Source organism: Budorcas taxicolor, chromosome 2 (assembly GCF_023091745.1).
Source record: "Budorcas taxicolor isolate Tak-1 chromosome 2, Takin1.1, whole genome shotgun sequence".
Classification (NCBI taxonomy): Eukaryota; Metazoa; Chordata; class Mammalia; order Artiodactyla; family Bovidae; genus Budorcas; species Budorcas taxicolor.
In genome coordinates this window covers 34641006-34713094 of record NC_068911.1, presented here as the reverse complement: position 1 = coordinate 34713094, position 72089 = coordinate 34641006, and positions in this window count along the sequence as shown.

Below are 72089 nucleotides of genomic sequence, written 5' to 3'. Positions count from 1 at the left end.
ATTTAATTTAATTTATTTATTTTTGCCACACTGGGTCTGCATTGCTGCACAAGGGCTTTCTCTAGTTGCGGCGATCGAGCGGGGACTGCTTTCTAGCTGTGATGCGGAAGCTTCTTGTTGCGGTGGCTTCTCTTGCTGCAGAGCGCAGGCCGTAGCGTCCACAGGCTGTAGCACGCGCAGGCTTCTATAGTTGAGGTGTGTGGAGTCAGTACTTGTGGCACACAGGTTTAGTTGACTCAAGGCATGTGGAATCTTCCCAGATCAGGAACTGAACCCGTGTTCCCTGCATTGATAGGCAAGTTCGTAACCACTGGACCACCAGGGAAGTCCTTCGCTAAGTTCTTTAACTCCGACAGGTGATTTAGGTCAGTCTCCCATTTTACGAGATATGGGTTCCATTCTGCTGGTGAGAAAACTGACATCTGGTGGGCTGCCGTCTCTGGGGTCGCAGAGTCGGACACGACTGAAGCGACTTAGCAGCAGCAGCAGTAGCAGGAGGGTCATGGGATTTTTTTCCCCCCAATTTTGTATGGAACATATTATTGACCCGAGACATGTTAATTCGCCTTTTGTTACCTGAACATTATTGACACGAGACGTATCAATATCTCTTGCATAACAAATCGCTGGGTGTTAGTTTTTGCAAAAATCTCCTGGTCAGTAATGAGCTAATAAATAGACTCATGAGGTATTTGTCTTACTGTGACTGGCTTATTTCACTTAGCATTATGGCTTCGAGATTTGTCCACGCTGTAACGTGTGTCAGAATTTCCTTCTTTTCTGAGGCTTAATAATATTCCATTTTATATACATGTCATGTTTTATTTATCCACTGTTCTGTCACTGGACACTAGGGTTGCTTGAATCTTTTGGCTCTTGTAAATAATGCTGCTATGGGTGTACAAGTATCTCTCATACAGTGTTTTCAATTCTTTGGGATATGTACTCAGACGTGGAATTGCTATGTCATATGGTAGTTCTATTTTCATTTTATTTAAAAGAACCTTACTGTTTTCCGTAGAGGTTGAACATTTTATAATCCCATTAATAGTGTCATGGGATTTTTTAAGGTTATGCTATGCTGTGTTTGCTCAGTCATGTCTGACTCTTTTGTGACCCCCTGGACTGTAGCTTACCAGGCTCCTCTGTCCATGAAATTCTCCAGGCAAGAATACTGGAGTGTTTTGCCATTCCCTTCTCCAGGGGATCTTCCCGACCCAGGGATTGAGCCTGGATCTCCCACATTGTAGGCAGATTCTTTACCATGTGAGCCACCAGGGAAGCCCAGGGAATCAGACTGGTGTCCTTATAAGAGGAGAAAATTTGGATACACAGCAGGGCTGTGTGCACACAAAGAAAAGATCTTGTGAGGTCACAATAAGAAGGTGACCATTTGCAAGCCAAGGGGAGAAACCTCAGGAGAAACCAACATGTCAACACCTTGATCTTGGACTTCTAGCCTCCAGAACCATGAGAAAATAAATCTCTGTCATGTGAGTCCCCTATGGTATGACACTTTGTTATGCTAGCCCTAGGGGGCTAACATGCTGTCTCAAAGGGTTACTATGGGAATTCAATGGGTTGTAGTACAGAAAACATCCAGTGTAGGATGAACCCTTAGTGGGCACTCAGTGTACACTTGCTTCCCTTCTGCCCAAATCCACATGGATCATGGGAACTGCTTGCTAGCTCCTTGTTTCCATCTTTGTACCCCAGTACACAGGAAGTGAAAGTGTTAGTCACTAAGTCATGTCCGACTCTATGCAACCCCGTGGACTGTAGCCCCCCAGTATCCTCTGTCCATGGGATTGTCCAGGCAAAAACACCGGAGCGGGTAGCCATTCCCTTCTCCAGGGGATGTTCCCGACCCAGGGATTGAACCTGAATCTCCTGCATCACAGGTGGATTCTTTACCATCTGAGCCACCGAGGAAGCCCCAGTGCAGTCAGTGCTCAATAAGTGAGCTGCAAGTTCAGTACACAGATGAGGTCCCTTTCCAAGCACAGATGCTCCAGCCCTGTACCTGGTGTCATCCGTCCTGAGCCCCATCCCAGTGGCATTCAGAGTTTTCTCCCCTCATTATGGAACGTCACTTATGAGATCTGAATTACCTGGGAATAGCCCCCCACCCTCAACAACAGCCATCCTCTTTTAAGCTATGTCCTATACCCTGTGTTTCTATAGATGGACCCATGAAAGTCTCATAGCAACCCTACAAGATAGCAATAGGAGTATCATTCCCACCTCTGTAGTTGAGCAAACTGAGGTCCCAAGAAACTAATTCCCATAAGTTATTCACCCAGCTGGGAAATAGTCATGCCTACAGTCAAACTTGGGTTGATCTGATAGCAAAATTCATGTCCTTAACTACTAACCAAAAGGACTTAGAGTCAATAGTTAATGAAAACAATAGCAATACATGCTGTCTGTGGATTGCTTGCGATGTGCTGGGCATTGTGATAAGTTGTTTATCCCCATTTTCTCATTTAATCTTCTCAACAACCTGTGGGTAAATGCAATCACACCTTCCTTCTACAGATAAGGAAACTGAGGCACAGAAGGTTTGGTGATCTGATCAGAGTTCCATAGGTGATAAGCAGGGGGCAGTGCTACATTGATAATTACTGAACATCCTCCACAGGCACCCTCTGTGCTCAGATTCTTTTTTGTGTTTCGGCAACATAACTCTTTCCTAAGCAGGTCCAGAGAGGCAGAGAAGATTATCTGTTTATCTGCAGGTCCACACAGCTGGTGAGTGGCTGAGTTGTGACGGTAGCCCTCTCAGACCTCAAGCCTTTCTCCTGGTCCTTTCTGTGCTCCATTCACTCCACTTATACTTTCCCCAACGTCACAGCTAGCCCCACGTGGCCTCAAGAACTTCTCCAGCCTAAAAGATGGAGCCGTCTAGTGACTGACTGACAGTGGGGCATTCACAGAGAAACCATCTTAGAATGGCTCCAGTGCTTATTTTCTCATTATTTTGATTCTGAGCTTCTGCAAATTGAGGACTCAGCAGCATAAGGATTAGGCAATTTTCTTGCCTCCCACAATGTACTTTCTCTGAATTGATTCTTTCGAGACAATTATTTGAGGCCATCAGATTGCTCCCGCAGGCAAGCTAAGGAAGTCACATCTTCATATTCCCACACGTCTTAGGGTTCCTTTCATCTCAAACTTGGATTCACAACCGCAGGAAGGGAAAGGCAGCATCCTCCTCCCCTCCAAGAAACCTACTCAGATCCAATAAAGGATCCTCGATGCAAATCTTCGATGTCCAAACACAAACCAAGCCCCCCTCTGCTTTCTCCTCTGTTACCCTCTTAAATCCTCATGCTGACCTCCTGAGACGGATCCTATTATTTCCAATTCTCAACTGAAGAAACTGAGGATCCTTTAGAGAAGAAATAAAAATATTCCAGGTAACAGCCAGTCCCTAGCCTTTGCCATCTTTCACTCGTGTCTCTTCTCTTTGAATTTTCAGAATATAAATTGCCTCTCTCTTCATTTGGTACTTACTAAGATGTAGCCTTATCTTTTATTTAACTGCTTTGGAGAGGCAGCAGAGTATAGAGGTTAAAAGGATAAGCTTTTGAATCAGAGAGATGTGGGTTTGATTGCTGGCTCTGCCTCTTATTCGCTAAAGAACCCACGAGCTATTTAACCTCTCCGAGCCTGTTTTCTTTTCTGTAAAATGGGGATAAATAGAGTACTTAACTCATTGAGTTCTTTGTGGGTGAATAATATATTTAAAGTGGCTAGAACAGTTCCTGCACATTGCAGGTGCTTAAGAGAGCTTAGTTGACCTTGTCGTTGAGGTCATTATTGTTAATTTGTGTGGACACCGTTGTGAAAAGTGCTGGGAAGAGAGCCAAACATCCAGGTGTCAGTTATAAAGTGCGCAAATTTCTGCAAATGTGCACACCACTTGCGTCCTTTAGAGATTGAGTCTTGGTTCTTATTTAAATTCTGTCCAATGGGGATACTGAATTTGGCTGCGTTTGCTTGAGAGAAGCCTTGTTGGGGCTCAGATGGCACTACGTGCCTCAGCCAGTGCATGACAGCCCAAAGATGTTGAGTGATTGACAAACAAGGTAACTTTACATGAATGGTTTTTAAAAGCCCCCCAGTGCATTATATGTGTAAAGGACTCATGGATCAATTCAACCCAGGGAAAGAAGGTAGGTTAGAGGAAATCATAAGGAAGAAAGAAAATAAAGGAAGGAGGGAAGAGAAGAGGTACTACGTTCTTAGGCACCATGATGGTCAGGGCTAAGGGGAGCAGGTCTGGAGTCAGATGGTTGGCTAGAATCCCTCCTTAGCCATTTTCCATCCGTGTCCTTGGATAGATTATATAACCTTGTTGGGACTTGGTTTTCTCAACTCTAAAAGTACATCTGTATCATAGGGCTGTTGTAAGAATTAATACGAATTAATAAGATAAAGTGTGAATGTTTAGCATACAGCCTAGTACATAATGGTCACTTAATATTATATTATTGTCACTGTTAGGGATACTGGGCTTCCAAGGTGGCTCAGTGATAAAGAACCCACCTGCAATGCAGGAGATGCCGGTTCGATCCCTGGGTCAGGAAAATCCCCTGGAGAAGGGAATGGCAACCCACTCCAGTACTCTTACCTGGAGAATCCCATGGACAGAGGAACCTGGTGGGCTGCAGTCCGTGTGTTTGCAAGGAGTCAGACATGACTTAACGACAACAGCAACATTATGAATACCGAGAACTGTCCTGGGGGAAGTACTTAGGAAACTAGCAGTTATTAAGGAGTGACTCTTCACTCATATTTTATCTAACCTGTACAGGACCCCAAGAAGGTGATGCCGGAATTATGCTGGTGTGTTTACAAATGAGGATCTGAGGCTCTGAAAAGTGATCCAAGGATGCACAGCTGGGAGGTGGTGGAGTCTTGGTTTGATCCCAGGTCTGTCTGAATGCAGAGAGCTTGGCCCCTGTACGTCAAGGCAAGGACAGGGGCTTCGGCAACTGGAGAGGAAGGAAAGGAGGTGGAGAGGGAGACTGAAAGAGCTGCAGAGCATCGCCCGCAGAGGCATTGCTGGGGCTGGTGCCGTGTCACAGTGGAGAGGGCTCCGATTTCTCCGAGAAGCTGCCAGATCTCTGATATTTAAAACGCTTTCCTCTCTTTCAGAGTCTATCACGACTTTTCCAGTTTCTTAAACCTTGGAGGGCTCCTGCAAATTCTGAGGAGCACTGCATGAGAAGGAAGTATCTGACTTTCAAGCCTCAGTTGAGGTTATAGAGACATGGTGGTCCTTGGAGGGCTGGTCCTTGAAGAGAGGTCTTCCTTCGTGGACCACCTGCTCAGTTGCTCACCGGCATCCCACCACACACCTGGCTTTGCCGCCAGCTTTCTCCCCCTGCTTGCCCTGTGGCCTTATTCATCACTGTCATCATCTTGACATCTCTGTATCAAGGCTGGGGACAAGCGGAAGGTCAAAGTCATGGCTTATGTGCCTCTCCTTTGGCAATCTCTGCATCAGTAGATCCTTCAGGGGGTTCTGACAGCGCTGGGAGCTGCCTTTGGAGTCCACTCAAAACTATGGTTTTTCTGGTAGTCATGTATGGATGTGAGAGTTGGACCATAAAGAAGGCTGAGTGCCGAAGAATTGACGCTTTTGGACTGATGTTGGAGAAGACTCTTGAGAGTCCCTTGGACAGCAAGGAGATCCAACCAATCCATTCTGAAGGAGATCAGCCCTGAATATTCATCGGAAGGATTAATGCTGAAACTCCAATCCTTTGGCTGCCTGATATGAAGAATGGACTCAATAGAAAAGATCCTGATGCTGGAAAAGATTGAGGGCAGGAGGAGAAGGGGGTGACAGAGGATGAGATGGTTGGATGGCATCACTGACTCAATGGACATGAATCTGAGAAAACTCTGGGAGATAGTGAAGGACAGGAAGTCCATGGGGTCGTAAAGAGCCGGACACAACTTAGTGACTGAACAACAAAAATCTAGTTGTTTCGATTCTTTACCACTGATATTATATACTGATTGTTACAATGACTGAGGATCATGTGATCAGGTGCTGTAACTTTATGAGAGGTTTACAGTAATGATTTTGGGGGCAGCACGTTTGAAAGACACATATGAAAAGAAAAGGAAGTTGTTTGTCCATTTTCATTCAGAAGTTTGCACAGAAAACATCCCTGCATCAAAAAATCTAAAAAAGGAATTAAGGCCTCTGTGTTCACTTCCAAGAGGAGACTGTCCTAAGCCTTACTCAGAAAGGGCTCAGAAAATCGAGTTTCTTTCTTTTAAAAATGTGTATTAGAGCATAGTTGATTTGCAATGTTGTTTTACTTTCTACTGTACACCAAAGTGGATCAATTGTGCGTACACATGTATCGACTCTTTCTTAGGCTCTTTTCCCACATAGGTCATTACAGAGTATTGAGTAGAGTTTCCTGTGGTGAATATCAGGTCCTTACTAGTTATTCATTTTCTATCTAGTAGCGTGTGTATGTCAATTCCAATCTCCCAGTTCATCCCTCCTCCCCTTTCCCCTGGTAACCATGGTGGTTCAGTCGCTAAGTCATGTCCGACTCTTGTGACCCCATGGGCTCTAGCCTGCTAGGCTCCTCTATCCATGGGATTCTCTAGGCAAGAATACTGGAGTGGGTTGCCATGCCCTCCTTTGGGGGATCTTCCCGATCCAGGGATCAAACCCACATCTCTTGTGTCTCCTGCATTGCAGATGGATATTTTTTTTTACCTCTGAGCCACCAACGAAGCCCTAAATGAAAAGCAAAGCTTATTAAATGCTTAGAAAACCGCCTGAATCCTGGAAGCATTAAATATGCAATTGGGATTATATTCCTGGTCCTCTAGGTCTTGGCAGAGAAGGAGCGCTGACTGCCTCCACGGTTTCAGGCAATACTGCAGGTCATAAATCAGAAAAGACAGAGTTGGGCGGTCTGTGTGCTCAACACTGTCTGAAGAACCCAGGAGACTGGGGCTAGTCCTGGGGGCAATGTAAAGACAATATCAGCTAAACACAGAGTGTGATCCATCTATGGTGGGCACTTCCGTGGGGCCCCGGGGGGACAGGGAGCGGGGTCCTGGGTCTGAGAACTCTGAAGGGGAGCCTGATTGGAAGGAGCTCTGCTCATCTTTTCTGCTGTTTCACAGACATTCCAGGCTCAAGGGTCACTTTTTAGGGAAAGGACAATCCCACCAGGCAACGGAGGGTTCTGTCAAGCGGAGCAAAGCATCAGGATAAGCAGGTTGGGCTTCTCTTGAGCTCCTGTCGACTGTTTATGGATAAGGATATGTGATGGGGTGAGGTTGGTTTTTATCTTTAAGGGGCATGGACTCAGTGGGTCTGCTCCAGTTCAATTATTTCTGAAATACCCTTGAGGATTGGGTCATTACAGCTCGACATTTTAGGCATGCGAGGGAGGTTGGCAAGAATGTGTGTGTGTGTAAACTCAGTTATTTTCAATTCCTGCTCCCTTAAGCCTCTCTTCTCTTGGCAGGAGCCCTCAGGGCCACTTGGCAGATGGTCCTTATCTGCAAAGAGCTGTCAGTCATGAGGCATCTCAGGGCTGACAATGCTTCACAAGAGTCCTTCTCCCATCTCTGGGCAATTGGCTCTAGGAGGCTCTGGAGTAAAATTTAAAAGCGAGAAACAGACCCAGAGACATGCTGCGAGCGTGTGTGCCCAGTCGTGTCTGTCTCTTTGCAACCCCATGGACTGTAGCCCCTCAGGCCGCTCTGTCCACAGGGATTCTCCAGGTAAGAATACTGAATCAGGTTGCCCTTTCCTCCCCCAGGGGATCTTCCCAACCAAGGAATTGAACCCATGTCTGCTGTTTCTCCTGCATTGGGGGGCAGGTTCTTTACCACTGAGGTTTCCAGAAACTGCTTTCGGTGGTTTCTGCTTCAAATGGTAATAACGGTACTAATAATTTGCTACAGCACATTGGTGGCCCCCCCTCTTCATAACATGGCCACCCCAATAGAGTAGGGAGTTCGATGACCTCGGAACTGTGCTTATTAAAGTCAAGTGTATTCATTAAGTTCTGTCCCATGAGAGTCCGCAGGCAGTGCAAGGGAAGTCAGATTTAAATGAGCTAGGTTCAAGATAGCAGAGCAGTCATTTTAATAAACAAAGCAAAATTTCACAGAACGGGGTGCTATTATCGGGGAGCTGAGATCCCTGGGGGGTGAATAAGGGTGAATAACTTTGCAACAGTAATAATGGGGATTATCCATTTGTTTGTTCAGACACACAGAAAAGCATGTGCTGAAACCCTGCATTCTACCAAGCCCTGTTCTTGGCACTGCTAACACAGGCACGTCCTAACCTTGACGGTCTAGCAGGAGAGACCGTCTTTTCAATAAGCGGTTTCACAAATAAATATAATTACAAGGAAATGTTCATGGTGCTCTAAGATGGCATAGAAGGGAACCAAGACTAAGTAGGGGGTTTGAGGTGATGACATTTAAGATGAGCATTTACTATTTTTAAATCAATTTCAAGGAGGTATAATTTGCATCCAATAAAGTGCTTTTTTTTTTTAAAAAAAAAAAAAAAAAAAACAACCACGATCAGGATATAAAACATTTTCTTCATTCTGATGTTCCCATGCAGTCAACCCTCACTTTCTCACCCCCAGCCAGGACCATTCTACTTCCTGTTACTATGAGGTTAGTTTAGCCAGGGGTTCTTGACCTTGGTATGTCTAGATCAGATAATTCTGGGCATCTTGGATCAGACATTTCTTTGCAATGGGGGCTGAATTCTGCATTTTAAGATGTTGAGCAAGATCTCCAGCCTCTACTCCCTGGAGGCCAGTTGGTGACAAATCAATTATATTTCCAGATGCCCCGCCCCCCCGGAGAGCACGATCACCCGCAGTTGAGAATTACAGAAGCTTAGATAAATGAGTCACAGCACACGTCTTCTTTTGTTTCTACTTCTTTGGCTCAGTTTAGTTTTGGGGATTCATTTCTGTTGTGTGTCTTGTTCCTTTTTCATATCCGAGTACTAGTCCATTGTACGGATGTATCCTAATTTGCCCATTTACCTGTTGATGGACATTTGAATTGTTTTCAACGTAGGGGCAATAGGAATGTCTCATTTGAACATCCATTTATAAGTCTGTGTGAACATACGTTTTGACTTCTTAAAAGTAAGGAATGAGAGACTTCCTTGGCAGTCCAGTGGTTAAGACTCTGAGCGTCCAAAGCAGGGGCCGTGGGTTCGATCCCTGGTTGGGAACCAAGATGCCCACATGCCATGCAGGTACAAAATAAATAAATAAAGTGAGGAGTGAAATCATGGGGTTGTATGTAAGTATATTTAAAACTATATAAGAAACTGTCTAACTGTCCTCCAAATTGGTCTTGTCATTTTAAGTTCGGGTTACTCCATATCCTCTTCTCCATTGGAACGATTAGTCTTTTTAATTCTAAATCTTCTAATGCCTGCAAGATCAAACCAGTCAACCCTAAAGGAAATCAGGGCTTCCCTGGCAGTTCAGATAGTGAAGAATCTGCCTGCAGTGCGGAAGCCCTGGGTTCCATTCCTGGGTCAGGAAGATCCCCTGGAGAAGGGAATGGCTACCCACTCTAGTATACTTGCCTGGAGAGTTCCGTGGACAGAGGAGACTGGAATGCTATAGTCCATGGAGTTGTAAAGAGTCAGACAGGACTGAAGCGGTTTAACACGCATGCATATATTTCTGGATACAAGTGGTTTGTCAGTTGTTTGTATTTTAAGCATATTCTACCAGTCTGTGGCTTTCTTCTTCAATTCTTTAGTGGTGTTTTTGAAGAACAGATATTTTCAATTTTAATTAAGTCAAATTTATCCACTTTTCTCTTTTGATAGTACATTTTTTTTCTAGAAAATCATTGCCTATGCCAAAGTAAAAAAGTCTTTTTCCTATTTTTCCTCCAAAATTTTGATAGTTTTAACTTCTATAAAATTTATCTCTATGGTCTATGTTGGGTTAATTTTTTTTTTTGTTTGTATGATGTAAGTTTAGATTTAAGGTTCATTTCTTTTTCTTATGGGCTTCCCTGTTGGCTCAGACAATAAAGGATCTGCCTAGAATGTGGGAGACCTGGGTTTGATCCCTGGGTTGGGAAGATCCCCTGGAGAAGGGAGTGGCAACCCACTCCTGTATTCTTGCCTGGAGAATCCCATGGACAGAGGAGCCTGGCTCCTGAGCAGAGGATATCTTGTTTTTCCAAAGCTATTCTTTTCCTGCTCAATTTTCTCAGCATGCTCATTAAAAATCAATCGACCATAGATATGTGGGTCTATTTTTGGACTCTCTAATCTGTTCCATTGATAAGCTTTCTTTAAGAGCATCTACTATTATTACTGCCACGTCTGCTGCTGTTGCTGCTGCTACTACCACTGTTTCTATGACTACTATCACGGCTGCTGCCCCCTCTTTCTCCCCAGCCTACCACTTCCTCTTCCTCCTGTTCGTGAATATGGAGGCATAAAGCAGAATCCTGAATCTGATTGTGTTATTACTATTGTTAGAAAAGCAAGGTTTTTCTCCAAACTGAAACAAACAAACAAACCCAGAGTAATATCACAATAGCTGCAATACAATGGGAGTCTGAGTGTTATCATGAAATCCACTGGACAATGGACCAGTCTCTGACCATATCCCAAGGCTGATAGAATTAAAGGTGCTGCCTATATTCTGTCATTATTTATGCTCTCCTGGACTAACTGCGTCCATCCTTGTCCTTTCTGTAGGCACCCACTACTGTTAAGTGAAACTTCCGGTCAACAAGGCAACCATGCTCAGAGAAAACTAAAACAAAAGTAAAAGATTAGCTGGGAAACCTAATAACGTGGCTGATACATCAGAACATTATGGCCAAAGAAGTTCAGAGTAGCTCATCATCCCTTCTTGGCTTGGTCCACTGCAGCTTCTGTCCCCATCATCCCCGTAGAAGTGCCCTCACCAAGCCACCAACGCCTTCTTTGCTGAAAAGGTCACAGACATTGTCACGTGCCCTTTTGCATCCCCTCCTCACAATATTTGCCAGATTTGACCACTCCTTCCTTCCTGAAAGGGCTTCCCCAGTGGCTCGGATGGTAAAGCATCTGCCTGCAATGTGGGAGACCCGGGTTCAATCCCTGGGTCAGGAAGATCCCCTAGAGAAGGAAATGGCAACCCACTCCAGTACTGTTGCCTGGAAAATTTCATGGATGGAGGAGGCTGGTGGGCTACAGTCAATGGGGTCACAAAGAATCGGACACAACGGAGCAACTTCACTTCACTTCCTTCCTGAAAACTCTCCATCCCCTTGTCATCTTTACTACAGTAAATCAAGACACAGAATATGGAGGCAGATACTCTGAGATCAACCCCTTATTCCTTTCCTGCTGACTGTGCAGTCCTGAATTAGTCACCCATCTAAGCCTCGGTTTCTTCCATCATCAAATAACCTTTGCAAAACTCATAGCCTGGAACCATTCAATACAAGTTAGCTGTACATGCTAAGTCATTTCAGTCATGTCCGACTCTATGTGACCCTATGGACTGTAGCCCACCAGGGATACCGTAGCCAAGTCCATGGGGATTCTCCAGGCAAGCATACTGGAGTGGATTGCCATGCCCTCCTCCAGATCTTCCTGACCCAGGGATCGAACCCATGTCTCATGTTGGCAGGCAGGTTCTGTACCATTAGCACCACCTGGGAAGCCTCACAAGTTAGCTATATATTATTACCATATTCTCTTGGTGTTTGACTGGCATCCTGGTTTGTTTCTTAGCCTGTTTGTCTGACCTCCATTCATCTGTTCTTTTAAAAACTGGGTTTCTCTAGGCTTCTCTTGTAGGCTCTTTCCATTTCAGGTTACCCATCCTTCCTAGGAAGGCTCATCTACCACCATAGCTTCAGGTATCATTTTTATGCTGAGAATTTCTGTTCTTTTGTCTCTAGCCCAGATTTTTCTCCTGAGCTTCACACTCAAACTATACGACCTTTTCTCTTGGGCATCTCCCAGGGATTTCAGGCTCTCTTTGCTCCAGATGGAGTATATAGCTCTCTCCTAAAACCCGACCCTTCTCCCAGGTCTGCTATCTCTTGACCCATCCAGACGCTCAAATCCAAGTCCTCCCCACTCCCCAGGCAGTCATTCATCATGTTTTACTGTTCCAAACCACCCATTGCTACTTTGTCACCATCCTTTCTGGCGAAGACATCTCCACAGTTGTCCTATTTGGTCTCCTTACTGCCAACCTTGCCCACTTCCACTTCATCGGCCAGCTGGAGGAATCTTCAAACAACGAAAATCAGATGGTGCCAACCCCCCACCTGAAACAAGCCAGCAACTTCTCTTTGTTCTGAGAAAAAAGTCCCAACTCCTTCATCTGCTGTAGTGGATGCTACGGTGTGTTGTCCTGACCCACTGTGAGACCAAGAGCTCACAGCTGAGTCCCTCCCTAGACAGGGTGCTGCCTCGTCCAAGGTTATCAGGGGAAGACTTCATCCAAGCTCCGCCAGAGCGGAGGTACCAAGTAGGGCTCCTTTGCTTCAATTCCAGACAGATACAGCGCCCCCTGTGGCATCGTCTGAGATTTGTATCGTAACTGCGTCATTGCTCAGGGGTTCCGTCTGCCCTCTCTGGTTTCCCTCCCTTCTTCCCAGGTGTTGTACCTGAGAACATTCCAGAGGAAACCTCCTGCATGCAAATCTCCACTCAGAGTTTAGATCCTGAGCAAACTGATCGTCTTATGAGGTTCTTTATAATCTGACTCCAGTGCGATGTCTGGTCTTTAGGTCAATGCGAACTGAGTTCCAGGGGTTGATTGGCTGGTTGTTTGAAGTGGTCAGCACTGGGCACGTGTTTAGTAGCTCTCAGGGGCATAGTCAGACAACATCCAGGATAATTCACGGGCAATGCAGACCCCCATCAGTAACAACGCAATCCAGGTAGCTCAGGGGAAGGGAGGAGAGGTTTCCTTTTATCGTCAGTGCTTTATTTGCAGAGAATTTGAATCTGAGTCGATTTCTGTGTTTTCTCTACTCTGCCAAGCCAGGAACCAAAAGGAAAGGCAGAAACTTCAGAACGTGCTGCAGCCAACGGAACTCTCTCTGAATCTCACCTTTTTTAAAGAACTTGCTGTGAGAACAGCGAGGGCAGATCGCTGGCAGGATTCTTTGTGAAATTTGGGACTAAGCCCATCCTGCCAAGTAAAGAGAAAAGGCAAGAGCAACAGCATCCCAGGCGTGGCTCACAAGCTTGGAGGTTGGTATGAGAGCAATCTTGAAGACCTGGATTCCAAGCCTTGCATGGAATCTGGTCTTGCTGGGACATCTGCCTGTACTACTCTTCCAGTTTTATCTGTCTGCACAAACCTTGCTTGTGCTTTAAAATCCATCTCAGAAATGACCTGCCACAGGTCTCTCCTCTGATTCCCCAGCAGGATTGTACACCCCCTCTCTGCTGACATCACGTTGTCCGGTAACATTTTATTTCTCTTTGCATTGGCTGCTAGGAAGCTTGGTGTCCAATGTGCAGGCCACCAGTAATCTATTCGGTATGTGTGTCATGGACATTCATCTCACTTCCAACTTTCTTCTTCTTTTTTTAATATGATGGTGAATTTATTACTATGAAATATTATGTATTTATTTTGGCTGTGCTGGGTCTTCATTTCAGCAGGCAGGCTTTCTAATTGTGGAGCAGGGGCTTAGTTGCCCCAAGGCGTGTGGGATTTTAGTTTCCCGACCAGGGATTAAACCCAACTCCTTTGCACTGGAAGGCAGATTCCTAACCACTGGACTACCAGGGAAGTCCCCAACTTCCTCTTCTTTTGCTTACCCTTATTTTCCCTTCCCTTAATTTCCTCACTAGCATATAGTTAGTTGTAGTCTTGTACTGACATACTGACGCTAATCAATTTTTCAAGCAAGAGGTATTTTTTTTAGTGACTACAATGTATCATAATGGACTGTCTGCTTGTCTCCTTTTCCCTGCTAGTTAATGAAGAGAAGACAGTGACATCTTTTAACCCATCTGCCTCGAATGCCCAGTGCATAGTGAAGTGAAGTCGCTCAGTCGTGTCCGACCCTCAGCGACCCCATGGACTGCTGCCTACCAGGCTCCTCCATCCATGGGATTTTCCAGGCAAGAGTACTGGAGTGGGGTGCCATTGCCTTCTCTGGCAGTTTCCCCTACTGGGTATCTATCACTGGACATGTGAAGCCCTGTTGCATACCTCTGGGCCTCCTTTAAGACCCTAGTATGTTCAGGGTCAGATAAAGTTTGACTAAATGTGACCATGATGTCTTTTCACGTCAAGTCAAAGGCCAAGGTAATATGTTGGAATGTATCTATATATTTGCCTGGGTCATCTGTATAGCTTCCCATGTCTTGTTTGATCTGTCTTAGTTCTAAGAGGGAGAAGGGCGTAGGTCCTCAAAAATATTTACTAATGGAGGAAACCTGTTCCAAGGACTGTGGGGGTGAGTCTAGTGCTTTGGAGACCTTTGACTTTGGACCCAGTGCTTTAGACAGAGAAAATCGTAGATGCCAGATATTCTGTGTTTTTTTTTTTTTTTTTTTAATTTAAAAAGATCATGGATGATTTTGTGACTAGGTGGCCTGGACAGCGAAGGAAGGAAGCGGTGGGACTGCTAGAGAGGGAATATATTTCATTTAAGAGACAGCCCTTCATCCCCTCCCTCTGCCCTCGCTGTGACTAGGCTTTATGTTAAACTGGGGGGCCAAGTCTAAGTACATAAAACACTGAACAGAAGCCGCTAACTTCTTTTTAAAAATTAAAGTGCATTTCCATCTTCCCCATGAAGCGATAGTTCTTTCTGTTTATTTAGCAGGACTGAATGACATAGTGATACCCATTCTCCTGACATGATCACATTTTATTTTTCATTTTAATTTTTTTCATTATCACACTTTAAATGGACAATATCCCCTAGAGGAGGGTACCTTTATCCTCATTTTCCGGAGGAAAGATGTGAGGCTCAGAGAGGTGAGGTAACTTGCCTAACGTTGCCCAGCTGAGGGCGAACCAGAATTTGAGCCCTGGTTCATCTGACCCCAAAGCCCATTATAATCTCTTCCTACATCCTGCTGACAGAGGACAAAGATGAACGATGATACGGACCAAGTGGTTTCTCAGGGGAAAACCCAGGACTCGGGAAAGGGACTCTTTCCAGTTGACCCATCAAGGGCCCATTTCCGCCTCTTATCTCAAAATTTGTTGTTGTTCAGGCACTAAGTCATGTCTGACTCTTTGTGACCCCCATGGACTGCAGCATGTTGTTTAGCTTTGCATTAGGTGTCTTGTGTATTAAAGAGAATAACCCCTCACGTCCCAAGCAGCTGCCACACTCTGATGCCCTGTGGCCCTGGCCAGATGCTTGCTGGTTACATATTGTTTAAGACGCTCATTCTCAAACCTAGCTTCGCTGTAGTATCTTCTGGGGGACTTGAAAAAACACCTCTTCTGGCCCCAATCAAATCCAGATTCCCAGGATGGGACCCAGGCATCAGCTTAGTTTAAAGCTTCCCAGGTGATTTCAAGTGTTACTGTTGTTGTTAAGTTGCTAAATCATGTGTGACTCTTTGTGACCCCACAGACTGCAGCACGCCAGACTTCCCTGTCCTTTATTATCTCCTGAAGTTTGTTCAAACTTGGGTCTACTGAATCGGTGATGCCATCCAACCATCTCATCCTCTGCCGTCCCCTTTTCCTCCTACCCTCAATCTTTTCCAGCAACGGGGGCTTTTCCAATGAGTTGGCTCTTTGCATCAGGTGGCCAAAGTATTGGAGTTCCAGGATCAGTCCTTCCAATGAATATTCAGGGCTGATTTCCTTTAGGACTGACTCGTTTGATCTCCTTGCTGTCCAAGGGAATTTCAAGAGTCTTCTCCAGCACCATAATCCCAAAGCATCAATTCTTTGGTGCTCAGCTTTCCTTATGGTCCAACTCCCATATCTATACATGACGGGAAAAATCATAGCTTTGAATATGTGTACCTTTATCTCAAAATAGAGGGGCAGATATAAGCCACATTTATTGGTGTGCAACTGGCTTAGATTTGAAGAGGAAAGGGGTCATTTTTCATGGGCAGCTCTTGGGGACAGGGCTGGCTCAGAATTTCTTGGAGACAGATGAACAAAATTACTAAGAAGTAAGATTGGATGGTCCACAATTAATCATTGTGTAGGGCTTTGGGAGGTAAACATTGTCTGATTTTCTTGAATTTCTGTCCCTACATTTTCATGTGCCAATGAGTCATTAAACTAGCATTAATGCAACTCTGGGTGGTGAGCCATGAGCTTAGGGTTTTGTCAGTATAATCTTAGTTGATCTGAGTACCAGCTGATGAAGTAGGCACCATCATTGCCTTTATTTCACAGATGAGGAAGCAGAGCCAAGGAGTAAGAACACAGTACCTCCAAGGTCACAAATCATAAGGTTTAGACTGGAATCTGGTTCTGATGACTAAACTCTTGACTGACTGCCTAAGAGCTGAATCTGGCCCTTGAATATTCTTGCTTGATTTCTACAGTGTTTTATCATTAAAAAAATTTTTTTAAGTCCATTTTTTGACTGCATTGGATCTTAGTGGTAGCATGCAGGATCTTTTGTTGCGGTGCTTGGGCTTCTCTCTAGTTGTGGGGCATGGACTCCAGAACTTGGCTTTCAGTAGCTGTGAAGTCTGAGGTTTAGGTGCCCCACACCTGTGGGATCTTAGTGCCCTGACCAGGGATGGAACCTGAATCCCCTGCATTGAAAGGTGGAATCTTAACCACTGAATTACCAGGAAAGTAATTCCCTTCTTCTTATTATTATTAGCCAAAAGTTTAAAAAATTAAAGAATTTACCAAAATCTGATCCCTTCAGTTCAGTTCAGTCGCTCAGTCATGTCCGACTCTTTGCGACCCCATGAATTGCAGCATGCCAGGCCTCCCTGTCCGTCGCCATCTCCCGGAGTTCACTCAGACTCACGTCCATCTAGTCAGTGATGCCATCCAGCCATCTCATCCTCTGTGGTCCCCTTCTCCTCCTGCCCCCAATCTCTCCAAGCATCAGAGTCTTTTCCAATGAGTCAACTCTTCACATGAGATGTCCAAAGTACTGGAGTTTCAGCTTTAGCATCATTCCTTCCAAAGAAATCCCAGGGTTGATCTCCTTCAGAATGGACTGGTTGGATCTCCTTGCAGTCCAAGGGACTCTCAAGAGTCTTCTCCAACACCACAGTTCAAACACATCAATCCTTTGGCGCTCAGCCTTCCTCACAGTCCAACTCTCACATCCATACATGACCACAGGAAAAACCATAGCCTTGACTAGACGGAACTTAGTCGGCAAAGTAACGTCTCTGCCTTTGAATATGCTATCTAGGTTGGTCATAACTTTTCTTCCAAGGAGTAAGCGTCTTTTAATTTCATGGCTGCAGTCACCATCTGCAGTGATTTTGGAGCCCCCCAAAATAAAGTCTGACACTGTTTCCACTGTTTCCCCATCTATTTCCCATGAAGTGATGGGACCAGATGCCATGATCTTCGTTTTCTGAATGTTGAGCTTTAAGCCAACTTTTTCACTCTCCTCTTTCACTTTCATCAAGAGGCTTTTTAGCTCCTCTTCACTTTCTGCCATAAGGGTGGTGTCATCTGCATATCTGAGGTTATTGATATTTCTCCCGGCTATCTTGATTCCAGCTTGTGTTTCTTCCAGTCCAGCGTTTCTCATGATGTTCTCTGCATATAAGTTAAATAAGCAGGGTGACAATATACAGCCTTGACGTACTCCTTTTCCTATTTGGAACCAGTCTGTTGTTCCATGTCCAGTTCTAACTCTTGCTTCCTGACCTGCATACAGATTTCTCAAGAGGCAGGTCAGGTGGTCTGGTATTCCCATCTCTTTCAGAATTTTCCACAGTTTATTGTGATCCACACAGTCAAAGGCTTTGGCATAGTCAATAAAGCAGAAATAGATGTTTTTCTGGAACTCTCTTGCTTTTTCCATGATCCAGCGGATGTTGGCAATTTGATCTCTGGGTCCTCTGCCTTTTCTAAAACCAGCTTGAACATCTGGAAGTTCACGGTTCACGTATTGCTGAACCCTGGCTTGGAGAATTTTGAGCATTACTTTGTTAGCATGTGAGATGAGTGCAATCGTGCGGTAGTTTGAGCATTCTTTTGCATTGCCTTTCTTTGGAATTGGAATGAAAATGGACCTTTTCCAGTCCTGTGGCCATTGGTGAGTTTTCCAAATTTGCTGGCATATTGAGTGCAGCACTTTCACAGCATCATCCTTCAGGATTTGAAACAGCTCAACTGGAATTCCATCACCTCCACTAGCTTTGTTTGTAGTGATGCTTTCTAAGGCCCACTTGACTTCACATTCTAAGATGTCTGGCTCTAGATTAGTGATCACATCGTCATGATTATCTGGGTCGTGAAGATCTGTTTGGTACAGTTCTTCCATGTATTCTTGCCACCTCTTCTTAATATCTTCTGCTTCTGTTAGGTCCAGACCATTTCTGTCCTTTATCGAGCCCATCTTTGCATGAAATGTTCCCTTGGTATCTCTAATTTTCTTGAAGAGATCTCTAGTCTTTCCCATTCTGTTGTTTTCCTCTATTTCTTTGCATTGATCGCTGAGGAAGGCTTTCTTATCTCTTCTTGCTATTCTTTGGAACTCTGCATTCAGATGCTTATATCTTTCCTTTTCTCCTTTGCTTTTCGCCTCTCTTCTTTTCACAGCTATTTGTAAGGCCTCCCCAGACAGCCATTTTGCTTGTTTGCATTTCTTTTCCATGGGGATGGTTTGATCCCTTAACTCATCCTAAAAAGTCAGACTATCTGGTAACACTGCACATTCTCACCTGAGACTGAAAATGGCTGAGACTGAACCGTAGCTGTGCTTTCTAGAAAGTGCCGTCTCTCATTTATGTAACCTGTTTGGCACTTGTAGGTACCTGAGATTTCCATCTTTTGTCAAAACCACTCTGGCATATAATTGGAGCAGGAGAAGAGAGCCTGATGCCCACATGTGACAAGAACATTACTTCCTTTGGATCTTCTACCTGTGGACAGCGTGACCCCATCTGAACTTGAACTTGACTAACTCCTCCTTGTAGCAGAAGGATGGGGGACTTCATGGTCCATCATTGTGACTCTAGGTGTATAGAAAAAGCAGGGATCAGGACCTGCTTAGAAGCCAGTGAAAAGGCTCAGACATTTTGTCTAAATCTTCCTTTATGTTTTGAAAAGCCCTAAATTTCAGAATTCATACAGGTATTATTAAGTTAGATGTCAAGTCCAGGTCAACCCCACCCCCCAAGGATCACAGCCATAATTCTGGTGCCCAGAGGGAGAAAAACCAGGTAAAGAGCATCCCCTTTGTAGAACTCTGACTTAACAAGGCTTATTTACGTCTCTGTGTGCTGCAAGGTACAATAGCATTGACTTTCTTTGCATAAATAATGTGTAAATAAGTGTTGAGTCACTGTGCATTAGTTTTAGTCCTTGGGAGGCTGAAGGACAAAGGAATCAATCTTACACAGATGTTTAGTGGATGCACATCTCCACCTTTCTTGCATTAAACATGGTGTTTGTCTTACCTGCCGAGAGAAGTCCAGGGCAATGTTTTTACGTAGTGTCATGTGGATTCAACATGGCTGCCAGTTAAAGGCCAGAAATTCACTGCTGGACGATGATGGATGATGGATGGATGATGGATGGATGGATGATGATGATGGTGTTAAGATAGCATCTCCATTGAGAGCACCTGTTATGTACTAAGTTGGATGTATCAGCTCCAATCTCCATAACAACCCTTTGCTCTTGTTCTTATTATTTACATATTGCAAATGAGGAAACTGAGGCTCTTGTGAGATGACACACCCAAGGTCACAAGCTAGAAAAAGTCATAGCTATTACTCAGATGTTCTATTGCAGTTTCATTTGCTTCTCAAACCTTCCACCCTGGCATATACGTAAATTCTCCAGCAATTTAAATTAAGCCATCTGGGCTACCCTGGAGTACAATTTGGAAGCGCTCCATCGACCCCATTTCCTAATTATCCCATGGAAATCTATGAGTTGAGAAGACTTCACGCATTCATCACTGTGTAAGGTTCGGGCAACTTCAAGATGTCTAGCTGTAAGAATTCATTTCAAATGAATGCGGTGAATGAAGAAGCTGATGAGTGGGGGCAGGCCACCTCACTCCTCCCGGGATCACCCTGACAACACATGAACCCTTCTCTTGGATGTTTCTTTAATTAGGCAAGGCACAGAGAACATTTCTGAAAATTGCTAAATGGTTGGGTGGCTGCTCTGTATTAAGAAATGCTAACCTTTTATCCAGAGGAACTCAATTAACACGAATCAACCAGTAGTTAATAATAATAATAAAGCAGAATGATCACTGAATGAAAGGCTTTTATTTTCATTTCACAGGAACCTTTTGCTAAATGTGAAGAGGCTTCTCTTTATCTTTAATGGAAAAGAGACAAGATGCCCTTGGGTGTATTTCTAAGGCCTTAGAGAGAGGGAGGGAGCTTTCTGAAATTTTTTGTTTTGAGGCTCAGGAAAGAAACAGATGTTATATGGGTCCTTCTTCCTCTGCTTCCTCATCTTCTCATCTATTTCTCTACCACTCCACGCTTCTCACCCTTTCCGGGGCTCAGCGCATGATCACATGCAAGGAGTCTTGGCTTTGAATGCTCAACAGAGTGTCAGGGGCTTGAACAGCAAAATCAAAAGGAGAGAGCAAAAGACGAAGGGGCTTTCATCAGTCCCAAATGAGTCAAGAGTGGAGTTTAGGGCAGGCAGAGAGGTATAGACCTCAGGTAGCAGAAGGAAGAGGGCCTGAATTTCCTGACTGCCTACTCTAGGCCGGCCACTAGGTGTTTGGACAGTTACTTGAATTGACATACCCAACAGCTCCATGGGGCGAAGTGTCATCGTCTGTAATGTACAGATAAGGAAATGAAGGCCAATTGTTCCCGGTGTCACAGGTGATGAGAAAGGGAGCTGAAATCTAATCCAGATCTTTTTCTGTGACTTGGTTCTCTTGACCGTTTCGAAGAATGCCTTCAGCTACTGGGTGTGCTATGTTCTAACTGATGACTCTGGTTTTTACAGAGGCATCAGGGAGAGGGAAGAGAAGGCAACAAAGAACATAAGGGGCAAGAGGATGGGAGAAAAGGGACAGTAAATGGGAGAAAGGGACAAGAGAATGGGAGAAACAGGCGAGAGGTCTCAAGAAAAAATAAAAAAACACATGGAATTCCCTGGTAGTCCAGTGGTTAGGACACAGTGCTTATATTGTTAGGACCCAATTTTGATGCCTGGTCAGGGAACTAAGATCCCACATGCCATGTGGCATGGTCAAAATATTTAAAAATATATATATTAAAAAAGAATTCAGCCTATAACAACCAGTAAATGTACTCCCAATTTCTACATTATTTTGTATGTAAATTTTCATCAAAAGAAAAAAAAAACACAGAACAATTGTTCAAGTTAATGTACACTTGCTGAAATACTTAAGGGAAAGTATGCTGATAATTAGCAGTTTACTTTGAAAGGCTTTTCATTGGAAAATAAGATGGATTAATGAATGGATAGGTAAAAGGATAGATAAGTGATAAAGCAAATATAATAAATAACATTTTCTTTTAAATTGAAGTACAGATGATTTATACTGGTGGCTCAGAAGTAAAGAATCCACATGCAATGCAGGAAACATAGGTTAGATCCTTGGGTCGGGAAGATCCCCGGAGAAGGAAATGGCAACCCACTCCAATATTCTTGCCTGGAGAATCTCATGGACAGACGAGCCTAGTGGGCTACAGTCCATGGAACTGGACACGACTTAGTGACTAAACAATAAGAACAGCTGATTTACAATGTTGTGTTAATGTCAGCTATACAGCAAAGTGATTGAGTTATACATGTATATATGTATACATTATTTTTATAATACTGTATTAATGGTAGACTCTAGGTGGTACGTATATGGGTTTTCACTTTAACATTCCTTCAACTTTCTTGTGTTTGAAAACTTTTATAATAAAATGCTGAAAAAGGATTTATGGAGCATCTGCTGTGTGCCAAGTGCTGAATGAGGTAATGGGGATTGAATAATGAGCAATATAGACAAGTTTGTTATCTTAGTTCTTTGGGAATGCTGGAACAACCACAGACAAGTGGCCTACACAACAAATACTTCTTTCTCCCAGTTGTGGAGGCTGGGAAATCCAAGACAAAGGCACTGGCAGACTTGGTGTCTGATGAAGACCTGCTTCCCCAACATGGACCACAGCCTTGTCGTGGTGAAGGGGCTTAAGTAACTCAATGAAGCTATGAGCCCTGCTAAAGCTAAGACAAACCTAAGCAGCATATTAAAAAGCAGAGACATTACTTTGCTGACAAAGGTCCATATAGTCAAAGCTTTGGTTTTTCCACTGGTCACATATGGATGTGAGATTTGAACCATAAAGAAGACTAGGCAAGGAAGAATTGATGCTTTTGAATTGCAGTGCTGGAGAAGAGTCTTGAGAGTCCCTTGGAGAGCTAAGAGATCAAGCCAATCAATCCTAAAGGAAATCAACCCTGAATATTTGTTGGGAGGACTGTTGCTGAAGCTGAAGCTCCAATACTCTGGCCACCTGATGCAAACAACGCATTCATTGGGAAAGACCTTGATGCTGGGAAAGACTGAAGGCAAAAGGAGAAGGGGGAGACAGAGGATGGGATGGTTAGATGACATCACTGACTCCATTCATCACTGACATGAATCTGAGCAAACTCTGGCGGGTAGTGGAGGACAGTCTGGTGTGCTGCAGTCCATGGGGTCTCAAAGAGTCAGACATGACTGAATAACAATGAGGACCTGCTTCCTGGTTCATAGACGGTCATCTTCTCACTGTGTCCTCACATGTGAGGGGTGAGGAAGCTCTTTGGGGTCTCTGTTATAAAGGCACTAATCCTATTCACAAGGGCTGCACCCTCAGGGTCTCATCACCTCCCAATGCCACCACACTGCCAGCCTCTAATGCTGCCACTCTGAGGGTTAGGTTTTAAACAAATGAATTGTAGGAGGGCACAAACATTCAGCCCATCACCGTCCTCATCTTTGTGAGGCTCGCATGCTGGAGTAGTTGATTAGCAGTTGTGGTTTCCAGAGATGTATCCCACAGGCACATTCATTTAAGAGTCAATCAGACTTAGGCCGACCTCCATGTGTACCGTGTATTTTACATTTAGCTGCTCAGTGAGCACAGGCCTGCTGGCTTTCTGCCTCCACTCAGATGATGAATGCCACAGCAGCACCTCATTGTGCAAAGATAAATCACTGCAGGTCCAAGTGGTAAACCACAGAAATAACAGCAATTTATATAGACCCCAGGAGTCCCCTGTGAGTACTCTCACTATTTACGATGTGTAGTAATGGAAGTTAAAAGTGAGGATGGGGGCGGCAGCCTTATTTTATTACCATCTGTACACCACAAAAGAAATCCAAATGGAAATGCTCATTGGAAAGCCAGTTAGTTAGAAAATCCTCATGACACAAAATTTATCATGAAAAAAAAAAAGGCAACTACATGAAGCTGCAGTAATATTTTCAATGCCAGCTGAGCATTTTTGAATTGGAACAAAGGGATTTTTCAATATTCTCAAATGACTTCTAAGCTTATGGTCTAAATCCCAATGAGCAAAATGTTGCACTGATTCAAATCACAATAAGAGAAAATAAATAACTCTTCTGCCAATGTTTACATTCAAGGGATTTGGGAGACCTGGACTGAGATGGAAAAAAAACAAACTTAGCATCCTGAAATGTGAGTTTTCTATGATGTCATAACTTACAGGTGTGAATTCTGATTTTTACTAGGTGAACTTAGGCCAGTTACTTTGCCTCATTAAACCCCAGTTTCTTTATCTGTAAATGCAGTAAAACCACCCATACAGAATGTCTCAAGAATTTGAAACAAGACATGGAACTTAGTAGCCTTAGTACTCGTTGTTTAGTTGCTAAGTTGTGTCCAGCTCTTTTTGTGACCCCATGGATCATAGCCCGCCAGGCCCCCCTATCCATGGGATTTTCCAGGCAAGAATACTGGAGTGGGTTGCCATTTCCTTCTCCAGGCGATCTTCCTGGAGGATCCCCTGTGGGGATCAAACCCACATCTCCTGCATTGGCAGGCGGATTCTTTACCCTTGAGCCACCAAGGAAGCCCATCCTTAATGCTTAGTCTGGCTCATAGTCAGTGTTCAGAAGATGGTACTGATGATGACGATGGTGGTGGTGGTGGTGATAATGATGGTGATGGTGCCGGTGATAATGATGGTAGTGATGACTACAAAAGCAACGCTGAAAATTATAGTGAGAATGGTGATGCTTTGCTGGAGGATGAAGAAAAGCGGGAGAGCATGCAGCTGAATTTTGCCTGGAGCGAGCAGGGAGGCAACTATTCTGTCTCTGGAGGAATTAAATGGCATGAAATCAACCAAGATATTTTGGACATGGAACTATTGAAAGGCATTAGAAGAAAGAGAAGGAGATTGCCTGATAGCTAAGGTATAAACGGTTTCTCTTTAATCAATTCTCAGTCTAGTTTATCCATAGAGTGCTGTGATCAATTAGTAATGCCTGCTATGGTTTTGGATAGAGACACAGCCACATATGTGAGTTTATAGCTTCTGGTAAAGAATTCCAAGCAGAGTTTTAATATTTTGCACTTATGGATTCTCTGAAGGTTTAATATTATTTGGGCGTGCAAACCAGTCAATCCTGAAGGAAACCAACCCTAAATATTTATTGGAAGGAGGGATGCTGAAGCTGAAGCTCCAGTACTTTTGCCATCTGATGTGAAGAGCTGGCTCACTGGAAAAGACCCTGATGCAAGGAAAGACTGAGGGCAGGAGGAGAAGGGGACAACAGAGGATGAGATGGTTGGATGGCATCACCAACTCAATGGACATGAGTTGAGCAAACTCCAGGAGATTGTGAAGGACAGGGAGGCCTGGTGTGCTGCAGTCCATGGGATGTCAAAGAATCGGACATGACTTAGTGGCAGAACAACCTCATTAGTTTTGAGAGCAGGGGCCATCTATTTATTAATATAAATATTAATAATAATTTTTAACTTTGTTAATATAAATGTTAATCATTATCTTTTAAAGTATTTATTCCCTTTTATGGGGACTTCGTTGGTGGTCCAGTGGTTAAAAATCTACTGTGCACTGCTGGAAGCGTGGGTTCAATCCTTGGTCAGGGAAGTAAGATCCCATAAGCTGGGGCAACTGAGCCTGTGACCACAGCTAGAGAGACGCCCTCGAGAGGAGATCCCATGTGCTGCAACTAAGGCTCAACACAGCCAAATAAATAACAAATAGGCCAGTGCTAAAAATAATAATAATAAATACTTAAAAATATTTATTTCCTTTTTATCTCCAGCACAGACAATTCTTTGGTGCCCAGTGGATGCCTGTTGAATCAAATTAAAAATGTCTTTCTGATACTATAGTTAGTGTTTACAATATTTTGCTCTGTTTACTGTGCCATATGCCAAGAAGAACATTAGAAAACTTTCATCTCCATGTAACTCTCTACTCAAAAGGGGCATAAAGAAAAATGAACAACTACTCTTAGAAAAAGTTTCACACAGCCCATCTTATCACTTGCTTTATAGGAATGATCTTAATGAAGTCCTGGTAAAAGCTGTTCCAGATATAAGTTAATGACTGGGTGTGTGATTCCCCCTCCCAAAGCTATTTATTTGTGTCTCAGAAAGCCACCTTGGTTCTAGGTCAAGACTGGCACCAAAGGGAAATTTTCCCTAAGATTTTACAAGCCATAATGTTACCAGATCCCCCCACCCCATTTCTTGTCAATTATTGCAGTAATCCATATGGGGAGAAGGGGAAATATTTGTGTTGCTATTTGGTAGAGAGGCCTTCTCTTTGTCCCTTATTCTTCAAGGCTGACAGCATCACTAAGAGCAGGACTCTGTTGAATGACTGTCCCCAGTGCCCACGCCCCGCAGACCGTGCAGTTTTCCAGTCCAGTGGGTGGAAACAGGCTCCATTCTCGGGTGTGAGTTCCAGTCTCTGGTCCCCCTAATCCTTTCCAGTGGTTCCTTCCCCAGCCTACGGTAGCTTCCTGCCACCAGGGTGCGCTGTACTTGAGGGGACCCTCTGCATCTCTGAGATTGTTTTCCATGTAGCTTTCTGCAGTCTGGCACCCTAGCCCGCACACTCCAGCTATTTTAGTCCCATAGACTCTAGCCCCATCTCCTCAACTCAGAGAATTCATAAGGCGCTTCCCGGCTTCCGCGTCCCTGGGCAGTGTCCTGGATGCCCTTTCAAGGCAGGCAGGTTCATAGGACTGACTTTGCCTGTTTCCAGACTCTTAGGCATCACGGTGCTTGATTGTCTGCCGTTCACTGTCTTCAAAACCACTCTTACGTCTTGTCGGGTTTTCGCAGTTATTTCTGGTATGAGGATAAATCTGATCTGAGCTACTCGTGGACAAAAAATGGGCTCAGGAGTAAGATAGTATATGAATCTTTTCTAATTTATAAATCCTACCACATAAGGAATCAACAAATAGTGGTTGATGTGAGTAGGTTTTCAGTTTCACTGAAACAGTCTGCTTCATAGATTTCCTCAGAAACCACCCCGAAAGCAGAATCTCTGAACTTAAAAGCTGGAAGGAACTTCAGAGGTCAAGGTGCCCTGCCCTCCAAGGAGCTTGCGGACATATTGTGATGTCTGGTTCTACCTTCTGTGACAGAGGCTTTAAAAAAGACACACCGAGGCACCTGGGGTAAAACAGTTGCTTCCGTTCTTGGCTCACTGTCCTCATCCATAGAATGGGGAAGAGGGGATGCAGAAGCAGCCCAGCATGAGCTGTGAAGTTAAAAACACTAAAGTAGAATCCTAGTTCTGCTCCTTAGCAGCTGTGTGACCTTAGGCAAATTACTTAACCTCTCTGAGTATCTGTAACAATAACAACAACAAAAATGCCTCCTTGGAAGAGTGGTCAAAGGTTTGAAGGAGGCAATGCTATGCCTGGAGCCTAACAGGTGCTCAACACATGTCTCTGTGTTAGTTGCTCAGTCGTGTCTGACTCTTTGTGACCCCATGGACTGTAGCCCACCAGGTTCCTCTGTCCATGGAATTTTCCAAGCAAGCATTCTGGCGTGGGATACCATTTCCTTCTCCAAACAGTAGCTTATTTCTGGTATTATAATTAGATGTGGGGAAGGGTGTCCCCCACCATAGCAGGACTTGTCTCAGCGAGAAAAGCAGCCAAGTGAACAGAGGTGCGAAAAAGACAGCTCCTCCTCCTGGGAGGGCAGGAGACCAGGCAGAGTCCAGCAGCAGGTAATGCCCTATGGCCAGGTGAAGGATGCTCCCTCATCACGAAGTTTCATAACCACATCAGCAAAGCTGGGCAGCTCTAATGAGCTCAGCTGGACAGCACTGCTCCGCTCCTGAGTCAGCTCCCCCAGGCCATGAGGGGCTGGGTGCCTCTGGCCTGGCTGGAACTTTCCTTGGGCTTCTGGGAAGTGAGCCCTTTCTGCGATAACTTGTGCACTGGGCAAGGCCGGATGGATACAGACATGAGAGCAACCTGATAACTACCGCTGACCCTGTTCTTACTGTGAGCATCTCCATCTCCATCTGCTGTAGTGACCCCTTCAACAAGCATCAGGGAACCAACCATTCCCTCCTGGTTGCGCTGGTGGAGGTGGTTCAGTCGCTCAGTCATGTCCAACTCTTGTGACCCCATGGACTGTAGTCTGCCAGGCTCCTCTGTCCATGGGATTTCCCAGGCAAGAATACTGGAGTGGGCTGCCGTTTTCTTCTCCAGGGGAACGTCCTGACCCAGGGATCAAACCTGCATCCCCTGCATTGCATACAGACTGTTCGCTGCCGAGCCACCAGGGAAGCCCCTAATGGCTGCTCTGGGATAAATCAAATCATGTTACCTTTATGCTTTAAAACCCCCTAAAAACTATCTGTTACATTTGGAATAAAGTTCAAATTTCTTAATGCCCTAGAGTCTTACATGACCTAAACCTTCCCCGAACTATTTTTCTCCTCCCTCCCTCCCTCCCACTTTCTATGCTGCAGCAACACTGTCTGTTCTGCTTATTTTTAAAAAGACGATTAGTTAGACTGCCTCTGGCCTTACTGACAGCACGTGGGGTCTTCTGTTGCGTTGCACAGACTCTCGAGTAGTGGCAGGCGGGCTCCAGTGCATATGGGCTCAGTAGTTGTGGCACAAAGTCTCAGCTGCTCTGTGGCATGTGGGATATTAGTTCCCTGACCAGGGATTGAACCTGTGTCTCCTGCACTGGAACTAACCACTGAGCCACCAGAGAAGTCCCTGGTTCTTCAATAAAAAAATTTTTCCTACCCCAGGGCCTTTGCACTTGCTGAGTGCAAACTTAATCCGAGATAGTATGTGATTTTTTTTTTCTCCCTGTCTCCAGCCCTGGGGCCCAGAGGGTCTTCTCAGTCTGGCTCCAGGGCCCCCAGCCCTGGGCCTTGGGGTGTGAGAAAGCCCTCCAGAGCCAGGCCTCAGTGGGTGGGGGTGGGGCGGGGAGAGAGCAAGGCTGAGGAAGGGCCACGTGGTGGTCAGGGTAGGAGGGGACAGGCAGGAGGGGACATGCTCGCTCCACACCCAGTTCTTTTGATGTTTGTATGTCTGACTTGTTCTCATCCTGCAAGTCTTGCTCAGGTAATAATTGCTTAAAGAGATCTTCTCTGAGCATTAAAGTTGCGGGGTGATTTAAAAGATGCTGTGTTTTTATTATTTCCATTTCAGAGATGACAAAACAGGTTCAGAAAAATGATATAACTGGCCTGAGATCCCCATAGCTTGATTTCATTGCAGTCGGTAGCAAATGACTTTTCCATTGTTTTATGTTAGACTTGCTTGTTTTTTTTTTTTTTTTTTTACCTTTTTAAACTGGAGTATAATTGCTTTACAATGTTGTGTTAGTTGCTGCTGTACAACAAAATGATTCAGCCATGTGTATACATATGTTCCCTCCCTCTTGGACCTCACTCCCTGCCCCATCCCACCCCTCTAGGTCTTCACAGAGCACTGAGCTGGGCTTGCTTGTTTATGAGGCCCCCACCCCCTCTTCCTTCTCCTCCCTGATCCATCCTCTTCCTCCTTCTCCTTCCCCTTTCTCCTCCTCTTTCTTCTTCAGAGTCATTTTAGGGTTAAATGGATCCACATCATCTCTTCTTCAATGGGACGCACTCAGACCATGTTTGAATAGGAATGTAAGCAAAGTTCCTGGGCCAAGGTTTTATTTTTCTTCCCCTTCCCAGGTGGCTCAGATGGTAAAGAATCTGCCAGCAGTGCTGGAGACCTGGGTTTGATCCCTGGGTTGGGAGGATCCCTTGGAGGAGGAAATGGCAACGCACTCCAGTGTTCTTGCCTGGAGCATCCCATGGACAGAGGAGCCTGGCGGGCTACAGTCCATGGGGTTGCAAAGAGTCAGACAGGAGTGAGTGTTTAACACTTTCACTTTCCTGCAGGCTAATATGTCTATCATTTCTTTTATTACAGACAAAATTGAAAACAGCTCCTGCTGTGGAGAGACCAAAGTTGCCAATGCTAAACTTGTCTGCTTTCTAAAGCAGTTTGTGAAATAAAATGGGTAACATTTTCTCCCCTTCAGGCAACTCCAATCCACCATAGAGATAAAAACAGGGTTCCACCTCCAAGCGCAATTGGTATTCATGTGCCTGTGGGACCCACCATTGTAGACTCCCGTTCATTCCCACGCTCATCCAAGCCCACATTCCTCTCGGACTACCCCACTTCTCCTTCCCGCTGCTGAGACATATTGGTGGTTTAGACCATCCATGCCAGGTCTTGAAAGGACAAAAGTAGCCTTTCTCTTGCTGAATTTCCACAGGGCTGTTGGACTCTCTCAATGGAACACTGTAGAAAAGACCGTTAGATTTGGATCAGAAAAAACTCAGGCTCCAGGCTCAGAGCTTCTACTCGCCAGAGGAAGGAATTGGGAAAATTGATGCCTCTCTTTCTGAGCCCCAACTTCTTCATCTGTAGGTTAACTTGCCTTACTGGTACATTAAAAGAAATAAAAAAGATACTAAATGTAGAATTTCCTGGCCTACACCATAGTGAGGGTGAGAGCATGAAATGGTGGTCAAAGGCACACAGACTCCATTTCTCCCAGCTCTGTTGATTACTGGCAAATTACTGATTTCCATTGCACATTTATATGTATATACTGTATTTCATTGGAGACTTCCCAGGTGGCGCTAGTGGTAAAGGACCTGCCTGCCAACTTGGACTCGCTCTCAGGGTTGGGAAGATCCCCTGGAGGAGGGCATGGCAACCCATTCCAGTATTCTGGCCTGGAGAATCCCATGAACAGAGGAGCCTGGCGGGCTACAGTCCATGGGGTCACCAAGAGTCAGACATGACTGAAGCGACTGAACACACCCAGCATGCAGCACAAACGTTGCATTTTATAATATTTGTAATTTATATTATTTAAAGTTATAATCGGAGAAGGCACTAGTGACCCACTCCAGTACTCTTGCCTGGAAAATCCCATGGATGGAGAAGCATGGCGACTTCACTTTCACTTTTCATTTTCATGCATTGGAGAAGGAAATGGCAACCCACTCCAGTGTTCTCGCCTGGAGAATCCGAGGGATGGGGGAGCTTGGTGGGCTGCCATCTATGGGGTCGCACAGAGTCGGACATGACTGACGTGACTTAGCAGCAGCAGCAGAGATATAACCAACTGATGTTATTATTTTATTTTTTATTTCTATACTGTGCTGTGCAGCACGTGGAATCTTAGTTCCCCAACCAGGGATCAAACCCATGCCCATTGCTTTGGTAGTCAGGAGTCTTAACCTCTGGACCACCAGGGAAGTCCCTACGGATAGAAGCAATCAGTTTTAGAGAAAAGCGCTAACATAACTCACTTGGGGAAGGAAATGTATTTTCAACTAATGTTGACAGAAAAACAGAATATTTAGAAGAGAGAAATGTACATTCAGCTTCTGCCTCACACAAAGTTTTATTTAAAATGTATCATAGACTTAAATGTAAAAGCTAAAACTATAAAACTTTATGAAGAAAATGTAAGAGAAAAAATTCATGACTTTCAGACAGGCAAAGATTTCTTGATACTAAACACAAAAAATGCATTGGCTATTAAAAAAAGGAGGTAATATTTGCAGAACATATGGGCTTCCCTGGTGGCTCAGAGAGTAAAGAATAATCCTGTAATGCAGGAGACCAGGGTTCAATTCCTGGGTCAGGAAGATCTCCTGGAGGAGATAGCTACCCACTCCAGTATTCTTGCCAGGAAAATTCCATGGACGGAGAAGCCTGGTGGATGGGAACCATGGGATCACAAATAGGCAGATACGACTGAGCAACTAAACATACATACTTACATATATTGGACAAAGGACTTTTCCCCAGAACATTAAGAAAATTCTTACAGCTCAAGAAGACAAAAAAAAAAACCAAAAAAAAAAACAAAAAAACCAAAAAACAAATTGAGAAATGGGCAAAATATTTGAATAGACACTTCATTAAAGAAAATTACAAATAGTTGATAAACACACATGTCAATGTACAACATCATTTCTTGCTGGAAATATGCAAATTAGAACCCCAAGACAGAGATCAATTAGAATACCTAAAGTGAAACAAACGGACCACACTAAGTGCTGGTGGGAGTGTCAGTGGCACAACCACTTTGGAAAAGAGTGTGACAGTTACTTTTAAAAGTTGAACTTTTCACATGACTCAGTGGCTCCATGCTTAGCTATTTATACAAGAGAAATGAAAATGTAGAGCCACAAACAAACTTGTACATGAATGTCCATAGCAACTTTGTCTGTAAGAGTCAAAAACCTAACTGTCCTCTGTCAGGGGATTGCAAAAATGGATTCTGGAGCAGGGCTCTGCAGTTCAACGGAACAAGCTTTTCTGTGACATGCAGGAACATGGCTGGATCTCAGAAACATGCTGGGTGAAAAAAATCTTGCATCAAAGAGTAAATACCATATGATTCTGTTACCAAAAGAGTGTGGCATCCAGCTGCTCGCCAATCAAAAGTCAATAAACAGGCCAGGTTGGTGGAAAGGAAAGTTCGCTTTATTTCAGATGCTGGCAACTGGGGGTCAGCAAGGGAGCAGACATCTGTTCAAAGGCAACTGGCAACCCGTGGGGCAAGAGCTTTTATAGGCTGAAGGAGGGGGCTGCATGTACACCCCGCACAGGCAGCTCTGATAGTCATTTTCAAACTGGTCGTTGGTAGTCTGACTAGCGTCATCTTGATGGTTTGAGGTACAGTTGAGCTTCAGCCCCAGGGTTCGTTTGTTCCCGTTTTTCTAAGGCCGATTCTCGGAATTGCGGCAGCTCCTGTCCTGGGTAGAGTCGGGTCATCGCGTAGTTAACTTCTTCACCTGGGGTTTCAGTATCTATAAGACAACTCACAGGATATGGCTCAGAAGTTGTCTCTAGCCCTTGAGAAGGAACTAACGGTCCTTGACTGTGTTGAATGACACATCGTTATTATTTGGTCTCCTTTCACTGTTTTCCTTTCTTTTTGTAAGTTCTCATTTCTCTGATTAAACTTATTCTTTGACCAAAGTTTTCCACAGGCAAAAGACATGGCAGGAGGCGGTAAGGTCCTGTTCTGTCTCAGTTCTATTTATAAGATGTGCTGCTGCTGCTGCTGCTAAGTCGCGTCAGTCGAGTCTGACTCTGTGCGACCCCATAGATGGCAGCCCACCAGGCTCCCCCATCCCTGGGATTCTCCAGGCAAGAACACTGGAGTGGGTTGCCATTGCCTTCTCCAATGCATGAAAGTGAAAAGTGAAAGCGAAGTCACTCAGTCGTGTTTGACTCTTAGCGACCCCATGGACTGCAGGCTACCAGGCTCCTCCAATTCATGGGATTCTCCAGGCAAGAGTACTGGAGTGGGGTGCCATTGCCTTCTCCTAAGACATTCTAGAGGAGATTAAACTAATCTATAATGATAGAAATCACTTTAATGGTTGCCTGGGATGGAGGGTTGCGGGGGACTCATTTCAAAGAGTCATGTGGCAACTTTCTGGACTGATGAAAATGTTATATATCTTGATTAGGGTGATGGTACCTGTTGGAAAAATATAACTTAAAACCTTCTCTCAACTGAACTCTGTTGAGTATTATGTGGCAACCTGGATGGGAGGGGAGTTTTGGGGGGAGAATGGACCCATGTATATGTATGGCTGATTCCCTTTACTGTCCACCTGAAACTATGACAGCATTGTTCACCGGCTATACCCCAATATAAAATAAAAAGTTAAAGAAATAGGGCAAAGCATTGGAGAAATGATAATAAACATAAAAAATGAAAACAACAAACAAAAACAAAGAATAAGGACCAAGGAGGAAAAAAAAATCTTCTTCCAACCAGAAAATCTCTCCACAGAGAAAGAGGAGAAAGAAAACAATTTTTACTCTTGAATAGCCATTGAATCTACATGTGATTGAGATCACAGGCAATCTGCCAAGAGATTGCAAAAAATAATCTACCTTTTCTATAGCCAAGCAGATGCAACTTATTCATACACATTTTCAAGAGAAATGATACACTAGTTCTCAAGGAAGAGGACCTGACCGGACCATTTGTTATGCCTCATCCATTCTGGATTCTCCTGGTAACTGGGTGGCTCTTTGTGTTTGCTAATTGGCTTTATCCAAAGGGAAAATAAACTTCTCATATATGTACAACAGAAGGTAGTTTTGAACCTTGGAGTGAGACTTCTACCTCCCACAAGAAACTGGTGCATAGAGGCGCTATCTTCTTTGATGATTATATATTTCAAAGAGATGGTTCACAGGTCTGTGAGGAAGATATTACTGGTACCTAAAGCTGGCAAGAGACTTATTTAGCTTTGAAAAAGATTTACACACATTTCAAAGAGATAGAGAAAGAGCTTCAACTCACAAGCTTTCTAAAGTAAATTTATGCTCTAACAAAAGGGACTTGGGAGAAGTCTGTTCCCTTATTTCCAACATGGAGAAGGAAACCTCTCAAGTTTTTAACTTGTCTTTGCCTTTTCATGACGCAAGTGTATGCCTTTGTCCAAATTATCAAACTGTATCCTTAAAATGTGTGCATTTTTGTATATGAAAGGTATACTTCACAAAAGGTCATTTAGAATAAGCTGCAAATCATCTGAATACGTCTATGCTTTTATGTAGGGCACTTCAAAAACCTTTCTGTGCTTTCCTTGAAAGTGTCACAGATTTCTCTGAGTGGTTTTCACTGTCATAACAGTATAAGTGAAATTGTAGCTGCTTTGTGGGTTAGCATTGTTGTGTGGTTGTCACTGAGGCATGTCTGACTCTTGGTGACCACATGGACTGCAGCAAAACAGGCTTCCCTGTTCTTCACCATCTCCCGGAGTTTGCTTAAATTCATGTCCATTGAGTTGGTGATACCATCCAACCATCTCATCCTCTATCGTCCCCTTCTCCTCCTGCCTTCAATCTTTCCCATCATCAGGGTCTTTCCCAATGAATCAGCTCTTCACATCAGATGGCCAAAGTATTGGAGCTTCAGCTTTAGCATCAGTCCTTCCAATGAATATTCAGGGTTGATTTCCTTTAGGATGGACTGGTTTTATCTCCTTTTAGTCCAAGGGACTCTCAAGAGTCTTCTCCAGCACCGCATTTCGAAAACATAAAGAAATCCTCATAAATTTTTGTGGTAATGGAACCCAATTCCTTCAAATCACAAATAAAAAATTCAAAGGGGAATTTAGAGTAAAGAATCTTAAAATAATTTAATACCTATCATTTGATGAAACATATTGTAAATTGGGAGTTTTCGTTCTCTCTCTTCCTCCTAAAATAGAAGTAAGCATCAAGCATATTCTACATTTTTGCTAGGTGCTAGGGATATAATGCTGAGCAAAATAGAGGTCCCGGCTGTCAAGGAGATTATGGGCTAGAAAAAGACCCAGATATTAAACAGACAAATATATGAATACTTATTTGGTTTTATTTCATTGTATCAGAAAGAATTTCAATGTGCAACAAAAGTTCCTGAAATGTGTTGTGTATGTAAGACTAAGCGGCTAAGTCTGGAGATCTCCCCCAAGGGACTGGGAGCAACTCATTTGGTCCTTGGTTACCTTTCATATCTCATCTTGCACATGCGTGCTCAGTCGCTAAGTCATGTGCAACCCTTTAGGACCCCAAAGACTGTAGTATTCTTGCCTGGGAAATTACCGTGGGCAGAGGAGCCTGGCGGGCAGGCTATAATCCATGGTGGGGAGAGGGGCGCGGCGGTCGCAAAGAGTCAGACACAATTTAGCGACTGAGCATGCATCTCATCTTGCCCTACACTTTACCTTGCTCTGTCCCTGTGAGTCTAGACAACATCTTTTTTTTTTTTTTTTTTCTGTTCCTTGAACTTCTGAAGCTACTCCTGACTTTGGCATTTGCACGTTCGGTTCTGTCTGCAGCATCCTCAACCAAATCTGTAAATGGTGGGCTTCTTACCCCTGGATCTCATCCCACATGCCCACGAAAGGCTCTCCCTGCCCACCCCATGGGAAGACATCCCTCCATCACTCTCTCCCTCCATCCTGCTTCCTGGACCCAGGTGATGCTGATGCTCCCAGGCACTGACCACAGTACGGGCAGCAAAATTTCAAGCAATTTCCTCCTTTGCATCAGAAGAGAGGATAGAAAGGCATGAGGTTAGTATTCTCATCAGTGGTCAACATGATTTCAGAGACTGACTTCAGGCTCTCATGCAGTCAGATCTGTGGGGAAAAGCCAGTCTCCCATTAGGAAAAAATAACCATCCTTTGAAAGTGAAAGTGTTAGTTGCTCAGTCATGTCCGACTCTTCGTAACCCCATGGACTGTAACCCACCAGGCTCCTCTGTCCATGGGATTCTCCAAGCAAGAATACCAGAGTGGGTTGAGTGGGTTGCCATTCCCTTATCCAAGAGGTCTTCCTAAACCAGGGATTGAATGTGATCTCCTGCATTGCAGGCAGACTCCTTCCTGTCTGAGCACTAGGGAACCATCCTTTACTTGTGTGAATTTCTGTGCTGGGTGCTTTCTCTGGACTATTCATTAAGCTCTTAGATCATTTCTCACTCACAGAAGAGCCACCTGTAGCACAGAGAGTGTCCTGGAATCTCACAGCGAGGCAGTGGCTGGTCATGGATGCAAATGTGTCTCATGTTAAAATTTCCCTTTTTCTGCCACAGTCCACATTTTCTTTTGAAGCTGTGTTTCAAAATGACTTTCTGTTTTAAAGATCGAATTGATGAAGGATTTGCTCCTCTGGGAAACAGACAGCAAATGCCTGGAAAACTCTTCCAGTAATTGACTTTGAATTGAAAGTAAAATTATTTCTGTAATTGACTAAACACATTCACATCTGTGATCTTGACCATCAGGAAAGTCTATGTGAGGTGGGCTGGGACCCTGGGATTGGAATTCTCATTCATATCCTGGCTGGTAGCTTTGAGAGAGAGTCATTTAAGCCATCAGTTTGAAACTCCTCACCTGTACAGCGGGGCTGTGAATACCCATGCCAAGATTCGCAGATATTAAGTGGAAATCTAAGTCCATCATTAGCACATCATTGGCGTCACAGGGGTACTTGCTATCATCAAATCTACGGTGTAATGGTAATCATTACAGTTAATGGTTATCATCAATTCTACAGTCATTAGTAGAATCATTTAACCAATGTGCTGGGCTAGGAGGACCCTGGGTTGATGGGTCAGTGGAAGGTGAGTCGGTCATAGCCAAGGACAGCTGGATCTCACAAGCCAGGCTGTAGGATAGCCCAGTTCTTATCTCCCCTTGGTGACCAGATGGCAGCCCTTGGAATGAGGCAGTCACATCAATGAACTATAGTGTTCCCACGTTATCTTTGCAAGATTCTCATCATTTTTGGACCAGTAAATGCTCCCGCAATCTGTTTACCTGAATTCCTCAGCTTTGCCAGTGGAAACAGAGGCCCCCACGGGTTAACCTGGCGTTGTCTCAGGAGCAGCGGGAATGATTTATAAAGACAGCGACAACATCACTTGCTTCCGTGACCCGGAGTGCCTCACACCTCTCTTCATTTGTTAAACAAATTAGTCTGGATGTGTCTTCTGAATGCAACAGTGATGTTCACTCACAGAGCCGAGAATGGCTTAGATGGAAGAGACATCCCTTCTCTAGGCTGCAGACGGGAGTCTCGCTGAGTTTCACTCCACGTCTCATTGTTTTCCAGTCTTTTCTGATGGTTAAAGGATGTTCATTGTCTTGTGATCCCTTAACATTTGGAAAGATAGGATGGTGACGTCCATTCCTGAAAAAAAATTGAGAACAGTGAAAATAACTGAAAAACTTGTATTTCTCTTTTAAGTGCAATTGACTCAAATCTAAGGATTACTTTGAAATAAGTACTGAACTTTTTTTTTTTTAAATTGATTTACTTGGCTGTGCCAATCATTGTGGCATGCAGGATTTTTAGTTGTTGCAGCGTGTGGGATCTAGTTCCCTGACCAGGGATCGAACCCCAGGCCCCTGTATTGGGAGTGTGGAGTCTTAGCCACAGGACCACCAGGTCCAAGTCCTTGTGATTCCCTTCTAATTGCCCATCAGTTAGCACTAGGTCTACCTCGTTTAGGTAAAAAAGAAGTCTTATGTTAAGAATGGTTGAAGGTGGATTATGGCTTGTCAATATTTTACTTGGCCTGTAGACATTTTCAATGTCCTTGCTTCCTTTGACTCACTTAATGTGAAAGTGCTCAGTCATGTTTGACTCTTTGAAACCCTGAGGTCTGTAGCCCACCAGGTTCCTCTGTCCATGGGATTCTCCAGGCAAGAATGGAGTGATTCTCCAGGGGAATCTTTCTGATCCGGGGATTGACCCCAAGCCTCCTGCATTGCAGGCAAATTCTTTTATGTCTGAGCCCCCAGGGAAGCACACCCCATCCCCACAAATAGAGAAAAATTGGATATCATGTTTTGATAAATGGAGTTTAAAAGTTTAAATATTTTCCAGTGTTTACAAGCCAGAGATTTTTCTTACATAGAAATATGGATTCCTGGACAAAAAATGGGAGAAACTTGGCAAACCCTGGGCTGCTTTCCCACGTGGTAACATTAAACTGCAGTTAATTAACTCTGCCCATTCCACAGGGTATGCACTCATTCTTCAGTTTGCACAACCCCCTCAAATCCCCCTTGCTTCACGCAGCTTGGTTATCCGTTTGACCCTTTTAAGTAGATGAGTTTTTAACACCTTTTCCCCTGTAGTCTTCTTCTCCTCCTTCCCCGATAGCTCCCTTGGTTTATTAATTTGCATCCCACTGCTTCCTCTCAGCTTTTCTCCATGTTACCAGTTTTTAAGTTCTACCCAGTTTTCTCCCAGTTAAGCTTAGGGATGAGTGGAATTATGACATCCTTCAAGAACTGTGTAAGAGAGAAGATGAAGGAGTTCAGCTGTAGGAAACAATTTTAAGGCAAAGCCCTCTCCTGGTCATGACTGACCATCTCTGAGCACAGTTCCAGTTTATCATAACTCTGAGTGAGTCTGGGGATTCCCTGGTGGCTCAGTGATAAAGAATCTGCCTGCCAATGCAGGAGACCCGGGTTTGATCCCTGATCTGGGGAGATACCGCGTGCCGTGGAGAACCGAAGCTCGTGTGCCACAAATATTGAGCCTTCACTCTGGAGCCTGGGAACCCCAACTACTGAGCCCATGTATCCTAGATCTTGCGCTCTGGAATGAGAAGCCACCACAATAAGAAACCTGTGCATTACAGCTAGAGAGTAGCCACTGCTCGCTGAGACTAGAGAAAGCCCATGCAGCAACAAAAACCCAGCACAGCCAAAATAATAAATAAAATTTAAAAATTTCAACGAGTCTGTGCATTTCTGCACCTTTCTCAAGCCATACCTTCCTATCCTAGTTTGAAGACAGCCAGGATCCCAGAACAGCAGTGGGTAGAAATGTACTTACTGGCAAATGGAATGAGGTGGAAAAAAATCTCCACCACACTATAGCTTAAGCTCTGAAAAATATAAAAAAAAAATTACAAAACAAAAAATCATTCTTAAACACAACACAAAGGGTTGATCACGCCAGCATATTTTCATTTCTTTCCTCTACAGGGTTGAGACTAAAGTAATACAATTTTGCATCCTCATTATCTTGCTTGTCATTGTTGAGTAAGTATTTCCCCAGGATATTAAAAATGCTCATAAACATAATTTTAATGACCTTATAACAGTCCATCATATTAATGTGCCCACATTTGTTTACCCAGTGCTGTATTACTGGACAGTTGGGTCATTTCCTGTCCTCTATATTGTAAATCACATTGCAAACACAGCTTTGTGTTTCACAATATCTCCTTATGGTATTTTCTAGAAGGGGGATTTCTGGATTCAAGAGTTAGACATAGTTAAGGTTACCAGGGAAAAACTAGAGATCTCTTTAAGAAAATTAGAGATACCAAGGGAACATTTCATGCAAAGATGGGCTTGATAAAGGACAGAAATGGTATGGACCTAACAGAAGCAGAAGATATTAAGAGAGGTGGCAAGAATACATGGAAGAACTGTACAAAAAAAAAAAAAAAAGATCTTCACGACCCAGATAATCATGATGATGTGATCACTAATCTAGAGCCAGACATCTTAGAATGTGAAGTCAAGCGGGCCTTAGAAAGCATCACTACAAACAAAGCTAGTGGAGGTGATGGAATTCCAGTTGAGCTGTTTCAAATCCTGAAAGATGATGCTGTGAAAGTGCTGCACTCAATATGCCAGCAAATTTGGAAAACTCAGCAGTGGCCACAGGACTGGAAAAGGTCAGTTTTCATTCCAATCCCAAAGAAAAGCAGTGCAAAAGAATGCTCAAACTACCACACGATTGCACTCATCTCACATGCTAGTAAAGTAATGCTCAAAATTCTCCAAGCCAGGCTTCAGCAATACGTGAACCGTGAACTTCCAGATGTTCAAGCTGGTTTTAGAAAAGGCAGAGGACCCAGAGTTCAAATTGCGAACATCTGCTGGATCATGGAAAAAGCAAGAGAGTTCCAGAAAAACATCTATTTCTGCTTTATTGACTATGCCAAAGCCTTTGACTGTGTGGACCACAATAGACTGTGGAAAATTCTGAAAGAGATGGGAATACCAGACCACCTGACCTGCCTCTTGAGAAATTTGTATGCAGGTCAGGAAGCAACAGTTAGAACTGGACATGGAACAACAGACTGGTTCCAAATAGGAAAAGGAGTACATCAAGGCTGTATATTGTCACCCTGCTTATTTAACTTCTATGCAGAGTACATCATGAGAAATGCTGGACTGGAAGAAACACAAGCTGGAATCAAGATAGCCGGGAGAAATATCAGTAACCTCAGATATGCAGATGACACCACTCTTATGGCAGAAAGTGAAGAGGAGCTAAAAAGCGTTTTGATGAAAGTGAAAGAGGAGAGTGAAAAAGTTGGCTTAAAGCTCAACATTCAGAAAACGAAGATCATGGCATCCGGTCCCATCACTTCATGGGAAATAGATGGGGAAACAGTGGAAACAGTGTCAGACTTTAGTTTTTGAGCTCCAAAATCACTGCAGATGGTGATTGCAGCCATGAAATTAAAACACGCTTACTCCTTGGAAAAAAAATTATGACCAACCTAGATAGTATATTCAAAAGTAGAGACATTACTTTGCCGACTAAGGTCCGTCTAGTCAAGGCTATGGTTTTTCCTGTGGTCATGTATGGATGTGAGAGCTGGACTGTGAAGAAGGCTGAGCGCTGAAGACTTGATGCTTTTGAACTGTGGTGTTGGAGAAGACTCTTGAGAGTCCCTTGGACTGCAAGGAGATCCAACCAGTCCATTCTGAAGGAGATCAGCCCTGGGATTTCTTTGGAAGGAATGATGCTAAAGCTGAAACTCCAGTACTTTGGCCACCTCATGCGAAGAGTTGACTCATTGGAAAAGACTCTGATGCTGGGAGGGATTGGGGGCAGGAGAAGAAGGGGACGACCGAGGATGAGATGGCTGGATGGCATCACGGACTCGAAGGACATGAGTCTGAGTGAACTCTGGGAGATGGTGATGGACAGGGAGGCCTGGCATGCTGCGATTCATGGGGTCGCAAAGAGTCGGACACGACTGAGCGACTGAACTGAATGTTCCTGTTACCTTTGACAAATTGGTACTTGCATTTTGGTATTTGTTGTACACGTATTGTGGTATTTTGGTGCAATCCTCCAAGAGTTTGACAAGGGTGATGAAGAAGAATGTGAGCTTCAGGATAATGGATGAAGGATGTTTGGACATTTCTTGAATGGAAAGTACAGTCAGATTCTCATGTCATTCACAAAAGTACATTTCATTCCTGGCTGGATTTCCTGAAATTGGCTTCTTCCTGAAACTAACTCCTGAAGATAGTTTCCTCAACGGCAGTGCTATTATCCAAAAGCAGTCATGTCAGATCATTTTTGAAACCATTCCACTTTCCTGCCTGAATCTTGACATAAAATTTCCCTCCCTCCCTCCCTTCTTTCCTTCCTTCCTTCCTTTTGTATTTGCTTTCCGTAATTACCATGTGTTGAGTGCCTACGATGAGCCAGGCACTACACATGGTTTTGTTTTGTTTTTATTATTATTCATTTAATTATCTCCACAACACGAACAGGTGGTCAACATCATCCCAATTTTATTTACAGGAAGGTGAAACTTAAGAGAGGTTATCCAGCATGCAGAAGGCTACACTCCTGGTAGGTGAGAAATAGAACTAGATTCAACGTTTGTCTCAAGCCATGCTGGTCCACCAAGCCTACCAACAAGGCAACTCAGTGATGGAGCTCATGTTGACTTAACGGATGGAGTGATGCCCTCCTCTCTTGTCTGTTTGTTGAGTGATGTTGTGCCCTGGATGGGTCTGCTAGAGGAGATGCTGCCTGACCTCCTTGAGAGCAGAGGCTAGGTGCTATCATTTCTATATTCTCAGTACCCAGTGTATAGTAGGCACTTTATAAATATATATGAAAACAATCTTGCTGAAAGACCACAAAGCCTCACTCACAATGCCTCTTGGTTTTCTGTGTAAGCCTCTTGATTTTCTGTTCTTGCAAAGAATCTAAAGCTTCCTGCTGATCATGGCACATGGCAGCTTCTGGAAGGTTTTCAAACTCCTCTGCATGCAGGACCAAGAAGACCAAAAGAGCTAAAGATGCATCATTTCTGTGAGCTTAGGAACATGACAATGAAGCCGAATCTCAGTGCTCACGGATCCCAGCACCCCCTTTTTCTAAAAATGAAAGACGCCAGAGTGGATTAGCATTTGCAAACACATACGAGATCCTTCTATTTAGGGAGCGCCCAGAAGTCAGTGATGGGTGAAATGACTTTACAAGTGCATTTAATTTCCCTCCTTGGTTTTTCTGCTTAGGAAGGCAGGCTCTCAATAAGAAAGTGAAGTTAATGGAACCAGGTAGACCACACAGGTGCCTCATGGAAAGCAGTTGAAGTGAAAGGAGTCCAGGTTTAGTTGCTTCCCAGTGAAATCACCCTTGGGAAGTTCCCTCAGTTTCCTCCTATCTAAAATGAGGGCAATATTTCTTATCTGGAATTACTGCAATAAGGACTTGACATATTAATAATCAGTTCAGTTCAGTTCAGTCACTCAGTTGCATCCAACTCTTTGCGACCCCATGAACCGCAGCATGCCAGGCCTCCCTGTCCATCACCAACTCCCGGAGTTCACCCAAACCCATGTCCATTGAGTTGGTGATGCCATCCAGCCATCTCATCCTCTGTTGTCCCCTTCTCCTCCTGCCCCTAATCCCTCCCAGCATCAGAGTCTTTTCCAATGAGTCAACTCTTTGCATGAGGTGGCCAGAGTATTGGAGTTTCAGCTTTAGCATCAGTCCTTCCAATGAACACCCAGTACTGATCTCCTGTAGGATGGACTGGTTGGATCTCCTTGTAGTCCAAGTCCAGGGGACTCTCAAGAGTCTTCTCCAACACCACAGTTCAAAAGCATCAATTCTTCGGCGCTCAGCTTTCTTTATAGTCCAACTCTTATGTCCATACATGACCACTGGAAAAACCATAGCCTTGACTAGATGGACCTTTGTTGGCAAAGGAATGTCTCTGCTTTTCAATATGCTGTCTAGGTTGCTCATAACTTTCCTTCCAAGGAATAAGCATTTTTTAAAATTTCATGGCTGCAATCACCATCTGCAGTGATTTTGGAGCCCAGAAAAATAAAGTCAGCCACTGTTTCCACTGTTTCCCCATCTAATTCTCATGAAGTGATGGGACTGGATGCCATGATCTTCGTTTTCTGAATGTTGAGCTTTAAGCCAACTTTTTCACTCTCCTCTTTCACTTTCATCAAAACGCTTTTTAGCTCCTCTTCACTTTCTGCCATAAGAGTGGTGTCATCTGCATATCTGAGGTTATTGATATTTCTCCCGGCAATCTTGATTCCAGCTTGTGCTTCCTCCAGCCCAGCATTTCTCATGATGTACTCTGCATAGCAGTTAAATAAGCAGGGTGACAATATACAGCCTTGATGTACTCCTTTTCCTATTTGGAACCAGTCTGTTGTTCCATGTCCAGTTCTAACTGCTGCTTCCTGACCAATGGAATATATTTAGCAAAAAGTCTGGCATTAATTATTGATAGTGATGTTATTGTTTCTTTATACCTCGATCTGAGTCCATGTATGCATGCATGTATTTTTCTATCTACCTATCTCAGGTCTGTTTTACGTTCTTTTGACTGGTGGAATTTTCTGCAGAAAAATAGCCTCTATCTGTCTATAGATGTTAAAACCAGGTTTTCTTTTCCTCACTCCATTTCACCTGATGGCACATTCTTCCTTTTTTCTGATTATTTTATTTTTGGTTGCACTGGGTCTTCATCACGGTGCGAGGGCTTCTCATTGCAGTGGCGTCTTTTGATGCAGAGCACAGGTTCTAGGCACATGGGCTTCAGTAGCACGTGGGCTCAGTAGTTGCTGTGTGTAGGTTTAGTTGCTCTGCGGTATGTGGAATTTTGGGGGACCAGGGACTGAACTCGTGTCCCCTGCACTGGCAGGCAGATTCCTAGCCTCTACGCCACCAGGGAAGTCCCCTGCTGGCACATTCTTACATATAACATAGATGTGTGTGTGAGCGTTGCTCAGCTGTGTCCAGCTCTTTATGACCCCTGGACTATAGCCCACCAGGCTCCTCTGTCCGTGGGATTCTCCAGGCGAGAATATTGGAGTTGGGTCACCATTCCCTTCTCCAAGGGATCTACCCAACCCAGGGATCAAACCTGGGTCTCCTGCATTACAGGTGAATTCTTTACCATCTGAGGCACCTGGGAAGCCCCATAATATAGATGACCACAAAGCAAATATTTAGATAACATAATGTCGTGAGCTGATGGTGATATGGAGCAAAAGTCCAGGGGAAAGGAGACCGAGGGTGATTATTTCAGTTAATCAGGGAAGGCTTCTCAGGAAAGGTAAGCAAAGGCTTGCTTGAAGCGAGGGAGCCAGCCATGTGGCTGTGGGCTGCAAATGAGTTCCGGCTGGTGGGACAGCAAGCACAGAGGTGCTGAAGCAGAAGTGGAGGTGGTGCATTGCAGAAATATCCGAGAAGCAAGAGTGGCTGAGGCAGAGTGAGTCATGCAAGACGATGTCGGAAAGGAAGGCAGGGGCCGGATGGGTGGAGGGCTTGCAGGTCGTGATGAGGGCTTCAGGCACACATGAAGAGGGACCACTAGGGGGCTTTGGGAGGCGGGAGTGATGGGAGTCAGTGCTCCCCACGTGTTAGCGGCTGAGCGGGAGGGGAGGCTCTTACAGCGTCCTGGTGAAAAAATGGTAACAGCTCAGGCTACAGTTGTGACAGCAAACAGAGGTCAGAAGTGCCCAGGTTGGGCACGTGCTTTGTGTTGTTTTGTGTGAAGGTGTATATAATGCGTGTTTCACAGACTGGTTTTCTGCCATTGCCGCTCCTAATGATGCAGTCTGTGTGTGTGTGTGTGTGTGTGTGTGTGTAAAAGGGAGAAATGGATGTGACTGGACTTAGGATCCCTTCCTAGGAGAACGTGGGAGCAGTTCAGCCAGAGCTAGAGCCGGTCTGGGTAGATCTGATAGCCGTGAATCCAGAAAAATGAAGAAACTCATCAGATGGCTTGTTCCTCGAAAATGCAATTTAAATTCAGCTCGTGGATAAGCAGATGGCTACTTTTGTTTCTATGCAACATGAGAACAATTACAGCTAAACACCTTGGAGAAAGTTATCCCATCTCCACATTTGCTCATTCCATTTCTAAAATAGCTCTGAAGTCTTGGTTTGCTCAGGGCAGGGATAATTAAAACTAATGAAGTGAATTTAGGGGTGTGCATCAGAGCCCGGGTCAAGACGCCGACGGTGATTCCAGACACTGCGACTTCTCTGAAGGTAATCATTGGGCGACCCTTCTTCATTTATATTCATGGGGACACGGAGTCATTTTCTTGAGGCTGCTAAACCCTTTGGAGGACCCATCCACGTGTTATGTTTTAGAATTTGAATTTCATTAGATTTTAAGAGTTCTAGGATTTTACCTACTGGTTACAAATGACTAAGCATCAAACATGACATGTCTTATTTCCTTCCCCTGAATATTGAATTTAAGAGATGAAAAGCTAGATAAGGGGCAGGGACAAGAGGGAGGGAGGGTGAGAGGAAGAAACTCATTTATGTACTTAGGATATAAATATTTATCGAGCACTCAGGTGCTAGATTCTATTTCGTGCCAGATTGTGTCTAAGGTACCCATGTTGTCTAGTCACTAAGTCATGTCCGACTCTTTGCAACCTCACGAACTGCAGCACGCCAGGCTTCCCTGTCCTTCACTATCTCCCAGGGTTTGCTCAAACTCATAAGGAAACCATAAACAGAATGCACAGGGCTTTTTCTCCATGCAGTTGCATTTTAATTGGGAGAAACAAAAGAGGAAAAATTGGAGTTGGTAATACATGGATGCAAGAATCACAGCTGGGAATGGGTCAGAGGGAGCTGGGAGGTCAGGAAGTCCTCTCAGAGGTTGTGACTTTTTTGTAAAATTTTTTAAAGTCTTTATTGAATTTGTATGATATTGCTTCTGTTGTTTATGTTCTGTTTTTTTTTTGGGTGGGGGGACACAGGTATTTGGGGCTTAAATTCCCAATCAGGAATTAAACCCACACTCCCTGCATTGGAAGGTAAAGTCTTAACCACTGGACCAGCTTTGAACTGAGATTCAAAGACAAGAAGGAAACAGGTCCAGAAAAATCCAAGGGTGAGCATTTGAAGCTAAAGGAACTTGAATGCAAAGGCAGATGGTTTGAAGGGACCCAAGAGGGTGGGCGAGGAGGCCACATGGTGGATGCAGGGGGATTGAGCACAGGAATGGACAGGATGAGGCTGAGTTTTGGAAGGTGAAGGAGTTTGGATTTTATTAATAAATATAAATAGAAATCAATAGAAACTTTCTGATTGGGGAATAACAGGATCTGTTTTATGTATACACACACACACACAAACACACACACACACATATATGGCTGTATCACAACTTACTTGTGGCACGTGGGGTCTTTCCTTGAGGTATATGAACTCTCTAGTTGTGAAGCATGGGCCTAGTTGCTTGAGCAGGAATTGAACCTACATTCCCTGCACTGCAAAGTGGCTTCTTAACCACTGAGTCAGTCAGTTCAGTCACTCAGTCATGTCCAACTCATTGCAACCCCATGGACTGCAGCATGCCAGGCTTCCCTGTCCATCACCAACTCCCAGAGTTTGCTCACACTCATGTCTGTTGAGTCGGTGATGCCATCGAACCATCTCATTCTCTGTCATCCCCTTCTCCTCCCGCCTTCAATCTTTCCCAGCATCAGGGTCTTTTCCAATGAGTCAGTGCTTCACATTAGGTGGCCAAAGGATTGGAGCTTCAGCTTCAGGATCAGTCCTTCCAATGAATATTCAGGACTGATTTCCTTGGGGATTGACTGGTTTGATCTTCTTGCAGTCCAAGAGACTCTCAGGAATCTTTTCCAACACCACAGTTCAAAAGCATCAGTTCTTCGGTGCTCAACTTTCTTTGTGGTCCAACTCTCACATCCATACAAGACAACTGAAAAAACCATGTCTTTGACTAGACGGACCTTTGTCACAAAGTAATGTCTCTGCACTGAACCACTAGGGAAGTCCCATAAGATCTGTTTTGTTTTCAAAAGCTCTTTGATACTGTGCAGGGAATAGAATGGAGAGGGGCAAGAGTGAAGTGGGAAGGTAACCAAGCAGCCATCCAGCTGAGAGATGATGGAGGTAGAGGAGGTGGAGGGAAGTGAGGAACTAGTCACTTGTATGAAAGTGGGGTTGCCATGGAAACCACCTCCGTATTCACCAGTAGATGAATGAATCAACAAGATATAGTGTTTGTATACAACAGAATATTATTCAGCCACGAGAAAGAAGGAAACCTTTCTATTTGCAACAACATGGATGGATCTTGAGGACATTACACTCAGTGAAATAAGTCAGACAGAGAAAGACAAATCTCACTTGTATGCGCAATCTAAAAAAGCTGAATTCATAAAAACAGAGCAGAATGGTGGTTGCCAGGGGCTGGCGGTGAGGGCATGAGAGCAATATTGAAAATACAAACTTGTGGGCTTTCCTGGTGGTCCAGTGGTTAAGAATCTGCCTGCAACACAGGGGACACTAGTTTGGTCCCTAGTCTGGGAAGATCCTGCGTACCATGGGGCAAATAAGCCCATCACCACAACTACTGAGCCCACACCCTAGAGCCTGTGCTCCACAAGAGAAGCCACCGAAAAGAGAAGCCCTTGAACCGCAACTAGAGAGCACCCCCCACTCACCACCACTAGAGAAAGCTTGCAGCCAGTAGTGAAGACCCGGCACAGCCAAAAACGTATAAATAGCTCTTTAGAAATAAAATACGAACTCACAGTGAGAACATACATAAGTCCTGGAGATCTAATGCCCTGTATTGTGATTATTACATTATAATCATCAGGTTTGCTGAGAGACTAGATCTTAGTTAGACTGGTTCCAAATAGGAAAAGGAGTATGTCAAAGCTGTATATTGTCACCCTGCTTATTTAACTTATATGCAGAGAACATCATGAGAAATGCTGGACTGGAAGAAGCACATGCTGGAATCAAGATTGCCAGAAGAAATATCAATAACCTCAGATATGCAAATGACACCACCCTTATGGCAGAAAGTGAAGAGGAACTAAAAAGCCTCTTGGTAAAAGTGAAAGTGGAGAGTGAAAAAGTTGGCTTAAAGCTCAACATTCAGAAAACGAAGATCATGGCATCTGGTCCCATCACTTTGTGGGAAATAGATGGGGAAACAGTGGAAACAGTGTCAGACTTTATTTTTTGGGCTCCAAAATCACTGCAGATGGTGACTGCAGCCATGAAATTAAAAGACACTTACTCCTTGGAAGAAAAGTTATGACCAACCTAGATAGCATATTGAAAAGCAGAGACATTCCTTTGCCAACAAAGGTCCATCTAGTCAGCCCATTGTTTTTTCCAGTGGTCATGTATGGATGTGAGAGTTGGACTGTGAAGAAGGCTGAGCGCTGAAGACTTGATGCTTTTGAACTGTGGTATTGGAGAAGACTCTTGAGAGTCCCTTGGACTGCAAGGAGATCCAACTAGTCCATTCTGAAGGAGATCAGCCCTGGGATTTCTTTGGAAGGAATGATGCTGAAGCTGAAACTCCAGTACTTTGGCCACCTCATGCGGAGAGTTGATTCATTGGAAAAGACTCTGATGCTGGGAGGGATTGGGGACAGGAGGAGAAGGGGGTGACAGAGGATGAGATGGCTGGATGGCATTACTGACTCGATGGACGTGAGTCTGAGTGAACTCCAGGAGTTGGTGATGGACAGGGAGGCCTGGCGTGCTGTGATTCATGGGGTCACAAAGAGTCGGACACAACTGAGTGACTTAACCGAACCGAACAAAAAAGAAATCATCATTATGTGATATTATAAAGGCGTTAGCAAACACTACAATGACAATCACAGTGCCATATATAAATATATCCAAACATGTATTAACAAACCAATAGGTTGTCCACCTTAAATTTACACAATGCTACATGTCAGATGTATTTCAGGAAAGCTGGGGTTTCCATGTTTTGCTGGTGAGGAAAAGGTGGCTTGTGAGTTTTGGGGTTAAGTGGCTAAGAGATAGGCGACCAACGGAGGAAGAGCATATTGGAAAGGGTGCTTAGAATTTCTGAGCCTGGGTTTGCTTATCTTAATACTAAGACACTAACTGACATTCAAGTGGGGAATGGAAGCAGAGAAGGATGATGATATGAAGAGAGAAAAAGGGAACACAGAGAAAGGAAACAACGAGGCAAAGATGCTAAGTCCCCTCCAGTCTTTTCTCGTGGTACCTGGATCGAGTTCCCCTTTGTCTCCACATGCAGGGCGCAGGGTGGAGACTTAGGCTGTCTGCTAATTCTCCTCCTAAGCCTCTAGTTCCCCTTATTGAACTCTGGTCCAAAGCATGGTTTTGGCACCCTACACATCTGTGTTCAAATCCAAGGATTGTGAGAGGATATCAGGCAAGTAATGTAACCTGTCAGAACCTTGGTTTACCCATCTGTAAAATGGGAATAATAAGTCCTACCTCATGGGGTTATTGATCCAATGACAGCTAGTCTTTATTTGAGCATTTATTTCATTATATGTATTGCTGCACCCAATTCTTAACACAGCCGTAGGCGGTGGGGACTATTGTTCTCATCCTGCTGCTGCTGCTAAGTCACTTCAGTCGTGTCCGACTCTGTGTGACCCCATAGACGGCAGCCCACCAGACTCTCCTGTCCCTGGGATTCTCCAGGCTAGTGATGAGGAAAACAAGGCTCAGAGAGGTTGCATAACTGGTAACCTACATCTAGACTCTACATCTAGAAACTAGCAGAGAGGAGATAACTTCTCCCATCACTGGTCAGTATCCAAGATGGTACTGAAACCAGGATGTCAGACTCCAGAGCCTGTCCTCTGTTCCTTCCTTTAATTTTCTTTTAATTTATTTAAAACAGGTTTTTGGCTGTGATGGGTCTTCTTTTCCTTAGTTGTGGCGTGTGAGCTGCTTGGTGCCGTAGCTTCTCTTGCTGCGGAGCATGGCCTGTAGGTGCGTGGGCTTCCAAAGTTGTGGCTCCAGGGTTCCAGAGCACAGGCTCAGTAGTTGTGGTACATGCAGTTAGCTGCTGCATAGAATACGGGATCTTCTCAGACAAGGGATTGAACCTGTATCCCCTGCACTGCAAGGCAGATTCTTAATCACTGAACCACCAGGGAAGCCCCCATTTCCTTTCTTTTAAGCCCAGTAATGGACTGACGCATGCTAAGTTGCTTCAGTCGTGTCCGACTCTTTGAGACACTGTGGACTGTAGCTCGCCAGGCTCCTCTGTCCTTGACGTTCTCCAGGCAGGAATACTGGAGTGGGTTACCATTCCCTTTTCTGGAGGATTGTGTTTGAGAGAAGGCACCCCCTTTTCCCAGACAGACCAAGCCTTACCAGTCTACAGGAAATGAGGAATGCATATCTCAGCAAGTTCCTCCACCCCTGAGCTTCGTCCTCAGTGAAGAAAGTGTCCCCTCAAAACAGGAATTAAAGCTAAGATGTATTTGGCATCAGCCAAGAGCCCACACAAGTGCTAAACATAGCATGAGGGAGGGGACCGACTCCTTGAGGCGGAACAGGAAACTTCTTCTAATTCATTCTCTTTCCAGCCTGTGAGACAGCAAGTCTGTCGTGGGCAGGACAATTAAATTGAAATATGGCCCAGCTAAGCATAAGAGCTGTTCTAACTGGAAAATCAAGCCACCCAAGGGCTAACTTTGCGGGGAGGTAGGCGGAATGAGATCCTTGAGGTGAGGTCTAACTGTCTTGGTCATGTCAATTTCAGAGCTGGTGGCTGGCCTTAAAAAACCCCCAATCCCCAGGCTCCTCTGAGATTGTTATTTAATAATAAGAGATATAGTCAGTAACATTTTATAACAGCTTTGCAATTAGCCCACGCCTCTTGGGCCGTATGTCATTTCCTGTGGAAATGATGGGTTGGGTCTGTCTGCATCCCTTACCTCAGAACGTGAATACCCACGGGGACGGTGCTTGCTGTGGGGTGTCCAACAGCATGGAGAGGGCAAAGCTGTGGCTGGCCCCCTTTCCAACATCTCCTGACAGCCCTCCAGCACCCCAGAGAACAAGCTGGTTGTCCTGAAGCAGAAAAGACAGCTCAGGAATGCCAGGAGTGGGCATCTCTTCTAATAGTAACTCCTGGGACTCGGAGATGTTGGAGCACACAGCTAGTGAGGGGGGAGTAGAAAGCTTAAGAGATGCATCTGCTTCTTCAAATGGAAGAGCAAAACATCCCTGAGGACTACATGGGAGAGACCCAGCCACTTGGAGCTTGCTGCTCTCTGGAGCCATCATGCTATTGACTGTAGGCAATGGATTGTAACCCGCCAGGCTCCTCTGTCCATGGGATTTCCCAGGCGAGAATACGGGAGTGGGTTGCCATTTCCTGACCCAGGATCGAACCCACCTCTCTTGCATCTCTTGCATTGACAGGCAGATTCTTTACTGCTGTGCCACCTGGAAAGCCCCAATAACAGCTTCAGCTAATATCTATTTTCAAATGAATTCTCATTTAATCTCCATAAAAACTCTATAATGAAAATGCAATTATGAGCTGCTTTTTACACACGAAGAAGAAACAGACGCTAACAGAAGCAAGGATGGGGCTAGGAGGGTTGGAGTTCCAGAGCCACACTCTTCCTTGTTACCGGGTTGCCATGGTAACACCTGGGGGGAGTAGCCCATGCTCAGGAGGAAGAGAGGATGCCTCCAGGTCACCTGCTTTACAGGAAGGGGTGGAGGGCAGTGACGGGGGGGAGACACCAGGCTCAATGCCAGCGGTGGGGGTCCTTCATCTCATCCTTGCCAGCTGCCTTCTTTCAAATCTTTAGTCATTTCAAGAAATATTTTAATATTGTGTGCAGAATGGATAAAAAACAAGGTCCTACTGCATAGCACAGGAAGCTATATTCATTATCTTGTGAGAAGCCATAATGGAAAAGAATATGAAAAAGAATATATGTGTATATATATATATAGGTATAACTGGTTCACTTTGCTGTACAGCAGAAATTAACATAGCATTTTAAATCAACTACATGTCAATAAGATAAATTTTTTAAAAAAGAAGTATTTTAAGTCCCTACTATGTACCAAGCGGGCTTTCCCAGTGGCTCAGTGGTAAAGAATCCACCCGCAATGCAGAAGACGCAGGAGACACGGGTTCCGTCACTGGGTTGGGAAGATGCCCTGGAGGAGGGCATGGCAACCTACCTGTCTGGGAATCCCATGGGCAGAGGAGCCTGGTGGGCTATAGTCCATGGGGTCTCAGAGAGTTGGACACGCCGGAGCAACTGAGCACACGTGTACCAAGCACCAAGCTGGGCTCTGGGGCACCGGCCAGGACCACAACCGACGTGGGGCGACGGCCCAGGGGTACCTCCACTTCTTCCCTCTGAGTTCCCCAAGTTCTTAAGCAGCCCCTCCCTCCAAGCAGGGGAAGGAAGCAGCCAGCAGACCCGATTCTTTGTTTCCTTTCTTTCCGTCTTCCGACAGCCATACTTCATGTCTGACCGCGGAAGTGATGCTTCTCGACAGGGACAAATTTAGGAGTTTTGATGGTTTGTGAAGCTCCCTAATTAATTCTTTATAGACTTCCATTGGCGGCAACTGAATTGGAGGTTTGAGTTCAAGAGCGACTTTAGAGAAATGCTGTTCTGCTCCCTTTGGGGAACTCACCCTCCGTGCTCACGCTGTTCGTCCCCCTGCTCTGCAGCAGTATCATTGCAGAGGTTTCCGTGGCTGATGGCAACGGCGCCAGCAGCTACTCCGGGAAGCAGTCCCCAACCATCTCTCCCCCGCCTCAGCACCACAAGGGTTACTTTAAAATTTCCAGCAGGTGGCCTGTGATCGACACCTTATCAGGAGCCCAAGGTGACTGAACCTAGGTAAGGGATTACGGTGAGCCTTTGTCCAGAAAGAGAGGAAAAGGGAAGGGAGATGGAAGGAGGGAAGAAGTGAGGGAAGGAATTGAGACACAGTCAGAAATACAGCGACACAGGAAAGAAGGGGATGTACCTGAAATAAAGAAATAGATACTAATATTAATAGCTAATAGTGAGTGCTTGTTCTGTGCTGGGCATCACGCTGGGTGCTTCCAGTGGCAATATCATTCACTCTTCATGACAACCTTCCAAAGGAAGTCCTGTTGCTTTCTTTACTTTTGAAGTGAAAAATGAACTGAGACACTAAAGTGTTAGTTGCTTGGTTGTGTCCAACTCTCTGCGACCCCATGCTGTAGCCCACCAGGCTCCTCTGTCCATGGGATTCTCCAGGCAAAAATACTAGAGTGGGTAGCCGAAGAGACTAAATATATTTTTAATTGCTCTGGTTGAGAGACAGGGAGGTAGACAGGATATGAGGAACCAAAAGGAAATAAATAAATATGAGGAACCAAAATGACATAGTTCAAAGAAATCCCCAGAAAGAGGTTGAGATAATCAGCATGCACAGAGAGAAACACAGAGAGAGATGGAGAGACGCAGAGAGGACTTTGGCAAGGAGATGACTGTCTCTTCACGCAAAATGAACATTTTTGGGGACAACCATAGAGTGTATTGTAATGACAGCACGCACCCAACAGTGATAGACAGCTTTCCTTCTTCTTTTTGTTCACCTCACATTACCATTCGTGTTCTAGAAGTGCTGAAGCACGCTCCAGAGACTGTGATGGGATGCGTATGTTTCGGAGGCCCAGGTACCTGAGTTCAGGGCCCTGACCTCACAGCGTGGATTTTTTCCCAATGGAGGGAAGCTAGGGGACGCAGCTGGGCATTTTGCAGGGGTGCGTGGTGGCTGATGGAAGCAAAGGAGAGATTAAGGGTGGAGGTTGTCTGAAGTTCTTTCTGTTCTATCCGTTCGTGGCTGGTGACCAGAGAGCTTGGTGCAGGCAGGGAGCTGGGGGCACTGATGGCCTGAGGATTGAGACCTGAGCTATGTATGTGTGATTTGTGGTTACTCCTTACAACAGGCCTGTGCACTTGGAGTATTGTTCTTCTTACGTAGATAAAGGGACACAGCTTCAGTGGAGGGTAGTGGAACAGTGACTGCAGCCCAGCAGCCTAGATTCAAAGCTTTTGGCCTCAATCATTGAAGCCAAAGAACGGGACCAGTGTCAAGTGTGAATGGACTCCAGAGGAACCACAGCCACGCTTTCAAGATGCCTTGCTGGCCCTGTTTGCAAGGAGACCACAGAGGACATGGGCATCCATCAGACGGACAGGTCAAATGTCTGTGGCTTTTTGTAGGGAAAACAAATCTGAATTAACTGGAGTACAAACCCTTGGCAAGTTAATTCCCCACCAGCTGCAACCAAGCAATGCTGACCCATCCGTGATTTTTTGTCCCCCACCCCCGCACCTCCATCATCCTTGACCCCAAATGCAGATTAAACACTGTTGGACCATTTCCAGTTGAATTCTGCTCCCCTGAATCCGTAATGCTGGGACTCAGAGAAGGGCAAAAATCCATCTTCTGTGTCCTTGACTTTGGAGCTACAGTCAATCCAAAGGTCCCTCTCACAGGTCAATATGAGATTTGGAAACAAGATTATCATCAACAACAAGAAGAGTGAGTCCCAAGGGCATAGCACTAAGCTTCAGGAATAGATCAGAGCATTCTGGGGAGGGACGCTCTTCCTAATAAGATAGAGCAGAGGGCGAGAGCTTGGGCTGTACAGAAGGACACACCTGTTTGTGAACTTGCCGACCTCTGACACTTAGGAGCTGTGGGGATCTTGAACAAGTGGCTAAACTTCTCTGAAGAGCAGTTTGGTTTCACATCGTGAGCTTTCATCCTTGCATGAAACACAGAAGCTGCCTGAATCCCAGTCTTTGCTCCTGCACACAGTTAATCATCTCCTTAATTGTGGAGGTGAAGATGGCATTACTATGGTCCCCAAAGGCTAGGAAGGTTTGCAGGGATGGGATGGTCAGGAAGGGCTTTCTGGGTGAGGCAGAACTTGTGCCGTAATCCTCCTCATCACCATTGCTGTCATCATCATCGTCACCTTGACGATCACCTCTCGAGTGCTAACTATGGTCTTTGCTGTTGTTTAGTCACTCAGTCCTGCAGACCCTCTGCAACCCTGTAGTCTCCTCTTCCAGGGGATTTCCTAGGCAAGAATACCCGAGTGGTCTGCCATTTCCTTCTCCAGGGATCTCACTGACCCAGGGATCGAACTCGCACCTCCTGCATTGGCAAGTGGGTTCTTTACCACTGAGTCACCTGCAAAGCCCTAATTATGGGCTCAGTTCAGCTCAGTCACTCAGTCATATCTGACTCTTTGCAACCCCATGGACTGAAGCACATCAGGCCTCCCTGTCCATCACCAACACCCGGAGTCTACCCAAACTCATGTTCAAGTCGGTGATGCCATCCAACCATCTCATCCTCTGTCATCACCTTCTCCTCCTGCCTTCAATCTTTCCCAGCATCAGGGACTTTTCAAATGAGTCAGCTCTTCTTTTTTTTTTTTAATATGAATTTATTTATTTTAATTGGAGGTTAATTACTTTACAATATTTTATTAATTGTATTAATATTCACATCAATATGAATCCACCACAGGTATACACGTGTTCCCCATCCTGAACCCCCCTCCCCCCTCCCTCCCTGTAACATCCCTCTGGGTCGTCTCAGTGCACCAGCCCCGAGCATCCAGTATCATGCATCGAAACTGGACTGGCGATTCATTTCATATATGATATTATACATGTTTCAATGCCATTCTCCCAAATCATCCCACCCTCTCCCTCTCCCACAGAGTCCAAAAGTTCACATCATGTGGCCAAAGTATTGGAGTTTCAGCTTCAGCATCAGTCCTTCCAATGAACACCCAGGACTGATCTCCTTTAGGATGGACTAGTTGGATCTCCTTGCAGTCCAAGGGACTCTCAAGAGTCTTCTCCAACAACACAGTTCAAAAGCATCAATTATTCTCCGCTCAGCTTTCTTTATAGTCCAACTCTCACATCCATACATGACTACTGGAAAAACCATAGCCTTGACTAAACGGCTATGGAATGTCTCTGCTTTTGAATATGCTGTCTAGGTTGGTCATAACTTTCCTTCCAAGCAGTAAGCATCTTTTAATTTCATGGCTGCAGTCACTACCTGCAGTGATTTTGGAGGCCCCCCAAATTAAGTCTGCCACTATTTCCCCATCTATTTGCCATGAAGTGATGGGACTGGATGCCATGATCTTAGTTTTCTGAATGTTGAGCTTTAAATCAACTTTTTCACTCTCCTCTTTCACTTTCATCAAGAGGCTCTTTAGTTCTTCTTCACTTTCTGCTATAAGGGTGGTGTCATCTGCATACCTGAGGTTATTGAGATTTCTCCCAGCAATTTGAATCCAGCTTGTGCTTCCTCCAGCCCAGCGTTTCTCATGATGTACTCTGCGTATAAGTTAAATAAGCAGGGTGACAATATACAGCCTTGACGTACTCCTTTTCCTATTTGGAACCAGTCTTGTTCCATATCCAGTTCTAACTGTTGCTTCCTGACCTGTAGATAGGTTTCTTAAGAGGCAGGTCAGGTGGTCTGGTATTCCCATCTCTTTCAGAATTTTCCACAGTTTATTGTGATCCACACTGTCAAAGGCTTTGGCATAGTCAATAAAGCAGAAATAGATGTTTTTCTGGAACTCTCTTGCTTTTTCCATGATCCAGCAGATGTTGGCAATTTGATCTCTGGGTCCTCTGCCTTTTCTAAAACCAGCTTGAACATCTGGAAGTTCATAGTTCATGTACTGTTGAAGCCTGGCTTGGAGAAATTTGAGCATTACTTTACTAGTGTGTGAGATGAGTGCAATTGTGTGATAGTTTGAGCATTCTTTGGCATTGCCTTTCTTTGGGATTGGAATAGAAACTGACCTTTTCCAGTCCTGTGGCCACTGCTGAGTTTTCCAAATTTGCTGGCATATTGAGTGTAGCACTTTCACAGCATCATCTTTTAGGATTTGAAATAGATCAGCTGAAATTCCATCACCTCCACTAGCTTTGTTCATAGTGATGCTCCATAAAGCCCGCTTGACTTCACATTCCAGAATGTCTAGCTCTAGGTGAGTGATCACACCATTGTGATAATCTGGGTTGTGAAGATCTTTTTTGTATAGTTCTGTGTATTCTTGCCATCTCTTCTTAATATCTTCTGCTTCTGTTATGTCCATACCATTTCTGTCTTTTATTGTGCCCATCTTTGCATGAAATGTTCCCTTGGTATCTCTAATTTTCTTGAAGAGATCTCTAGTCTTTCCCATTCTATTGTTTTCCTCTATTTCTTTGTACTGATCACTGAGGAAGGCTTTCTTATCTCTCCTTGCTATTCTTTGGAACTCTGCATTCAAATGGGTATATCTCTCCTTCTCTCCTTTGCTTTTCACTTCTCTTCATTTCACAGCTATTTGTAAGGCTTCCTCAGACAGCCATTTTGCTTTTTTGCATTTCTTTTTCTTGGGGATGATCTTGATCCCTGTCTCCTGTACGATGTCATGAACCTCCATCCATAGTTCATTAGGTACTCTGTCTATCAGATCTAGTCTCCTAAATCTATTTCTTACTTCCACCGTACAATTGTAAGGGATTTGATTTAGGTCATACCTGAATGGTCTAGTGGTTTTCCCTACTTTCTTCAACTTAAGTCTGAATTTGGCAATAAGGAGTTCACGATCTGAGCCACAGTCAGCTCCCGATCTTGTTTTTGCTGACTGTATAGAACTTCTCCATCTTTGGCTGCAAAGAATATAATCAATCTGATTTTGGTGTAGACGATCTGGTGATGCCCATGTGTAGAGTCTTCTCTTGTGTTGTTGGAAGAGGGTGTTTGGTATGACCAGTGTGTTCTCTTGGCAAAACTCTATTAGCCTTTGCCCTGCTTCATTCCATACTCCAAGGCCAAATTTGCCTGTTACTCCAGGTGTTTCTTGATTTCCTACTTTTGCATTCCAGTTCCCTATAATGAAAAGGACATCTTTTTTGGGTGTTAGTTCTAAAAGGTCTTGTAGGTCTTCATAAAACTGTTCAACTTCAGCTTCTTGGATTACTGTGATATTGAATGGTTTGCTTTGAAACGAACAGAGATCATTCTGTCATTTTTGAGATTCGGACTCTTTTGTTGACTATGATGGCTACTCCATTTCTTCTAAGGGATTCTTGTCCATAGTAGTAGATATAATGGTCATCTGAGTTAAATTCATCCATTCCAGTGTATTTTAGTTCACTGATTCCTAAAGTGTCGACGTTCACTCTTGCCATCTCCTGTTTGACCACTTCCAATTTGCCTTGATTCATGGACCTAACATTCCAGGTTCCTATGCAATATTTCTTTTTACAGCATTGGACTTTGCTTCCATCACCAGTCACATCCACAACTGAGTGTTGTTTTTGCTTTGACTCCATCTCTTTATTCTTTCTGGAGTTATTTCTCCACTGATCTCCAGTAACATACTGGGCACCTACTGAGCTGGGGAGTTCATCTTTCAGTGTCCTATCTTTTTGCCTTTTCATACTGTTCATGGTCCTGCCCATCAGAACAAGACCCAGTTTCCCCTTCAGTCAGTCTCTCCCATCAGGAAGCTTCCATAAGCCTCTGATCCTTCTCCATCAGAGGGCGGACAGACTGAAAACCACAATCACAGAAAGCTAACCAATCTAATCACATGGATCACAGCCTTGTCTAACTCAATGAAACTATGAGCCTTGCTGTGTAGGGCCACCCAAGACGGATGGGTCATGGTGGAGAGTTCTGACAAAATGTGGTCCACTGGAGAAGGGAATGGCAAACCTCTTCAGCATTCTTGCCTTGAGAACCCCATGAACAGTATGAACAATATGAATTATGGGCTAGAATGACGCTAAATGATCCATGTATTCTGCATTTATTTCTTGGAGACATTTTGAATTATTTATCTCATCTGAGTTCAATCCCTGGGTTGGGAAGATCCCCTGGAGGAGGGCACAGCAACCCACTCCAGTATTCTAGCCTGGAGAATCCCCATGGACAGAAGAGCCTGGCAGGCTACAGTCCATGGGGTCACAAAGAGTTGGACACGACTGAGCAACTAAGCACACATAAAAATGGAATCTGAAGCTTCAGGATGGAAAGTACCTTGTTCAAGGTCACAGAGGTGGAAAACAGCAGAGAGAAAAGCTCAGATCCACCTGACTGCAAAGTTCAGGTGGCCCTTGGAATAGACATTTATTTCCCCCTTTCCTCTCTTGCTGAATCTGTGCAATGTTTGCAAGGCCTTTTCCCTTTGAAATTGAATTGTACTTTACTGTTGGCCTCTGTTGTAATTTTGGAGATAATTCATCTTCATCACCGGTATCTCTTTCACTGGCTCCAGCTTTGCCGACATTGGTTTATGTTATTTGTGGTCATAATGTTCCCTCGGTCTCTCTGCCAAGTAGTTAATGGTGTATAAACACATGCTTAAGTGCACCTGAGGATCTTGCTGCTAGACTGTCCTTTGGTAGAGTGACAATTTCTATTGTTCTGGGAATACAGGTCCCTGAATTATCAGAAGAGCGTGTCTCTCCATGGAAGCCACATTGAATCGACATCAATACACTGGCTGCTGCTCCTCGGAAGACCATTTTCCCGATTCCAGTAACAAAAGACCTAAGTGGGTTGGTCCCTCTGCATTTTTAAATAAGAAGACTCTTTGGTTTTTCAATAACAAAGCTCAAGTTGAATCATCTTGGGCAAAAAGCAATTTGTTGGAAGGATACTGTGGCATCTCAGAGAATCTAAAGAAACATCGAGAACATTTTGTCTTCACATAAGGAACGGGCTGGGACTTCCATGGTGGTCTGGTGGTTAAGACTTCATGCTTTCAAAGCAGAGGGCTTGGGTTCAATCCCTGGTTAGAGAACTAAGATCTTGCATGCTTATGGCATGGCCAAAAATTTAGAAAAAAAAAAAAAGTATGAAAAAGTTATTTAAAAAGAAAAAAAAAAAAAAAGGACTGTCCTAGGTACCTAAAAAAAGGAGCTGGGGGCTCATTCCTCTTGAATTTTGCAATGAAATCCTGAGAGCTATGTTAGGCAGGCTTCTCCTCTGATATGTGCTCAGTCATGTCTGACTCTTTGCAGCCCCATGGACAGCAGCCCACCGGACTCCTTTTCTCATGGGATTTTCCAGGCAACAATACTGGAGCCACATCCATCTCTAGAGGATTTTCCCGGCCCAGGGATCGAACCTGTGCCTCTTCCATCTCCTGCACTGGCAGGTGGATTCTTTACCATTAGTGCCACCTGGGAAGCTAGTAGATCTCCTCTGGATCTACCAGTATTTCGTGCTTACCTTCAGTCCTTTGTTGGGGCCTAACTTGTACCAGTTCACAAGAACCAATTATTTAAAATTTCAGGAAGCTCATGCATCAGTACTTACACTAACTTCAAATCAGTCATGGTGGGAGCATTTATACCTTGGGTATTTGCAAATGCTGCCGTTTTCTTCTTTTTTTTTTGGAGAGAGAGTTTACCAGCACCATTCCTGCAACAACAGACTACGCATGCACTAATTATCCAAAGTCATGTTTAGGACAATACACTATAAATCAGACTCTCTGGGTTTGACATCTTGCTGTGCTACGTCCTTGCTTTGTCATCAAGTTTCTTAGCACATCTGAACTCCGATTCATTCACCTGTAAGAGGACAATAATAATTCTACACCAAATAGGATTTATTATGAGGATGAAGGGGCTTCCCAAGCGGCTCAGTGGGTAAAGAGTCTGCCTGCAATGCAAGAAATGTGGGTTGATCCCTGGGTCAGGAAGATCCCCTGAAGGAGGAAATGGCAACTCACTCCAGTATTCTTGCTGGGATAATTCCATGGACAGAGGAGTCTGGCAGGCTACATTCCATAGGATTGCAGAGAGTCAGAATGACTGAAGCAACTGAGCACACACAAACACACACGCACACACATGGGAGGACGAAGTGAGTTAGTATCCATGGTGCCTGGCCCATGGGAAGTGTCTTGTGTACGTTAATTATTTTCCATCCTGCCTTCCAATTGTCTATTTTTTTGTTTACTCTATTCTGGGACCTCAATGCCCCCACACAGTTCTTGGGACAATCAACACTGAAATGTTCAATGAATGGATGAAGGCAGGAGACTGGAACCATGGGAAACACGCACATTTCTGCTCTCTACTATATCTCCAGCATCCAGAACTGTCTCTGACACATACTTGGTGCTCAGTGTATACCTTTTGAAAGCATTAGTAGACAGATAAACCCTAAATCTTCTTTTGGGACACTTTAAAGATAATCTGAACACAGATGTGTCTGATTCCATCATCCATGTCATTTTCCTCTTCTTGTTACTTGCTGTGTCATGCTTAGTCACTCAGTTGTATGCGATTCTTTGTGATCCTGTGGACTGTAGCCTGCAAGGCTCCTCTGTCCATGGGATTTTTAATTTGAGAATACTGGAGTGGGTTGCCGTTTTCCTCCTCTAGGGCGTCTTCCCAATCCAGGGATCAAAACCACATCTCCCGTGTCTCCTGCCCTGGCAGTCTGGATTCTTTTACCTGCTGAGTCATCAGAGAAGCTTCTCTGCAATTCATCTATCGACCATATTCCCGAGAATTCTCTGATCCCTCTCATGAAGACTAAGCGGCAGAACCTACAGGAAGAAAGAATGACGTGCCTTTTGCATTCAGCACTTTAAACTTCACCCTCTTGGCAATTGTGGCTTTTTTCTTTTTTGCTTCTTTCTTTCTTTTTGGCTGCACTGGGTCTTTCTTGCTAGGCACAAGCTTTCTCAAGTTGCAGTGAGCAGGGTATGCTCTCCAGCTGCGGTATCCAGGCTTCTCACTGCGGTGGATTCTCCCGTTGCGGAGCACAGGCTTTAGGGTGTGTGGCCTCAGTAGTTGCAGTCGGTGGCCTCAGTAGTTGCAACTGGTGGGCCCTAGGGCACAGGCTCAGTAGTTGTGGGCTTCGTTGCCCTGCAGCATGTGGGATCTTTCCAGACCAGAGATTGAACCCATGTCCCCTGCATCCCGAGGCAGATTCTTAACCACTGGACCACCAGGGAAGCCTCTGTTTTCTTTTTTGAAGAGAGGGAGACCCTTGGCAAGAAATAGAGATCTGTGGCCATGATGTAAGGCTGAGCGGATCCAGTGACTTTCATGGGAAATGGCGGTGGCAAGCCCAGGGTCTCCAGGCAAGACAGCTCAATGTCCAGAACTCAAGCTACATGCACAGAAAGCCACTAAGATGTGTTTCCAGCCCATGTTTAGAGATGGCGAGATGACTATACACATTCACTTGAGAGTCTGGAGGAGCATGGGGTGCTCAGCAGGGTGTTTGGCAGGGCCAAGATGAAGTCACTCGTCTCTGCCTTCTGCAGGCAGAGATGGAGGAGGGGAGCCTTTGCTTGGTTCGGAGCAGAGCGGGCTCACGGTTGATGCTTATTCAGTTAACTAAGCGTGTGCCTTCCATACTAATGACTTAAGGGCTGTGAGCCTTACACAAGAGCCCACTGAGTTGCATTCCCGATGCTTCCTTTCCTGACCTAGAGCTACAGTGGCTAATTGAAGCATACCCTGCAAAGTGTCTCTGGAGCAGAAACCAGCTGCCAATCCTGCATTAGCCCAGGCTCACTGTCCTGCTGGTAATCGTTATTCTTCAGTTGTTTGCGAGAAACCATCAGCTGAAGGAGAAAGGTTTTTTTTTTCCCTCCCCCAAATGAATTTGCGTGCAACTAGTGAGGCTGCAAAGCTAATGTCAGCCTGGACTCATTTTCTGGACAGAGGACCTGGAGTTCACAGTGTTGGGTTACAGAAGTGCAGCATGCGTGAGTGCTAAGTCGCTTCAGTCGTGTCCGACTCTCTGCAACCCTATGGACTGTAGCCCGCCAGGCTCCTCTGTCCATGGATTCTCCAGGCTAGAATACTGGAGTGGGTTGCCATGCCCTCCTCCAGGGAATCGTCCCAACCCAGGGATCAAACCTGCGTCTCTTATGCCTCCCGCATTGACAGGCGGGTTCTTTACCACTAGTGCCACCTGGGAAACCCATAAAAGTGCAGCAGCAGAATTCAAACCCAAGTGTGCATTTGTGTGTAGAGGTCAGACTTTAGAGTCAAACAGTCTCTGCCTTAGCTAGTTCTTCCATTGTGTTCAATACCTTGAGAACTTTTTAAAAATTTTATTGTATAGCTAATTTGCAATGTTGTGTTTAATTTCTGCTGTATAGCAAAGTGACTCAGTTATACATATACATATGTATGTATTCTTTTTCATATTCTTTTCCATTATGGTTTATCACAGGATATTGAATATAGTTCCCTGTGCTATACAGTAGGACACTGTTGTTCATCCATCTTATATGTTAATATAATAGTTTGCATCTGTTAATCCCAAACTCCCAATCCTTCCTTCCTCCATTTCTTCCCACTTAGGAAGAGAGAACATGTCTGTTCTCTTTGTCTGTAAGTCTGTTTTGTGTATATATATATATATATATATATATATATATATATATGTTCATTTATGTAATATTTTAGATTCCACATATAAGTGATACCATATACCAATTACTTGAGATTTAATGCAATTGACTTCTTTACTGGTATTCTGCCTTGTTCCAAAATGAACTGCCAGCCACCCTGGGATGTACCAGAAGCCTGACACCAGCTCATAAGAACCGATTGTTAATGTGGTCAAGAGTTTCGTGAGTCAGTTATTGAACCATTCATTGGTGACTTCATGGTGGAGAGTCTTTACATCATGGAAATTAGCAAACTCTACAAAATCAGGCTTTTCAATATCCCTGGAGAAATGATTTACACGTTCACCTCCACTGTAAAATATTCATGCAGAAACCATACGGAGTCATATTTAAGAATATGAGCTTTGGAATTAAACTCTGAGGATTTGATATCTAGCTTTGGAGCATAGTCAAAAATAGGCTTTGATTCTTGGGTGTAAGACAGTGCCAAGGATGTATTGTACAACAGGGGGAATATAGCCAGTATTTTATAACTGTAAATGGAAAGTAAACTTTAAAAAATGTATACCAATAAAAAAAAATTTAAGATGTAAAAAAGTTCATTAGCTTGACCTAGTGTGTAATGGCACTCAGTAATCTCTCTTGTTTTTTAATGTTCAACAATTTTTTAAAAACGCTAATAATAGTAATTTTTATTTTGGCATTCATGTTTTGCCACAGGCAATATTATAGGTATTTTATATTTTTTCATCATAAAAACAAAAATATGAGACAAGTATTATCATTGGCACCTTAAAGTAAAGAAAAATATAGTTTATGTAGCTTCTCTAATCATAGAAAGAATCATGGACAAAATGGAATTTGAAACAGGGTTCTACATTCACCTTGTTTATGGTGGAAAAGTTGGAATACACAAAAGCACTGAAAATAGAATTATCTAATAAGCTTATTACCTGATGAACAGTTGCATTTCTTTCTTCTTTTGTGTGTGTGTGTGTGTGTGTGTGTGTGAACATGTACATTGGATTTATTTATATAAACATAGGCTTCCCTGGTGGCTCAGAATCCGCCTGCAATGCTGGAGACCTGGGTTCAATCCCTTGGTCAGGAAGATCCCCTGGAGAAGGGAACGGCAACCCACTCCAGTATTCTTGCCTGGAGAATCCCAAGGACAGAGGAGTCTGGCAGGTTACAGTCATGGGGTCACAAAAAGTCAGACATGACTGAAGCAACTTAGCAGCATGCACAGATAAAAATGAATGCAAGGACGTCCCTGGTGGTCCAGTGGTTAAGAATCTGCCTTAGTGTAGAGACAAATAACATCATTTAAAAATTTTAAAATCATTTTTAAAGTTTTAAATATAAACTTTATTTATATTTTGTGTAAATAAAGTTACATAAACTATGTTTTTAAGGTGAGAACGATAATACTTGCCTCATATATTTGTTATTATGATGAAAAAATATAAAACACCTAAAATCTGCCTGTGGCAAAACATGAATGCAAAAATAAAGATTACTATTATTAGCATTTTTTCTTTTTATTGTTCAGCATTAAAAAACAAGAGATATTATTGAGTGCCATTACACACTAGGTCAAGCTAATGGGCTTTTTTACGCCTTAAAAAAGTTTTTTTTTATTGGTTAAAAGCTGTACCAAATGGTAGCGATGGACTTACAATTGATTAGTAATGTCTGTCACAAAGGAGGCTGTGGGAAGTGTGAAAAACGTGGGGTGGGGGGAAGAGAAACGTTCCTCCAGGTGGCAGGAGCAGCGTGGGCAAAGACATGGCCTTAGTAGCTAACATTTAGCTAACACTTAAGATATACCAGGCACTTTCCTAGGTGATTTACAATATGTGATGTTAACCTGGCTTATCCTCATAAGAATCCTACAATGGGGACTTCCCTGGTGGTCCAGTGGTTAAGAATCCACCTGCCAGTGCAAGGGACACGGGTTGGATCTCTGGTCTGGGAAGATTCCATGTGGTGGGACACGAAGTCCACGCACCACAACTGCTGAGCCTGTCTCCACAGCCCAGGAACCACACTACTGAAGCCCAAGCACCCTGGAGCGTGTGCTCCGCAACAAGAGAAGCCGCTGCAGGGAGAAACCCCAGCACCGCAACTAGAGAGTAGGCCCCGCTCGCTGCAGCTAGAGAAAGCCCGCACACAGCAAATAAGACCCCGTGCAGCCAAAAATACATACACGAATGATAATAATAATAAAATAATCCAGCAAGGTAGTGGTTCCCAACCACAGGTGATTCTGCCATCTACTCCCCCCCAACGCCCCATGCCCAGTCAGGGGGATATGTTTAACAGTGTCTAGAGACATTTTTGGTTAGTGTGACTCTGGCAGAAGGATGGATAGGTGTGCGTGGGGCAGCCCCATGACAAAGGATGATCTGGCTCACAGTGTCAACGGTGCCAAGATTGAGAAATACTTCAGTGAAGTATGAAACACTGTATTATCATCCCCATTATACTGATGGGAAGAGTGAGGCACAGAGAAGCTGAATCTCATCCTCTAGGTTTTTCAGGCAGTAAATTGCTGATACTGGATTCAGAACTCGAAGCTTACCTGCTTGCTCTCTGTGGCTCCCCACACTCTGGAGTTTAGTCAGAAAGACTGTGGGGGATAAAGGGGGAGGAGGGAGAGGAAAAACGGGATTCAGGGCTGTTTTGGGAAAATAAGGGCTTCCCAGTTAGCTCAGACAGTAAAGAATCTGCCTGCAATGCCGGAGACCCGGGTTTGATCCCGGGGGTGGGAAGATCCCCTGGAGGAGGGCATGGTAACCCTCTCCAGTATTCTTGCCTGGAGAACTCTATGAACCGAGGAGTCTGGCAGGGCGACAGTCCATGGGGTCACAAAGAGCTGGACACGATTGAGTGACTATTACACTTGGGAAAATAAAAGACAGGTGACAGCTATGGTGAGTTGTGATTCTTAATTTTTGCTTAGATTGTACTGACACCAGGCTTCCCTCCCGGTCCCTCCCTTAGGCCGGCTTCTCTGAGCCCCTGCTGTGAAAGTTCAGTTTGGTTAAATTTCCTCCAGCATCAGGGTCCTCCTTCCAGCTGCTTCCCGCTCTCCTCCATTGCTGGTGGGTTAGGAGCCCTGAGCGAGATTTGCTCTGACATGCTGCTTTTGCTAATTTTGCCTGGGAAACTGAAGCTGAGAGTTGCTGCACCTTCTTCGGGACGAAATAGCATCAGTGGTCTTCCCACTGAGGAGGGTGGGTCTGGTCCAGCTCTGGGGCCATTTGTAACTCAGTTTGCTTGGGGACCAGCTCCTTGTGGCCTTGGATGCTCCCGGTGGGGGCAGCGCTGGCTGTCAACCGAGTGATGAGTCACCTGGAACCTTTGGAGATGGGAGGTGGGAATAAGTCTTTCCTGGGGCTGCCGTGTCAAGCTCTACCCTTGTTGCTGGGTGAGCAGGCGTGCGTGTGTGCTAAGTCGCTTCAGTCGTATCCGGTGATGAGCAGGCAGTTGTGAACAGTTTGCTGTTTTTAATATGAATAGGCGAGGAGGAGCAGGAGGAGGCAGGGGAGGAATGGTGTAAAGCATGCGCCACGCAATCAGATGGCTTTGGTAGCTGTGTGATAGTAAGTGGCTGTACCTCTCGGAGCCTCACTCTTTACCTGTAAAATGGGGCTAATCGCACAGTGGGGGTATTGTGAGAATTAAATCTCTGTTTTTGTTTTTTAGTCACTCAGTCATGTCTGACTCTTTGTGACCCCATGGACTGCAGCATGCCAGACTTCCCTGTCCTTCCCTATCTCCTGGACTCATGTCTGTTAAGCTGGTGATGCCACCTAACCATCTCATCCTCTGTTGTCCCCTTCACCTCCTGCCCTCAATCTTTCTGAGCATCAGGGTCTTTTCCAGTGAGTTGACTCTTCACATCAGGTGGCCAAAGTATTGGAGCTTCAGCATCAGCATCAGTCCTTCCAATGAATATTCAGTGTTGATTTCCTTTAGGAAACGTGTTAGATACAGTCATAAGCCTAGATATTGCCAACATCTGAGAGGTTTTGGAGTCCTTTCTTATGAATAAAATCAGCTCCATTCTTTTCATTCTGGATGCTGTATTGAGGATTCTGAGATCAGGCTCTGACTTACTGGTTTATCAGGAAAGAGTGGGAGATTGATTAGTGATGTCTGACATGGGTGTAGGCATGGGGAGGGGAGGAAACTGTGTACCTGGCATTTCCAGGTAGATTCAGCTGCAGAGTGAATAGTCACTGAAATCAGCACTGCTGTTGTTGGTTATTTAGGTCACTGTAAAGTCAAGTTAAAGAATACTTCTATATTTGAGGGAGGCCATTGGAAAAGACTCTGATGCTGGGAGGGATTGGGGGCACGAGGAGAAGAGGATGACAGGGGATGAGATGGCTGGATGGCATCACTGACTCGATGGACATGAGTCTGAGTGAACTCCGGGAGTTGGTGATGGACAGGGAGGCCTGGCGTGCTTTGATTCATGGGGTCGCAAAGAGTCGGACACGACTGAGCGACTGAACTAACTAACTAACTAACTAACTAAAGTCAGAGAAGGAAGAAAAGTGGCCGATTTCTCTTAAATTGGCAGTTCTAGTGATAGAATTGCTCTGCTGCTGAGAAGTTTAACGTATATCGACAGTGGGTGATATAAGGCCAAATGATTGGCTACAGTTATCTCCCTCCCTGGTAATTCTTCTTGCTGGACAGGCTGGGATAATTGTGGAGGCTGCAAACTGATGGAGGCCCAGTGCCTCCTGAAGTGGAGGTGAAGGCTGGATAGGGGATTGATGAGCATGGGAAGAGATGGTTAGCTGAGCCACTGATCAGAGAGAGCCTCTTCTGCTCACATCTGGCTGATGGTGAAGGGAGTTGATATCAAGAGGAAAAAATGGGAAAATGCTTATGGTTGCTGAACATGGATTGGTTCTTAAAAATATTTATTTGTATTTATTTGGTTGCACCAGAGCTTCCCAGGTGGCACTAGTGGTAAAGAATCTGCCTGCAATGCAGGAGACCTGAGTTTGAACTCTGGGTTGGGAAGATCCCCTGCAGGAAGGCATGGCAACCCACTCCAGTATTCTTGCCTGGAGAATTCTATGGACAGAGGAGCCTGGCAAGACCATGGCAAAGAGTCAGACAGGACTGAGTGACTATCGCACACACATGTTGGGGCTCAGTTGCGGCATGCAAGCTCTTAGTTGCAACACGTGGAATCTAGTTCCCTGACCAGGGATTGAACTCAGGTCCACTGAAGTGGGAGCATGGCATCTTAGCTACTGGACCACCAAGTAGGTCCTCACATGCATTGGTTTTGTTTGCATTTCCAGATACTGCTCTTCAGGGAAGGGCATCCCACATTCCCTCTGGGGATCCACGCCCCTCCCACTCCAGCTGTAGCTCCTCTTGCAGGTCTGGTCAATCAGAACATTGCATCCCTGGCCACCAAGATAGGTTTAGAGATGGTCACATGATCAAAGGGCTTCCCTGGTGGTTCAGATGGTAAAGAATCTGCCTGCAAGGCTGGAGATCCAGGTTTGATCCATAGCTTGGGAAGATCACTGGAGAAGGAAATGGCAACCCACTCCAATAAGTTGTCTGGAGAATTCCCTGGACAGAGGAGCCTGGTTGGCTACAGTCCATGGGGTAGCCAAGAGTTGGACATGACTAAGTGACTAATACTTTCATGTGATCAAAGCTGATGTGGGAATTAAGCCCAGGGATTTTTCTGGAAGTGTTGGGAAAATCGTTACTTTCCACTAACCTTGCTAAACTGGCGCTGTCTTTGCTTAGAGTTGCTGAAGGCCATTTTTGTCAGAACACAGGGAGAGCCTTTCCTGACAACGAAGCCAAAACAGGGCAAAGCGGAGAGGAGAGAGGACAGGAAGCAGATTGTTGACAACATCATCTGAGCATCTGGATGCAGCCACGCCTGCAGCTCATAGCAGCTGCACTTCCGGGTGCTTTCACTTAACCAACTCATGATGAATATTTTCATTACCAAAGAAAAGGGAGTGCTGATGAGCTCTAGCTAATACAATACCCACAGGCAATTTCCTCAAAGTCAAGTGATATTTGCTGGCAGAATAAAAGGCGAACGCTCACGATAGAGCAAATAGTTAGCTATGAGAAGGATCACTTCCATAACACTGACAGCTGCTATTAAATAGCCCTGGACCAGGTGGTTTTCATAGCTATTGCAGAACTTAATGATCACCTCCCAGTATGTTCTCTGTTTTGCTCTTGAAGAAATCAAGAAGCTAAGAATTAGTGGTCATGTCCAAGGTAAAACCAGTGTTACAGAGTTAAAGTTTCAGTCCAGCTCTGTCTGCCTCTAAGACCCATGCTTTGTCATTGCACTCTGTATGGCCTCTTGGCAGACGTGCTGCAGTGTATGAGAGAAAGCAGAGGTATGGGTTTGCCATGAGCCAGGCCCAGGGTTGGACCCCCTCTGCCCCCACCATGGGTATTCTCTTTTGAGCGAAGTAAATCTCAGGCTGCAGAGACTGAGAACACAAAAGATTAAGGAAATAAAAATCTGTAGGCAGGAAGTACAAAATCTGTTTGCCCTGATGCATGAAGCTCCTTATGCAACTTATATTAAAATAATTGATCAAATGGTTACAATTGGCTCATGGAATACACAGCCATGATGACTGGCTTCATCTTGCGCCCCCAGTGGGAATTCCAAGGAAATCCAGGAAGGATATTATTGCATTTCATCATCAAACCATTCCTGGAAAGCTCAAAGGAGTGATGGAACAGGTTTAAGCATGTTTTGGTACCAGTTGGCATTTCTTTTTGGTGTTCAGTTGCTCAGTCGTGTCCGACTCTTTGTGACCCCATGGACTGCAGCATGCCAGGCCTCCCTGTCCTTCACTATTTCCTGGAGTTTGCTCAACCTTATGTCCATTGAGTCAGTGATGCCATCTCATCCTCTGCTACCTCCTTCTCCTTTTGCCTTCTATCTTTCCCAGCATCAGGGTCTTTTCCAATGAACTGGCTCTTTCCATGAGGTGGTCAAAGTATTGGGGCTTCCAGCTTTAGCATAAATCCTTCCAGTGCATATTCAGGGTTGATTTTCTTTAGTATAGACTGGTTTGATCCCCTTGCTGTCCAAGGGACTCTCAAGTTTCTTCCTTGAGACCTTCATTAAGCACAAAGTACTAGTCTTAAATGGCATGGGGAGGAGGGTGTTTTTTATTTACATCATGAATATTTTAAAGTGTTTTAAAGTTTAGAAAATATCTGATGCAATGAATCTCTTTGTCTATTTCTGTTTCTCACTGCTCTGAAGTCTAAATTCAGGAAAGACAGTGGCTGCTGTTAACTGTTTATGAAATATTTACTCAGTACTTGAAACCTCACTGTGGCACTTCCATCTTCTGCTGCTCCACCTCCCAGGGCCTCTGCTTCTACACATTTCCCTGCTGGAACTTCTCTCCCCTCCCACTTCCATCAAATTCCCCTTCCTCTGCATTTTCTCCAAATTATCTCCTATTCCTTCAAATTTAAGCCTGTTTTCCCAGATGAGCACTCTCAATACATGTTTTCTTAGCTCCTGGTGTTTCTCCTAAATTGATATATCCCTTCATAGTTACACAGTTGCAGTTAGGTAATTTTTTGACAATTGCCAATGGTTATTTGACTAATGTCCAACTCTAGTTAAGTTCCATGAGAATAAGCATTCTGTCATTTGTTAAAATTGCTAGTCAATCCTAAAGAAAATCAACTCTGGATATTCATTGGAAGGACTGATACTGAAGCTGAAGCTCCAGTCCTTTGGCCACCTGATGGGAAGAGCTGACTCATTGGAAAAGACCCTGATGCTGGGAAAGGTTGACAGCAGGAGGGAAAGGCAGAGACAAAGGGTGAGGTGGTTGGATGGCCTCACCAACTTAGTGGACATGAATTTGAGCAAACTCCGAGATAGTGAAGGACAGGGAAGCCCAATGTGCTGTAGTCTATGGGGTTGCAAAAAGCTGGACATGACTTAGTGAATGAATAACAAATTGTATTCCCAGGCCTTATCAAAGAGCCTTACAGACAATAGGTTCTCAGTAAATATTTTACAACATCCCTATGAAAAAGGCAGGTAGTGCTAATCAAATATTATAGATAAGAAAACTGAGGCACTCAGAGAAGGCAGAACAACCTGCTAGGTCTCAAATCCAGTCCTGTTTCACAAAGCTCTGCCCTTAACCGTTATGTTATCCTAATTACTTCTAGAAGTTGACCTTCTGTTTGGCAAGAGCAAAATGACCTGGAGCCATGTAAATCAGTCTGAAAATTTATTGCCCTTTCTTAGATCTAATTACCTCCA